The sequence below is a fragment of the Somniosus microcephalus genome, chromosome 2 (genome assembly GCF_052327205.1).
Source record: "Somniosus microcephalus isolate GS21.2 chromosome 2, FLI_Smic_1.0, whole genome shotgun sequence".
Taxonomy (NCBI): Eukaryota; Metazoa; Chordata; class Chondrichthyes; order Squaliformes; family Somniosidae; genus Somniosus; species Somniosus microcephalus.
Window position 1 is genome coordinate 94655877 of NC_140988.1, and position 72089 is coordinate 94727965.

General features: G+C 46.3%; 1 protein-coding gene across 1 annotated transcript; it reads left to right on the forward strand.

Annotated features, from left to right (window-relative positions):
* The first annotated feature begins 20831 nt into the window (after nt 1-20831).
* Nucleotides 20832-24505, forward strand: pou4f2 (POU class 4 homeobox 2). Its single transcript, XM_086003834.1, has 2 exons — nt 20832-21226; nt 21511-24505. Exons 1-2 carry the CDS (start codon nt 21035-21037, stop codon nt 22429-22431), a joined length of 1113 nt encoding a protein of 370 aa, XP_085859960.1. The 5' UTR covers nt 20832-21034; the 3' UTR covers nt 22432-24505.
* Nucleotides 24506-72089: the final 47584 nt, after the last annotated feature.

Consider the following 72089-nt stretch of genomic DNA (forward strand, 5'->3'; position numbering starts at 1 on the left):
CTGGACAGACTGCTGCCGCCCAGCCAGAGTTGGAGCAGTCAGCAGCCGGCCACTCCAAGGCCAGAGCTGGTGCAGGCCGACCCCCAAGGGCATCTGCCATCTCGCCATCTGCCCCTCAGCAGCCTTCCCCCAGCCTTGCTGCAGCCACTGGGCTCCCATTGAGGAGGAGCTGCAGGGTGGGCAGGGGCCAGGCAAGGATGCGAAAGGCATCGCCCTCGCAGGGCAAAAAGTAGAAGGTATGCACAAATGCCTGGTGCTTTTTGTATGGCCGAGATTGGTGTAGTTGTGTTTTTGTAAGGCCGAGACTGGTGTCTTTCTTTCTTTTTGTAAGGCCGAGACTGGTGCAGTTGTGTTTTTGTAAGGCCGAGACTGGTGTCTTTCTTTCTTTTTGTAAGGCCGAGACTGGTAGTTTTGTGTTTTTGGAGGGGGCTTCTCCACATGAGGATGTAATGTGGGAAGGGCAGAGGTTTGCAATAAATTATTGTTCTTAAATTGCACTGTGCATGGTTTTTTTGTAAAGTCCCGGTTGCCCTGCTCGGCTGAGGGCTTGTGGAGCGGCTACATTCATCTGCTGACATTGGCACAAGCCATTCCCTGAGAGGGGGCCTAGAACCGACGTTCAATAAGCCGGCGACGGGCGGCCCTTGCACTTTCTGCTTCCCTCCTGTGCTGGTCCTCCTCCTCCTCCTCCTCCTCCTCCTCCTCCTCCTCCTCCTCCTCAGGTGGTCCTCCAATGTCTGGTGGCAGTGGCTGAGTCCTGCAGATAGCCAGGTTGTGCAGCATGCAGCAAACGACCACGAAATGGGAGACTCGCTCCGGCGAATATTGTAGGGCGCCACCGGAACGATCCAGACAGTGGAACCATTGCTTCAGGATGCCGATTGTTTGTTCGATGATGTTCCTGGTCGCTTGATGGCTATCGTTGTATCCCTCTTCAGCAGGGGTGCTGGGCGCACGGAGCGGGGTCATCAGCCAGGTACACAAAGGATAGCCTTTGTCCCCGATAAGCCATCCTCGTGGGTGAGGCTGGGCCTGGAACATGTCTGCCACAGAAGTCTGTCGCAGGATGAAGGCATCGTGGCTGCTGCCTGGAAAGCGGGCATTGACAGCTAGGATGAGCTGCCTGTGGTCACACACCAGCTGGACGTTCAGCGAATGGTAGCCCTTCCGGTTGCGGTAATCCTCGGCATTCTCCAGAGGTGCCCGCAAAGCCACATGCGTGCAGTCAATGGCGCCCTGCACCATGGGGAAGCCCGCAAATGCTGCAAAGCCCATTGCACGCTGTTGCTGCTTGGCAAGGGCCATGGAGAAGGAGATGAACTGACGTCTCCTTTTGAAAAGGGCATTGGTCACCTGGCGGATGCAGCAATGCACGGCGAACTGGGAGATGTTGGAAATGTCCCCAGTAGCGGATTGGAAGGAGCCGGTGGCATAGAAGTTGAGAGCCACTGTCACCTTCACCGCCACTGACAGAGACGTCCTGCTCCTCAGCTGTGGCTGCAGATCACCGCCAAGCAGGTGGCAGATCTCTGTGACCACCTCCCTTCTGAATCGCAGCCTCCGAACACACTGCTCGTCAGGCATGTTGAGATAGGAGAACTGCTGGCGGTATACCCTGGGTGGGTAAGGCCTCCTTTCCCGACGCCTGTTGCCCCCTCTCCATCTAGCCAGGGCTGCCACTCTCTCACAGCGTCTGTGAGCCCTTTGGATGCAATTGAGAAAGCCAGCGTTTGCACCCATTGCAGCCCCCATAATATGCTGGCAAACAATGATATGTCAATGAAGGCAAAGACAAGTGGAAAGCTGTGGCCTGAAGCCACAAGTACCTGTCCGAGTGTTGGGCCAAAGCAGAAAGCTCTCTACCTTGGTCTCTCTGCAAAGATCCGTCTCTCAAGAAGGAGTGCTGCAAAATGGCAGCCTTTTATAGTGCAGGAGGAGTGCCCTTTAATTTGCGCCCCCCGCACCCCGCATTGACTGAGCACCGTTCCACTCTAACAGTCGCTGGGGGCGCCAGGCGCACAATGGGGCGTCGTGACTGAATTTCCGGTTGGGGGCGCACAAAGGGCGTTGCACGAGGAAATGACGTCATGATCTGCGCGCGCAGCTGAGCGCGCGCAAAGACTTTGCGCCGCCACTAAATCGTGAGTGAAGTTGGGGCGAGGCGCAGATCGCGCTGCGCCCGGCCGCTAGCCGCCTAGCGCCCGACATCTACTCCTCCTAAGGCGCTACCGGCTGGCGCAACCAACTGAATTTCTAGGCCTATATGTTAACTTAAAACTTACCCCACAGTCACTATCTTAAAACTTAGCCCACAGTCACTACCAATCACTTACCTGCCTTACCTGTAACGTCACACTGTCATTTTCTCTTGTTGATGGAGGTTTGTTGCTGCTTTTATCCCCGCTCTCGGGCCTCGGTCTGCTCCCGCTCAGGTCCGCCGCCGCACTGCAGGAGAAGTTAAGAAAAGCAAGCACCTCCTTCCCCACTTCACCAAAATCCCACACTTACCAAACTCGCAGTTGTTCACTCTGTGCTGCTGCAATCAATATGACTCCAGCCAGTGGAGAGCTTTCCCCCTGATTCCCATTGACACCAATTTTCCTCGGGCTCCTTGATGTGGAATATGGGTAGAGAGTGATATAAGGAAATGGTCGGAGATTGCCTTATCGGTAATGGTTACGGAGGGGATAGCGAGGCCACATGAGATGATAAGATCGAGGGGGTGACCGTGTATGTGGATGGGGGAGTTGACATGAAGGGAGAGATTAAGGGAGAAAAGGAGGGCCATGAACTTGTCCTTAATGATTTTTAACTTTATTTGCTAAGGCAAGTTTTAATGTGGAAATCCAACATGACATAAAAGACCCTCCCTCCTGATAGCTTCAATAAAAATTACAAAAATATTTAACTTAAAAATAATGGCCTAGAAATTCAGTTGGCTGCGCCAGGCGTTAGCGCCTTAGGAGGAGCAGATCTCGAGCGCTAGGCGCTTAGCGCCCGGGCGCAGCGCGATCTGCGCCTCGCCCCAACTTCAGTAGACATTTAGCGCCAGCGCAAAGTCTTTGCGCACGCTCAGCTGCGCGCGCAGATCATGACGTCATTTCGTCGTGCAACGCCCTTTGTACGCCCGGAACCGGAACTTCACTCGCGCCGCCCCATTGTGCGCCGGGCGGCCCTAACAACTGTGAAGTGGAACGGTACACAGCCGAGGCGGGCCGCGGGGAGCGCAAATTAAAGGGCACTTACCCTGCACTATAAAGGGCAGCCATTTTGCAGCATTCACTCTTGTGCAACGGATTTTTGGAGAGAGACCAAGGAAGAGAGCTTACTGCTTTGGCCCAACACTAGGACAGGTCTTTTTGGCTTCAGGCCAGAGCTGTGCAATTCTCTTTGCCTTCATTGAGATCTCAGTGTTTGCCAGCATATTATGGGGGCTGCATTGGGTGCCAACGCTGAGTTTCAGCCTTATGTCGGAAGGGCTTACAGACGCCGTGAGAGAGTGGCAGCCCTGGCTAGACGCAGAGGGGGCAACAGGCGTCACCAAGCGAGGCCTTACCCACCCAGGGTATACCGCCAGCAGTTCTCCTATCTCAACATGTCTGCCGCGCAGTGTGTTAGGAGGCTGCGATTCAGAAGGGAGGTGGTTGCAGACATCTGCCAGCTGCTTCACAGAGATCTGCATCCACAGCTGATGCGCAGGACGTCTCTGTCGGTGGCAGTGAAGGTGACGGTGGCTCTCAACTTCTATGCCACCAGCACCTTCCAACCCGCTGCTGGGGACATCGCTAACATCTCCCAGTTCGCCGTGCATTGCTGCATCCGCCAGGTGACCAATGCCCTTTTCAGAAGGAGACGTCAATTCATCTCCTTCCCCATGACCCTGGACAAGCAGCAGCAGCGTGCAGTGGGATTTGCAAGAATAGCGGGCTTCCCCATGGTGCAGGGCGCCATTGACTGCACGCATGTGGCTTTGCGGGCACCTCTGGAGCATGCCGAGGATTACCGCAACCGGAAGGGCTACCATTCCCTCAACGTACAGCTGGTGTGTGACCACAGGCAGCGCATCCTAGCTGTCAATGCCCGCTTTCCAGGCAGCAGCCACGATGCCTTTATCCTGCGACAGACAACTGTGGCTGACATGTTCCAGGCACAGCCTCACCCAAGAGGATGGCTTATCGGGGACAAAGGCTATCCTTTGTGTACCTGGCTCATGACCCCGCTCCGCGCGCCCACGACCCCTGCTGAAGAGGCATACAACGAGAGCCATCAAGCGACCAGGAACCTCATCGAACAAACAATCGGCGTCCTGAAGCAACGGTTCCGCTGTCTGGATCGCTCCGGGGGAGCCCTCCAGTATTCGCAGGAGCGAGTCTCCCAATTCGTCGTCGTTTGCTGCATGCTGCACAACCTGGCTATCCGCAGGACTCAGGCACTGCCACCTCACGTTGGACCACCACCTCAGGAGGAGGAGCAGGAGGAGCATGAGGAGGAGGAGGACGAGGAGTACCAGCCCAGGAGGGAGGCAGAAGGTCCAAGGGCCGCCCGTCGGCGGCTTATTGAACGTCACTTCTAGGCCCCCTGTCAGGGAATGGCTTGTGCCAATGAAAGAACATGATTGCAGCCGCTCCGCAAGCCCTCAGCCAGTTAAGGCAACAAACACTTCAAAGATCAAACATGGACAATGTGAATAAATAAAATGGTTTATTGTACAAACTCAGGGCCCTTCCCACATGAAAACCAAGAACACACAAAACCCCCCAAAAAACACTCACACACATGACTCACTCCCACAACCTGGGGAGGATTAACAAAAGATGTCAACAAAAATGGCCTCATCCTCGGCCTTCAAAAAACAAACATACCAAAAAACACAACATTTGGACACACCCTCTACTTTGTGTCCCGCGAGGGCGATGCCTTCTGCAAACTTTGCCAGCCCCTGGACGCCCTGCTGCTCCTCCTCAAAGTGAGGCCAGTGGCTGCTGCAAGGCTGGGGGACGGCTCCTGAGGGGCACATGTCGTGACGGCAGATGCCCTTGGGGGTCGGCCTAGATGAGGTCTGGCCCTCGAGGGGCCGGCTGGTGAATGCTGCAGCTGTGGCTGGCCAGCATCAGTCGCTGCAGCAGCTCGTGGCAGCTCCACTGGGGGAGTGGCAGTGGCGGCTGGAGCAATGGGGGCAAGCTGGCGGATGGCAGGCGCTCGCTGGTCGCCTGAGACACTGGCACTCGGCCGGGCCAGCACTGCAGCATGCGCAGCAATCTGCCGAGGGACAGACCGCTGTGCTGCTGCAGTGCGCCGGGTGCCCTGGCGATGCCGGCCTGACACAGCGAGTGTGGCAGCAGTGAGTGCCCGTGTTGCCCTGTCCTGTGACTGCATCAGAGCAGCCAGTGACTGCACGACACCACTGATCACCTGGCCAGTCGCTGCCACAGAGGCCCCGAATTCGGTGACACTCCGAGACAGGGACTGCATGGCCTCAGGCATCCGTCCCACTACCCCCATGAGCTCCGTGTGCCGGCGCTCCGAGTCCGCGGACATGTCCTCGAGGCGGCGCATCTCCTCGGCGTTGACCGTCCCCGGACTGGAGGCCGGACTCTCCCTCTGGGGAGAAGGCCGCCGAACTGGCCGACCCTTCCTGCGTTGCTGGATGCCGCTGGGCCCAGCAATTGGACTCCCCTCCAACCCTTCCCCCACGCTCCCCTCCAGGGAAGACGTCTCCCCTACAGTGGTATGGCTTGCCGCGGCTGAGGGTTCCCCTGATGGGCCACCTTCCTCTTGCTCCTCATCCTCCTCCTCTTCTGAGGGGCTGTCACTGGCAACTTCAGGGACCTCCTCCTCACCATCTGAAAGCAGGAAGGCACAAGAGTAGCTTTAGAGTGAGGAGAGGGCGTCAGCGAGGGATGCATGAGTGGTGGCATTCAGCGCATTGGTCGGACAGTGGCAAAGGATGTAGATCTGATGCGCAAGTGGGACGAGAGAGGTCCAAAAGGTGATGTCCTTACCATTGGTGCCCAGAACAGGGTCGGCATCTCCAGATGCAACGGGGCCAATCACCCGGGCACCCATGATGTGCTCCACGCGCTGTTGCAGCTCGGTGAGCGGCTGGATCTGGGGTCCGCCTCCCCCGGTCACAGTCCGGCTCCTCTTATTATTGGCCAGCTTGGCCTGCAAGAGAAAGGACGGCCTCTAAGTACAGTGTGTAGCCCTGATCTTGTGTGCACTGCCTCCCATGGTCGAATAGCCTGGCCAGTCTGTAGCCCTGATCTTGTGTGCACTGCCTCCCATGGTCGAATAGCCTGGCCAGTGTATAGCCCTGATCTTGTGTGCACTGCCTCCCATGGTCGAATAGCCTGGCCAGTGTGTAGCCCTGATCTTGTGTGCACTGCCTCCCATGGTCGAATAGCCTGGCCAGTGTGTTAAGTGTACAATGTGCAATTGATGTTCATGCCTGACCCATAGCTGCTGCATGAGGGCTGGCCATTAGGGCTTTCAGGTCCCTTTGCCCATAATGTGAGGTGCACAAGCAAGGATGAGGAGGACACTGGAAAGGGAACTCACCCTGACAATTCTGGCGAGGTCATTTAGTTTCTTGCGGCATTGTACCGCGCTCCTGGGGACCTCACTGTTCGATGTCACCCTGGTGGCGACATGCCTCCAGGCTCTCCGGTAGACGCGGGTCGGCGGCTTCCCATTGTCTGGGAAAAATATGGCGTCTCTTCTCCACAGCGCTAACCAGCACCCTCAGATCAAGCTCTGAGAAGCGCTGCGCTCGTTCACGGGCCTTCTCCATACTTTGAGGCGCTATATGGGTCCAGCAGCAGTGTTCAGGCCTAGCTGGAGGGCTCCAGTGTGCAGGGCGTGGCAGCAGACCAAGTCGACCCTTCCCCCTTAAGAGCTGGCCGGCGCCAGGGTGTCTGCTGTCAATCAAGAAATGGCCGCACCTGCGCTGCGCCCGGCCTCGGCGGTATCGCTCAGCACCTCCGGCTTAGCGCCTAAAGAGAGCCGTGCATCGCCAGTTTTAGCGCTCGAGCAAACTCTTAAGGCGAAGCTAATGAATATCGGCAAAGTGGCCTCGAATTTGCGCCGGGCGCAAACTTTAGCGGCCGCCCGACTTTACCGCCCCAAAAGTGGCTATAATGAATTTCTAGGCCAATAACTTTTTAATGCCAGCTAAAAATGTCATAGTGTGCACTGTGGGTTATTATAGCAATGTCCTGTGTCAGGACATTTTGATACAAGGTTTTCCTTCTTGTGATTCTCCCCAAGCCTGGTTCCATGCTCAGCTGTCATTGATCAGAGTCTAATGGGGTTTCCAACAAGGGAGCTGAGAAAATCGGAAGATGGGTCACTCACTCCATACTGGCAAGACTCAACGAGCAAGTTATCTCTCTCCACTATGAAATGGCACATGTCAGGGAGAGTTCCCGATGACAGAGAAAAAAGTAAAGTAATTATTTAAATGCATAAAAGAATCATAATTGAGTGTAAGTTGTGTTTTATACTTGCACTTTCCGATCAGAATTCATTAGCGCAATCTCGGGGATAAATACCTGGGAAATGAGAAACCGTTTAAGGAACAGCGCCGGCTCAGGGCTGTACTTTCTGTCCACAGCTTGTGTTGGAAAAAAGAAAGACTTGCATTTATATAGCACCTTTCACGACCACCGGACGTCTCAAAGCACTTTGCAACCAATGAAGTACTTCTGGAGTGTAGTCACTGTTGCAACGTGGGAATCGCGGCAGCCAATTTGCACACAGCAAGCTCCCACAAACAGCAATGTGATAATAACCAGATAATCTGTTTTTGTTATGTTGATTGAGGGAGAAATATTGGCCAGGACACCGGGGATAATTCCCCTGCTCTTCTTCAAAATAGAGGAATGGGATCTTTTATGTCCACCTGAGAGAGCAATCAGGGCCTCGGTTTAACCTCTCCTCTGAAAGACAGTACCTCCAACATCACAGCACTCCCCTGGAGTGTTAACCTAGATTTATGTGCTCAACTTCCTTGGAGTGGGACATGAACCTACAACCTTCTTGCTGCAGAGGCGAGTGTGCTACCTACTAATTTTTTTAATATACTTTATTGAACATTAGGAACATTTACAACATCGTGATCATTTCATTGTATCATACAAATCAATTCTGCCGCTCTGCACAGCCATTCCGCCACCACATTTTAACATCAAAACCTGAAGTTCAATTTGTCTCCTGTAACATATATTAATCGATTGTACTTTAAAAATTGATTGTAAAATACTATCTTTAAATTCCTTTCTGAATAAAACATCCACAGAGCCTTATAATGATCTTTTTGCTTATATTTAAAATACTCTTTTAGAGTGATTCTCCTCCCCTTAAAAAACAGGGCATTCCTTCTTTGCACAATCACGAATCTAGCCAAACTGAACATTCAATTAATTGCCACTCCGCTAGACTCGGGCAGACTCTCCTGCAATCCCCATCACAAAATTGAGTCCCACGGGATTCCCATTCTCGCTCTTCGGTCCCCACCCAGCAAAAAAACTTCACACAACTGTTGAACATAGTACTTAAAATAATTTAACTGTGGACATAACACCAGTAAATGGGACAGAGTCTCATCCCGTGTCCCACACACTGGGCAAGTTGCCCCCTCCACTCGTCCAATCTTCCACAAGACCATCATGGTAAAAATCCAGTTATGAGCCAATTTGAAATCCAGTTCAATCCATTCAGGACATTTAAAACTCGCCCACACTCCCTTCCAAATCCTGTTGAAGTCCAGCTGTGGGTAGATACTCTGCCAAAACTCCTGACTAGCAGGTGTCTTGAATCTCCATTCTCTAAATACCTCATAGAAATCTCGAGTATTACAGTTGTCAAATTGGACCAACTCTCACCTTTCTCCAGCAGAAAGCTTGGAAAAGCGGGATGCATTTTACTTCCTTTGGAGATTTCTGCATTTATTTCTTCCATCCAATCCTGTGGCATTGCCCTCAGAATCTTCTCATACATGATCCCTATTGCTTTTTCCTTGACCTCCTGATCCTCCTCCCACACCATGTCCCTCACTATCGCTTCCGGCAACCAACCTGGAATTACCTCGTACAATACATCTTTCACACATATAATACCAGCTTTTATAAAAGCTTGATTAAATAAAACTTCTCCTTCGATGTTGACCCACCTGTTCAAAAATAAGGGCTGTTCTAAAAATTCCTCAGCCACCTTGGGCATAAACTGCACACTTTTTAAAAATTGGGCCCAAGTCTCTACAACCTCCTTATAAAACCTAGGGAGAAGTTTAATCGATTTCAAAAACATATTATTGTATTTCATATACAATATCTCCTGCCCTCCTATCCCACTTCATTTTAAAAAATGCTCAAACCAACTCTTCCAAAAACTTGTATTTGACTTCTGAAGAAATCTCTTCACCCATTTGATTCTAAAGGATTTTTTCTTCAAATCAGTATCTGGGAAATTGAGTCCTCCCTGATTTCTCCGTCCAATGATGGTATTGTAAGCCACCAAGGCTGGTTTCCCTTCCCATAAAAACCTCACACAAGCCTCTCGGATGGACTTTTCCGCCACTCAGGAATATCCTCCACCGTCAATAAGTACCATAGCTTAGATAGCAGGAGAGCGGACACCACTGTCGCTCTTCCTTGCACTTTCAACCACCTTCTTTCCCATCTTCCCAAAATCTTTTTAATTTTCATAACCTTCGGTTCCCAATTTAATCGATCCACTACATCCCTGTCTTTTTTGCACCCCATGTGCACCCCCAGAACTTCCAAAATCTCCACCACCTTAAAGGGACCTTCCTCCAACCATTCCCCCTACCCCTTCCTGCAACCAGGCATTGGGACTTACTATAATTCACTCTGGCTCCTGAAGCTCTACAATATTCCTCCACTACATCCATAGCTTTCCTCACTGATGCCCCATTTCTCAATGTTAAGGTTGTGTCATCTGCATATTGGTGTATCACCGACACCAGCCCAGAACTGGGGACCACAATCCCAACTACACCTTGTTTCTTTCGCATCATGTAACCTAATGGTTCTGCTACCAATGCGTACAACAATGGGGACAGGGGACAATCCTGTCTCACTGATCTCTATATCAGAAAATACTTGGATAAAAAACCATTACATTTAACACAGCTAAATATGTTTGAATAAAAAATCCTTATCCACTCAATGAAATTTTCCCTGAAACCAAATGCTTCCAAAACCTTCAATAAAAACTCATGAGAGACCCTATCAAAGGCTTGCTCTTGATCTATCTTTAATACATAAGCCTCCCTCCCACTCTCTTCCATGAGCTCTATCGCATCTCGGATTGAGACCACAGAGTCTGCGAAGTCCCGGCCTATGACTCCATAGGACTGAGAGGGCAAAACTATCTGTGGCAACACCTCCTTCATACGATTTGCCATAACCCTCGCCAAGATCTTATAATCCACATTTAATAATGTGATGGGCCTCCAATTCTTCAGATCCCTTCTATCCCCTTTATTTTTATATAAGCTAAGCTTATGACACCTCTCCTCATAGATGGGGCCAGGCTTCCCTCAATTTTAATTTCCTTAAAAATTCCTAAGAGCAATGGACTTAAAATCTCAAAAAAATTCTTTATAAAATGTTGCGCTTAGTCCATCGGACCCTGGGCTTTCCCCCCCCCGCCCCACCGCCCCCCCCCTTCATTCCACTTATTGCTACTTTTATTTCCGTTAATCCTACTTCTTTGTCACACATGCTTCCCTCATCCTCCTTTAAACCCTCTTCAATAAAAGCACTAACCTTCTCCATCGCCAAATTGGAAATGTCTTCTTTTGTATATAACTCTTGATAAAAGCTGCTAGCTGCCTCTAAAATCTCCCCACTTTCATGAATGATCTTCTCCCCAACCTTCAACTCTCCAATTAATGATAATCTCTGCCGCAGCTTCTCTTGCTCTAGAAAATATCTAGTGCATCTTTCGCCCTCCAATGCATCTCTAGCCTTTGCACGGAGAATGGCCCCCATGCATTTTTCAGCTTGCAATAATTCCCACTCTTCCTTTAGCATCCGGAACTTAGTCTCAGCTTCCTTTTCCCCTCCGTCAACTGCTTTACAGACATCCGTAAACCTTTTGTTTATATTCTCTTCTTGACGCCGGTTAGCTGCCGCTCTCTTTTTCCCATAACGTACCGAAAAAACTTTTACCTCATATTTGAGATTGTCCCACCAAACTCTTCTTTCCTTCAAGAACAAAGGTTCCTTCCGAGCATTCTTTATTATATTTAAAATCCCTTCTTTATAAGCAATTTCTTTCAGGTATTGATTGTTTAAAATCCACAGCCTTGAACCGATCTTAACGCTACTGTTTCTAATTTTAAGAACCAAAGCTGAGTGGTCACTAAAAAATACTTTTTTATAATAAATCTCCATCACCTCAGAACTTAACCCTTCCCGCATTAACACAAAATCTATTCGGCTCTGTTTTAAAACATCACCCACCCAACCTGTTCTGGAGAACTCCTTTATTATGGGGTTCTGGTCCCTCCATAAGTCTCTCAAATTTAAATTTGTCATCATTTTTACAATCATCCCTCTAGAGTTATCATCCTTAAAGGTCATCTGGGCTGAAATGTCCATCCGAGATAAAAATACATTAAAATCCCCCACTATACAAGGATTTTCCACCACTGCCACTTCAGTGAATAACCCCCGAAAAAAACTCGCAATGCTTGCAATGGTCGTTCAGTGCATAGATATTAAAGAGATCGCAATTAAATTCCTCCATTTTTACCCTTAGCCATAAAAATCTCCCCTCAGTGTCCTTGTCTACCAAGGCAATGTTCTCTTTTATGGACGGACTCACCAAAACAGCCACCCCTCTACGGTTATTGTTTGCACAACTTGCAAACACCTCTCCCTTCCAAACCTTCTGAACTCTTTCTAGGATATCCTCATCCCAAAAGGTTTCTTGCAGACATAACAAAGCCATGCCTTTAAAACCCTGCAACAACTGCTGCAATTTCTTCTCACCCCTCAGTCCATTCACATTAATTGAGACCAATGTAATCATGGCTCTGAAGAAGGGAAGTATGTCTGATAATCTCCCCCATCATTTAATCTCTGGCCCTTCCCTCCTCTCATGCTCCTTCCCAGCTTTTCGGCCAGCTGTTGCTTTTTCCTGCAGCCTCCGACTCTTTTTCACCTCCTGTTTGAACCTTCCCTGCTGTTTCAGCCTCATCCTTGCATTAAGTTTGGACCAAGGAGCTGCCCTTTCTCCCTCCTTCTGCTCCTCACTAACCTTTCCCTTTCCACATGATGCCACGCCACCCCCCACTTCCATGTCTCTGTTGCCCTCTAATTCCTCACTCTCAAGCTCTTCTGTAACCCTCTGTGCCTGCTCCCCGTCAACTACATAATCCTGCTCCCCATCAGATACATCATCTCCCATAGAGAGTCTTCCTGCTATCGCGGTTTCTCCAACAGTGCCGCTCCCTTCAACCTCACCTCCACCTCTGACCCTTGCTCCCTGATCCTTCTCTCTCTGGGACAATGGCTCACCTATATTGCTCCCTTCTGCCATCTTTGTCTCGCCGCTCCCATCCTGCTGCCCCTTTAAGGCTCCTGCCTCTTGCACCCTCTCTTTGTCTTGCCCCCTCCTGCTCACCAAAATGTCTGACTCCCCGTCTTTCTTTGGTGTACTTACATTTACCACGGGGCCCGCTCCCACCTCCTCTCCCCCCGCGGACACCAGATTCTTTAGGGAGAGCTGAACTGTATTAAGGCTCGAGTCTGCACTCGACCCTTGCTGCCCTCTGCTGTCTTTGTTCTTTTCCACTGTACTTGGTGTGTTTTCCACCATCTCCATCCTGTTCTCTGCTCTGCAATTTTCTGCCTCTTCCTGTGCTCTTTTCTCCTTCAATTTAGCAGCTGTGTCCTCCGACTGCTCTGCTCCTCCGGCCGTTCCACTCACACCTCCTGCTCCTTCTCCCATCTCCTTGTCATTCATAGAGCTTCCTTCTGCCTCACACTCACAGTGGGTGGGGCCTTTGTGACACACCCCACAGCTCTCTGCCTTGCAGCTCCGAGCGATGTGTCCAGGCTCGCCGCAATTATAACAGTACAAGTCTGGACAGTTTCTTACAAGATGGTTGTGTCCAAGACAATAATAACAAACCTTCACTTGGTTATCATGCAGCACTCGGAAGTACTGCACTCCTTCCATTGTCTTGAATTTCATGCTGTACGGTAATGACTTCACCCCCTCTGGGAACCGTACCTTTATGTAACGGGTTCCATCTGCTACCCGTGTTCCTGGATAGTATCTCCTCTTTATTGCTGAGCAAGTTTTAATGTCCCACGACTCCAACTTTTTGATTAGCACATCGTCCTCAGTATAAACTGGCAAGTTTAAGAATGAGACCACCACCTCTTCCGAATATAGCAGAGATACCTCCAAGAACTTATCGCAAACCTTCACACTGAGTAAAAGTCTTTCCATCTCCTCTTGACCACTGACCATCACCTCAAACCCAACATTCGGCTTTGGTTGGCAGGCAAAGCAGCTTCCCTCACCACAGTCCTCATGTTTCGCTTGGATAATATCCCAAGCTCATATCTCCTTATCCTCGCACTGAACCACCACCGTGTTTTCTTTTCCAAACCTCCTGGGGTCCTGGCCCAAATCTGTGGGCCTTTTTCTTTCCCTTCCAACCACAGTTTCTCCCCTAATTAAATTCATCTTGGGAACACTGTCCTCTGAGGGGCCCGGCACGCCGGACCCCTGAGCAGCCATCTGGCTGTTGTTTATGGGCCAAAAAGACCCTAAAACCTGGGGGGGAAAACCACCACCAACTTTTTACAAACTCACTCCAACTCCCTGCAGCAATCAGGCAACCAGTAACACCTGTTCACTCTTAGCCCCTCCCACCTAGAGAGTGCTACTCACTGAGCCACAGCTGACACTCGCATATTGTGTGAACTGGTTGGCTAGAAAGTTCATATACAAAGGTGTTTTCCCAAAAGTGTCACATCCCATATCAGTAAACTTCTGCAACATCCACCTTGTGCTTATTTAGATGGGAGAAAGATTTGGTTCCACCACGATACAGTAACAGATAACTTGGAATACTTTTCATGGACACACACGCTGGACGGACCTCTCTAATCTGTACATTGCGACATATAATGCAACCTCGTGATTTCTTCTGCGTCTAAAACTCGTTGCATCACAGATACTTTTCAAAAGACGTCCACCTCTTAGCTGAAAATGAAAATACTCCTTCCCACGAACAACACTCTTTAAAACGCACGTGTGCTGGGAAGAGGCCGGTTGCGAGTAAATGATATAAATCCAATATTCGAGCTATAACTGAAAGGTGTACTGATACATCATTTACAGATTCGTCTTGGTGCACATGTCTTCGTATTACATAATGCATGATATTCGATCCAACTCTACTCATAGTACACAATGTATGAGGCCAACATGCTTCAGAAATAGCAGGCTTGCAAAATGTTACCTTAAAGCACGACCTATGGGGAAGAGGTTACGGCCTTGAGATCAATAAAAGGCCTATATTTTTACTGGGCGCTATAAATTCACGTTTTGGCCATAAATTTACTTTCAACTGTTAGTTTTAAGAATATTTTGTATTTTACGAACAATTTGTAGACTAATGTTAATGGTCAAATTAACTCTGAAAACAAGTAGATCAAAGGTGATCCTGAACCAATCACACCAGGGAAGGCAAAGCTTTGGACATTTAAACAAAAGTTTATTTTGACATATTTAAGAACCTAAAATATATCAATAAACAGGGTTTTAAAAGAATCGGAATTTGGATATAAATTAGTTTGTAAATTCTGTTTGTGGTTTTTATTTGTTGCTATAACTTTCTGATCAATAATCCTGTTTCACCACATTTCGACAGTAATGTATTATTTCTACATTTCAGTGGCTGCCCTCAGACAGAACAGTACTGAGAATGATGTAACCCAGACCTCGTTCTCAGAACTACTTCACAGACTGGAAACTTGACTTCACCATCATGTGGCGAGACTAAACTATGGAACAGGCAATAATTCCACACGTTAGTAACGCGAGGGCGAAGCTAACCACCCAGAAAGTACATACAGAGCTCTAACTAGGAGAGCCAAACTAATGAAGGGGACAATTACACTGCTCCTCTGTATTGACGCAAAGTGATTTGGGGTCCGCGTGGACCTAAAAACGCTCTAAAACCAGAAGGTGCGATACTCTCAGTCTAGATGGCCGTCTGACACCCGCTTGAGTTGGTACCCCAGTATGAAACCATTTTAGAAGTTCCTCTAGGGCCAGCTGGTCTTTCAGAGCAGTTAATAAACTTATTTTTCAAAGTGTTTAATATTAGGAGGAAGTGAATATTGGTCCCTAATATTAAAAATTAACCCTAAAAGTGGAACTCTGCACATGCATCTGAAGCAGAATGTTTTAACCGCTGGCCTCAGTGTGAGCCACAGCCTATTGATGGTTAGCAGTATGACTCAGGTCTGCTGATTGCCCATCACACTCCACAGATACCAATCTGAATCCGGCATCTGTGCAGTGACCTGTGCAACCGGCAGATCCAAGTTACGCTACTGACTAGCATTAATCTGAGGGAAATAAGAGTGCTGCACATACATGCTTGAGCTCATGTGCAGATCTGCACTCCCGGTCCGCTATTTTTTAATGTTGTGAGAGTGGACTAGAGGAATGTTCCTTTAAATAAGAGTTAAGCGTAAGTTCATAAAGTGCCCAGGAGGTCAAACAGATCAGCTAGGCAAGTTTAAACTCGGCTTTACACCAGGCTGGACTCAGACTACACCCGGAACCAAGCCCAAGCCATGCTGTATCCACCATTCAAGGCGGTCTCACAGGTCTTGGCTCGGTGCGCTGACAAGTCAGACTTGACTCGCAAGTCAAAGCGGCAAAATAACAGTGTAGGTTCTCGAATCTTTAAACTTCGCCTGAGTCACATGAAGTCTATCGCATCGGAACCCAACCATTCGGAGTACCTCTTGTTTTCACCATGTATGTTTTAAATACCGTTACACCTCCCCAAATAAAGAAAGAATTACTTCCCGTTTGCATGGTTTGGTGTGGCACGTGACTTGGGGGGGGGGGGGGGTTGGGGGCGGCGGTGAACATCTGTAAGTTGTTACTTCCAAAAACTTGTGACCGTAGCATGATAATATAGGCACCGGGAACGAGAAACCGGTGGGATTTTAATCAGTTGGATGTATTCCTGATGAACAGCAGCGTATTTTTTTTATCATCAACGTTGTTGTCAGCCCAAAGAAAAGTCAATTAAAAGGGCAGTGAAGAAGTTTTATAACTGATAATTGTAAATGAGCTGAGAGCGGGGTTTGGAATCTGTTTCCAAGCAGCGGGTTTATTTGCTCTTCCATAAAATGTGGAGTCTTATCACGGAATCAAAACTTAAAGCCAGGAACAATCAATGGAGACATTTTTTTCAAATGTATTGCAGCAAACGCTTCTCGGCACATGAATAAACGCTGCAAATCGAAACTTAATTACTGGAAAGGAATCAAGAAATCATTTCCCATAATTTGTCAGTAATTCGTGACTCCACTTGAACAGACCATATTTCAGATCACGAAACCAAAGAAGCTCCTACACATTGTAGTTAGTAGTTGCATTTTATTCAACCGATAGACACAGTGATTGTGTAAGGGAACAAAACAATATCAGGTCCTAATCACATAAAGTATTTTCAACAATTTTTTATTTCAGGCAATGCAGTAACCCGTTTCTGAGTTGCCAGCTAGATTGAAACGAGCGATATTCATAAGCACACTTAGAGAGTTCCACTTTGTTTTTGCATTTAGTAGTAAACTTTATGTATATGCAACATTTGGCATTGGGTGTTGAAACTCTCCTGGCCCACGATATTCAGCTTTTACCTTTATGTATTTTATGCCCTTTCTTTGATATTATAATATAATGTGTATGTATTATAAAGCAAATGTTCTTGGAGTGTTACCTTAGTAGAACTTTAATCATGTGGACTGCAAAACTCTCGGCGATGTTATTTATACAATCTGATAATGGAAAAGGTATATCTTCCTTTAACATATATGTCATCGTGGATAAAACATTTATGCAGCGATTTAGACTCTCTGAAATATAAATGATTTCGTTAAACTTTTATCATAAATCAGAACATGCGTCTATGCAAGGAGACAGTGATTTCCCTCCTGGTGTCTGTGGACCTGGATTCTGAAGGCTGTTCAAATGTTAAGCAGTCCATTTGTGTGCTAAAGCTGGGTGAAGACTGATGGTATTTTGCATGATAGTGAATGCACTGCACTTTTACTAGCAGTTTGCCATTGCTTTGGGACATCTAAAAACGTCTCGGTGCATCCAGATATGGGGACGGTGACAGAAGCTATTATCAAACAAAGAGATTGACTTGCCCATCTTGACCTACACTCCGGACCCCTCCCTGCCTTATCTCCCTCCCCTCGCTGTCTCTTTCAGTCTGTCTCCTCTGTAAATATTTAGCTTTGCTTATTCAATTTCCCCATATATTGTTCTCTTCCTTTAATGATAATTGTAGATGAATGTTTATTTTCTCATCCTGTAGTCACACTGCTTGTATCTTTGCTCACCACCATTCTTGTTCTTTAATGCTCATTCACCTGTGGATGTTTTCTATTTCATTCTCACATGTATTCTCGCCTTTCAACTTTATACGTCTTTCTTTACCTGGTATTTTGTCTCGTGTACTTTCTCGTTCCCCCTTTTGCACTTATTTCATCTGCTACAAGACCGTCTTCTTCCCAATTCTCAGTTTGATCTGTTTTCTTATCATTCTCCTTATTTTTCTGTTCGCTGTTACTCCTTTTTTTTTGTGTGTCTGCCTTCAGTACTCTTCATATTTTTACCCATGTGCCGCTGCTGCTGCCTCAGTCACCTAGTCCACAAGTTCATCCATAATGTTTTTGTTTTCTTCATTCCTCTCTTTTCCAGTAGTCCTCTCTTCAGTATCTAAACTGCTGTTGTGGGGGTGGCGCTCCCTCGTGTTTATATCAACCTACAATGAAGCCAGTGAAATTGCTAAATGTATACAGAATTAATTTGTATTGACCCTGTTGAATCAAACCAGTTCCTTGAAGCAGCGGTTAAAGGCATCTGGATAAATTATTACACATTGTATATACTATTGAATCAGAACTTTCTTCACAAGATCCTGTTAAAAATATTGAACTAATGTTCATAGTCACATTATATCTTCATTTATGTCGACACCCATTTCCATTTGAAGAAAGGTTTACATTTCTTTAATCAGTGTAAATACAGGTACAAGAACTTGGTTACTCCGAGATATACCAGTTGCATCTGCCAGTGCTGTGTATGCAGCGGTGAGCGAAATCAGCTTTTAGGCTTATTCCTATCTAAAGATTTTGTTTTAATTGTATTTCCATATTATTAATGTTTCTTCAGATTTAAAATGCAGTAAGCCTACCCTAGTCTCCAAACGGTCGAAGTCGCCTGGATACTTCAGCCTGGTGTCTATACTTCTACCAACCGAAATTATTTTGTTGCTACTTTCTACCATTCTTATCAAGCAAGCGTAACTTTAAAGTGCATTACCCTATCGGAGCGCATTTTCACAAACATAAACTTCCTGAAATACTGCTCCTATATTGACTGGGCTCATCTACATCAGGAATTTTCAAAGTTTGACGCCATACAACAGTTTTCCACAGTTCCACGCTTTATGTTAATCTAAATGTTGAAACAAATATGTAACTTGATCTTATACCATACACGAAGAAGTGTTTGCACGGGTGGGTGGGAGGTTGTTTACTATAAATCACTTGGATTCTGAACACTAACATAAAAGGGGAGCTGAAACGACGATTTTGAAAGAACCTTGTCGTTATCAACATTTTTGTCTTTATCATCTATTAAAAATGAAAAGCAAGGTAGATAACTAAAATGAAATGACAACTGGCGGAAACTAATAAAGAACCAACTTTGATAAGAGACTATGTTAAAGTGGTGTGGCTTATATATGAAGAAAATACATAAGAGAATCAATGATCAACTGCCGTACAGAAAGTCGTTCCTTTCCATATGCTGTACTGTTAGTCCATCATAATTTAAATAAAATCCTGAAGAAAAGTTGTCAGCACAGCGTTTCAGAAACATTGCAACCAATTTATAATTGTACAAGTCAAGACACTGTAATATACTGTCATACTGTTCTATAAATATATCAGTATTTAGTTCTGAACTTTGACTCCAACAGCAATCCGAGTTAACCTGTATAATTACTGTATTTAACTTAAAAAAAACACTAATGCAACATCTGTTCATAGGAGCTGATGCATTGCATACTGAAAAGCGCTGTGAACAGTTCCAGAGAAGAATAAATCAGCTCTGTTGAAATTTTATAATAGATTAAGTAAATTGGACAATCCTCGTTAATTAGAACATAATTTCAGGGTTTAATTACATCTCTGATGAGGCATCAAAATTAGTATTACGTTCGTGTTAATAACCTTCTGCTGGAGCTGCGTGTTACATTGTATGGTTCTTTATCAGATATTAAGATGGGGAGGGAATATCTACTACAAATTGCCATAAATATTAGACTTCATGTAGACTAGCCTTCACGAATGACACATGTACAATTTATAGATACAAGATATTAGCTCGCTGCTTCTCGATTTTTTCACTATTATGAAAACTAATAAATTTGTCAACGGGAATTACGCATACAAATCAGATGAGGCACAGCAGATTACATATTGAAGTCCCGTGTCTCGCGAGCCTAAATGAAATTTCAATCTAATAATTCCTCTCTGCCCTGGTCATAATTTGCTTAGAGATGTTGCTCGACTTCTTTTCGGGCGCAATGAAAGCGCTATTTGCGCGATAATTAAATGATAGTCAGGCTTTTAAGTTTGATTTATTTTGTTTCATCGTGCTATGAGAAGAGTGGTGGAGCAAGTGGTGCAATATAATTTCTTGATTTCCACTGAAATTGCAAGGAGGAATGTTATAAAAAGTCAAAACGGTCACCAGGTTAATAAGCAATACGGCAAATAGATGCAATATTTGGTACATAGTTTGCAAGGCTAGTAGTGCTGAACTAAATTTTACTCACATTTTAATAAATGTGCAAAATATTTCCCTTATTTGAAAATCATTGAGAATCTGTTCTGATATCATAAATTGAAAATTCAACAATATTGAAACGTATTATTGAAGTCTCTGGACCATAGGTATATAAAAGCAAAGCAACATTATGTAGTGTGCTTGCTAAAAAAAACTATGAATACTGCGACTGATGTTCCGTGTAATAAAAATCTATGAGGTGATAATCTAGTGACGGTATCTATAGATCCATAATTCTGCAGGGAAAAAAGAATAGGTATGGGGTAATCATAAAGCTTCATTTAGGGGCTGCTAACTATGTGCGCTGCGAATAATTTGAAAGGAGGGAGGGAGAACATCCCGCGTGCGTATTATTCCACAGGCACTCCACATGCTAATGGGTAAAAAAAATTCTCCGAAGTGGAAGCTGTTTTTTTTCTCTTCCCCCCCCCCCCCCCCCCCCACCACTTCTTCTCCCACCAGGTGTAACGCGCGACAGACTGGAGCGCGAGCGCCTGTCCGCCTGTGAGCCACGAGCTGCCGGGCCGGGCCGGCCTGCGACCAATAGGCGCTCAGCATCAGCGCACACACAAACAGACACAGACCCGCGCGCTGACAGGCACACACACACAGACCCGCGCGCACACAGACAACACACAGACACCAAAAAAAAGTCCCTTCATGTCTTTCCACGAGCTACCTGCTCGGGCAAGGTGTGCAGCAGCGGCAGCAGCAGCGCGAGACTCGGCGGCATCCGCGCAGAGTTCCAAGCAGCAGGCGAGCGCCAGCGCGAGCCCCGAGCGCCCAGCCCGGCCACCGGCCCCCGTCCCACACCAGCCCAGCCCAGCCGCCGGCTCTCCGCGGCGGCCAGCCCAGCCGCCGCCGCAAGAAGAAGATGATGATGATGATGTCGATGAACGGGAAGCAGGCGTTCGGCATGCCGCCGCACTCCTCCAGCCTGCCCGAGCCCAAGTACTCAAGCCTGCACTCATCCTCTGCTTCCAACTCGTCCTCCACTCCATCCAGCAACAATAACAGCAACAGCACCTCAGAGGCGATGTGTCGAGCCTGTCTCCCAACCCCACCGGTACGTATATGCATAATCACCGCTTAAAGGCACATTTTGACAGCCTCTTTTTTTTCTTTGCTTGATGTTTTTTTCATGTCTGTACAGCAAATCACCCAACACCTCGGATACTTTCAACTTATGTATTCAGACTGGCTTGCCTTTCATATTAATTTTTATGACCTGGGTGGTGTGTGTGTGTGTGTTTTTTTAAGGTTTTTTTTAACATTCTGGAAATGTTTTAATCCTGGAGCCGACAGAATTCCCTGCTGACAGGAATGTGTGCATTCTATTTGCAATTGCAGAGCAATATATTCGGCGCTCTGGATGAAAGTTTGGTGGCCCGCGCCGAAGCTCTGGCGGCTGTGGATATTGTATCGCAGAGCAGCAAGAGCCACCCGTTCAAGCCGGACGCCACCTACCACAACATGAACAGCATCCCCTGCACCTCCACCTCGTCCTCGGGGCCCATCTCTCACCCTTCGTCCCTCGGCTCGCACCACCACCACCATCACCACCACCACCACCACCATCAGCCTCACCAGAGCCTGGATGGCGAGCTGCTGGAGCACATCTCCCCCGGCCTGGGGCTGGGCGCCATGACGGCGCCGGATGGCAGCGTGGTGTCCACGCCGGCTCCCCCGCCTCACATGGCCGGCATCAACCACATGCACCAGGCCATGAGCATGGCGGCCCACGCCCACGGGCTGGCCGGCTCTCACGGGGGCATGGGCTGCATGAGCGAGGTAGACGCCGACCCCCGCGACCTGGAGGCTTTCGCCGAGCGCTTCAAGCAGAGGAGGATCAAGCTGGGGGTGACCCAGGCCGACGTGGGCTCGGCGCTGGCCAACCTGAAGATCCCGGGGGTGGGCTCGCTCAGCCAGAGCACCATCTGCAGGTTCGAGTCGCTGACCCTGTCCCACAACAACATGATTGCCCTCAAGCCCATCCTGCAAGCCTGGCTGGAGGAAGCCGAGAAGTCGCACAGGGAGAAGTTGAACAAGCCCGAGCTCTTCAACGGCGCCGAGAAGAAGAGGAAACGCACGTCCATCGCTGCCCCCGAGAAGAGGTCCCTGGAAGCCTACTTCGCCATCCAGCCCCGGCCATCCTCCGAGAAAATCGCGGCTATCGCCGAGAAACTGGACCTCAAAAAGAACGTGGTCAGAGTCTGGTTTTGCAACCAGAGGCAGAAACAGAAACGAATGAAATACTCTGCAGGCCACTAGTCTGACTTCTTGGGGCAAGAGAGAGCGAGAGACGCAGACTCCAACTTTTCTTTTCCTGACGTGTAGTTAGAATGGACTTCTTGAATCTTCAAGGACCTTGCTATGGGCCGTGAACAAGTAAGACAATTTCTTTTCTTTCTTAATGCCACCCACTGCCACCGAAACAGGACACATATCCCCCGATGGTGAATAGATGTGAGCTGAGGATTGCCGTTTACAGATGAACTAATGAAAGAATTTGTTTTTTTAATCGTAACTCACAACGTTTACAAAAAGAAGAGTGAGGGCCCGCTGAGCTGAAATGAGTGGTTGGTGAATTGCTGTAAGGTTGATTTGAGGATCATGTTATGGATTGTGTTCGTTCTTTATTTCCTCCAAATATCACCTCCTCCACACCTATGTCCCCCTGCGCATTGTAGTAAAATAGCACAGACATATCCCAGAGGTTAAGCTCCAGTAAAGTGTAGCACTTTTAGCCTATGATTTGATGGAAGATCCGTGCAATCTCTTGCTATTGATTGCTTAAGGAATGCACCACTGCTTTTCCCACCGAGCTCTTCAATCATCACAAGAAGCCCACAGTTTTGTCTCCATTTTGTTGGGGAATCCTAACTCTGTGCTCAGCATTCACCATCTTCCTGCTACGGCTGCTATTTCATTAGCAATGCGGGTGATCGCCCCGATTTTTCTTTTAAATTTCACATTGAAACCCCGTTTTTCCCCTAAAAAAATCTATACCATGCACGGAAATAGCTGCTGTGAGCAGCTTGGAGGTCTCTCCCTGTGTCTGAAGGCTATTATTAGATTACTGCCAAACAACCTGAGTCTGAATTATTCATTCAAACCGTCTACAAAGTTAATTTCGTGTTCACTCGAATTAATTCCGCCTGTTTAATTCAAATTGTGATAACAGCAGGGCAAATAAAGGGATTATTGAATTATTTAATGTTTAATACAGTACGTTGGTTGATAGAGTGTAAGAAGAAAAGTGGCCTGGAAATAAGAATTGTCCGCGTTTAAAACAAAACCTGTATAAACAGGGAACAAACTTCAAGCAGAAATACCATTTATGATTTCTGGTTGCAACCGTGCACACATTTCTCCCAAAAGGCAAATAAAAAGGATTCTTCCTGTATATATTTGTATAAAATTTAAAGTATAATTTACTTCAATAAGTTTTTTTTCTGGGGATTCCCTCTTACATTCTGTCACAACGCACAAAAAGGTTAAAATCGCAGCTGTAAAGATTTGATCAAAGATCGATCATTAAAAATGTAACTGTCTTGGGGTCTGTTTGTTTTGATTTTGGATGGAGTTTATTTTGACTTCATGCTTTTTGTTTTGTTTAGTGGAGGGAAGAGGCTGTAGAGGTGCGTTTGTAAAAGTTAAAATAAAACTGCACATTTTAATGAAAATGGACGATTGATGCACTGCTGTAATACCTTGTCGTTTGGTACTGGCCTATCTTTTTAAAAATAATAAAATAAAGGTACATGGGTCTGTACCTGTATATTGTAAATATCATTCAATGGACTTGATGCACATATAGATATATTCTTACAGATTTTGACGTGTTGCTGTTATAACAGAAACATTTTTACGTGACAAGCGCACAATTTCTGTATGGTATATGGTGTCTTAAACATTTTGTTTCTTTGTTTGCTCTAGAGAAGAGGTTTTTCCATTTTATTTATTGTTGTAATTTAATGTTAAGTTATTGGCATTCTGGTTATTAAAATGACTTATTTCATTAAGTAAATCCTTTGAACATTCTTTCGAAGTTGAGTCCTTTTAGTAAAATATGACTTCTATGTTGTATGTTTTCATTGCAGACGTGCTCTTGGGTATTTGTTTAACTATCTCTTTGGATGTAGGTAGTTTTTATCAGTATGATAAACAGACTGTTTTTTTTAATTTCTTGGCATGTAATAAACATCGTGTTTTTGAATTAAAACCCATAGGCTCCTAACTGTATTTTTAAAAACATGCAGCTTTCATAAATTAAAAAAATCATTGTACTTTTTACTTTACATGATCATGTAAGATTATGCAGTCTTTAAAATAAAAGGTGATCTATTGACTTCATTGTTGATTTTTATTGCTGAATAAGTGGCACAGTAGAAAAGGTTAAAGCCTTTACAGCAAATCCTGAATGTGATTTCAGTCGCTGTTCTCCGTTCCCCTGAACATTATCTTTTATGATGTGTAAAGTAACGGTTAAAGGCACGAACTAAAAGTTTTGCTTTGGCTAACAGGCGGGTATTTTATTGCAAAATAACGAATAAAACGTGCTCAACTAACAAACGTGCATTATGTGATTAAAGTTATTTTAGCCCACAGACTAGCGCTGCTTTGCTTAGTAGTTATAGAGACATGATTCTGTTGCTAATGCTTTGGCAGTTAATGCTTGGATTGCCAGTGAGGGGTAAAAGGTACCTCGGAGAGATTGCAAATATTCTATTAGACTCCAATCAGGGAGTCTGTGGAGAGTAGGATCTGTCCCAGGAGCTCCAGGCTGCCAGATGTCAAAGCTCGGCGCTCTCAGCCTGCCAGCAAGCGAGCCTCTTTCACAACGTACATATAACCTATTTTGCAGCGGATCTATTGTACAAGAGAGGAAGCTGTCTTATAATAAAACAAGCAACACCAACAAACCTAAGCGCGTGGGTGTGTATACGATTTGAATCTTTTAAAAATGGCAAGTTGTTACAGCAGAATGCTGGAGACTGGGGAATCAATGCCACCTAGAGTCAGCTATGAAAGGCTTTAGCGTGTGTGGGTTTTAACTCAAAAGGCAACGTAATAATTCTAATAAAGCAAACGATGTGTCAGATTCCAGGTGGACGCTCCGTTGTCTTCCAGTTTTGAGTATTATACTCCATTTAGAATTATCCAAGGGGTAACTGAAATCTTGCTGAAATTAGACATTTACTATTGTTGGTAATCATTGGGATATCCACAATGGTCATTTATAGGAATATACAGCATTTACTAATAATACCGGTATTCATGTCGGAAGGTTTCAAATGAAACCAAATAATAATAGGATTAGTGCCTTCAGTTTAGAATTACTTTATTTACCCTTTATTCCCCTGTAGACTAATTAAACATTGAACCACATCAGAGTATATAATTCCCTGTAGCTGCAGTTTTATGCATCACCGGACTCTATTAGCACCTGTAAATGTATCATTATTTACAAGGAATTAATAGAAAACATTGAATCCGCTAATTAATAAAGTCTAAATAAATTATTTTAAGTTATAGTTGCATTAGAAAATCTTGCTTTGAAGGCAACGGAAAAGTTGTGAAGTGAGCGACAGCGGCATTGGCCTGAAGGATTACAGACAGTGAGCGAGTTCAAGGAGGCGGGTCCCCAAAGTCAATATTATTTCAAATGGAATTTGCCTCAGAAACCTCTCAAAATGGATCTTCCTTATTCCAACAGTTGATTTTGCAGCAGATTCCTTTTTATTAAGAAAACCTATTTTATAAGAAACGCGCGGTTGTTACTCTTAAAACCAACAGCAGTACATCACTTTGTGTGCTCACAATATTTACTGGCTCTGGCTGCTTAACCGACCACTTACACTACAATGCTCAAATATGCTAATATTTGCACTGGTCCACGTCCCGTACGAATCTAATCTGAACTTCCAGTCATTAACAGATAAGGTGACATATAAACGCAAACAGGTATAAATCATTTCACAAACACTAGAAAGCTATTGTTGTTCAAAGGAATGTCATTTCTGTTGCGTTAACACTTACCATTCCTACTGGTTTTGGACTTGTGTATTCGGCTCACGTTTCCCTTGTTATGCTTTCTACACATTGCTGCATTTGTTGATTGATGCGAGACTAGTCATAAATATAAACAAATACTGATCACGTTTTATAAGGTCAATGTTTTGTCTTGTTTGGGGAACGTATGGCAGCGATAGTAAACAACCGGTCATCTTTGACAGATCTGTATCAATTTGAGTTTTACGAAATTAACCATCTTTTTCTGTTTATTCCACACTCTTTAATATGTTTCGGACATGTATTTAATATGTATTTAAGCATAGATGGCGAAAGAACACCTTTATTTATCCATTGCCGTATAATGCTTACCGTACATTTCACCAGTCGGATATGATTTTGTTATCCTCCCTCACGTCTCATAAATGTTGATAAGGAAGAGACATAATACAAATATGCACATTAGCCAATCTTTAAAGGGCTTTTCGGTGTTTGCACCTAGAGCTGGAAGAGTGGTGAAAAATATATTGAATGTAAAACTACATCATCTGCTGCTTTCACTAAGAGGCCTAGAAGTAAATGCAATGATTCAAGGCCACAATCCATGCAGACCTAACAGGTGACAGCTGTTAGTACGAACCAGGCCTCGCACCTGGACAATTGCACCCAGGGAAAAAAACGTTTCCTAAAAGCTATAAAGTTGCCTATTTAAGGAATATGAACCGTAACTGAATATTTGCAGTTATCCTTCACTATTAATTACAGGAGAGTTAAATTTCACCAGTTACCATGGGGGATAGTAAACCTTGCACATTGCACATATCAGGGAAACACTTACACAACAGTGACCAAGTAACACTAAAACAATTTCTGAGTACAACTCTTTTATTAAAGGTGCCTTGATATTCTGAATTGTTAATAGTAAATACAAATATACCCTTTGAATATTTTGCAATGGTGTAAAACTTACTTATCCATTTTGAACCTTAGGGCATTAGGAAGAAATCTTTCAAAACACCTACTATAGGTGCAGCAGAAAATGCTGGAAAAACTCAGCAGGCCAGGCAACATCCGTGGAGAGAAATTAGAGTCGACGTTTCGGGTGGAAACCCTTTTCAAAACTGGAAAGGAAATGAAATAGACGCTGAGTTTCTCCAGCATTTTCTGTTGTTATTTCGGATTTCCAGCATCTGCAGTATTTTGCTAACCTACTATAGGTGATCCACTTTAAGTATTATTTGACTTCCTAATACTGTATATAACAATCATATTTTGTACGCGACCTGATGAGGTTATATAGGTTAAATCCTAAGTCTAGATGGACGGGCTACTTCTGAAGTTCTGATAATTAAGATTTGAAGTTAAACATTGTAACTCTTTTATGTCAACAACTATTTTGAGACGTGACGTCGTCTTATTTATTTTCTCTGATTACTACTTTCTTATTTTACAGTTGACTGTAGTTATAATATCGTGCCCCCTATTTTTGTTTGGCGAGGGGAGGAGTGAAAAGAACATGTACTTTAATGACAAGGTAGTTGACACTGATGCTTGTACAATGCTTAAAACGGGAAATAATGCTTAATAATGACTGATCTAAATGCGCCTGAAACGATGAGTCTGGATGTAGCAATGACGATCACAAAGTGCTAGTAAAATATTACAAATTAATCAGATAATTATAAGCATCACCAAGAGAGAGAGGAGTTTATGTCAAATTAACCGCTGTAACAGGCAGCTGGAGAAGAATCTAAACTTTACCTCGCCCTCTAAATGAGTCATTCACTAAAAGGCTATTACGGGAATTAATAAATTACACAGCGAATAGCGAAATCCAGATAATTACAACGAATAAGTAAGTAATCATTAGTTATCTCAGCTAATTACTCTGGGTCACAGAGAGTTGGAATGTGAAATCCTCACCGGGAATTAAAATTAACTTTGCATAGTGCTCGTCTCTGCTTGACATCCCCAATCTAGTCACATGTCAGCTCCCGAGTGAGGACATTCTCCGTTAATTTAAGAGGGGAGGAAGGAATCTGAATGAGAGAACAGCGAATTGGGATTGAATACGGTTTCTTTTATGTTTCAATTTTTAACATTTAGTCGTGTCTTTAATGCAAAACATTTCTGTGCTTATTTATTACTTAAATAAAATACCCAGTTTTCAGTACAATTATTTGTAGACTGTTCATTTCAAATGTAAACTCGTTTAAATCAAACATCAATATGCTTAAGACGTTATTTAAGTAATGTTATTGTCCTACAGTCGGAATATCTTATAATTCCAATCCCTTTCATATCATACAATGTTCTTGATGAATAATTTCACACAAGCAAATATAACACAGAATCCATACATCTATTTCTGTGATCTCTTCTATCCGTAATTAGGGAAGGTACTTTTTTTAAGAACGAAGGATTTTTAAAAAATAAATAAATTTCAAGATATTCTTTGGTGCTGATAAAATTTTAATGAAGTCTGGGACCGGCGGAGCACTGCCTTGGGACTGGCAGAGAATATTTTAACTGTACATTTACAACAACTGTCTGCCTTCAAAGACGTGACTGCGTTTAATCTCGAATTAATAGAACTATAGAATAAAAGTTGAATTTTACAGACCCCCCCAAAATATATTTTGCAAATGAAATCCAGACCCTATTTTCGGAGTGTTTGTCCCTTTGCAGCTCTAAACCACTACACATTAAGTCTCCAATTACCTTTTCGTTAATAATAAATGGCTTTGGTATAGAGGTGGCATTATATTGTGCTTTTGGAAGTTTTTTTAAAATACGGTTAATGCAATATTAATCGGTTGTAGTGGTATAAGAATGCGTGGTGTTTTTTCAACCAGAAATCAACGGAGACGGGACGTGAGTGAAGGCAAAAAACGCCGCTTGTGTAATTGTATTTCTAAACAATGCTTTAGGTGAGTAAATGAAAATATTCTTAAAATCTGAGTTTTTATGTGATCAGCGCAGCCGTATTTAATGTTAATATATGTTACGCCTTCCATATTTGCTCATTAAGATAGAGGGTTTAACGTTCCGGGAATAAATATGGATTGTCCTTCAAGAGGACCTAATTTATAAAGAGTGAATACGAATGAATGGGAAGACGACCAACATTGCAACCAACCAACGGATATTTAAACTGACAGGCTGCACGCATTGAATGACTATTTCATGCAAAACGTATAAGATAACACGGTGGAACATCATCTTAGCCATGCAATCTAAACACAACATAGTCTAACAGGAACACATATTAAGGTTAAATTATGATAGCGGACCTTTAAGATGCTAAATATAAAATGATATATTTCTAAATCGTGATTTGTAGGAATATTACACCCATACTAACTTAAAAGAGCCACATTCCTGTGTTTCTCTGCAGTAATTATTTTGTTTAAACTGATAATTAATTGAGTAGGTGATTGTAAATAAATGATACCGATATTTGTAGTACAGTTGTAAGGAAATAATTAGATTTGTAAATCCGTTCTTTGTGCAACGCTACACCGTTTAACGTTTCAAAAGAAAGCAACAGTACGTTTTTGTTGTTGTGGTTGATATGGAAAGAATATACAGCCCGCGTTAATGTTAAACGTTCACAATACTTTGAAGGATGGTCAGTTTCACTACTGTAAACCTATATTTTAGCTATCCAGAAATTTCACAAAGGATATATTTTTTTCAAACTGTAGCCCAGTATAGCCATCTTAATGAAATAACCAAAGAATTTCAGGCTCTTGTTCTCTTTAGCTTGTCGGCAGTTTTAGTTCTTGGTTTATCCAGAGATTATCTATCTATCTATCTATCTATCTATCTATCTATCTATCTATCTATCTATCTATCTATCTATCTATCTATCTATCTATCTATCTATCTATCTATCTATCTATCTGTCTGTATATCTATCTATCTATCTATCTATCTATCTATCTATCTATCTATCTATCTATCTATCTATCTATCTATCTATCTATCTATCTCGCTGTCTGTCTATCCATTCATTTTTGCCACTTCCTCTTCTGTCTGAGATGGACGTGCATCTGCAGTGCACCTTTATGTCTTTCCTACCTTTTCCCCTGTGTATTTTCGATACTGTTCATGTGCCCTTTATCTAATACCCTCCATGTTGTCTTCTGGTGCTCTGCTTAAGAGAGAATAACATATTTCCTCTTTTACAACACTGTTCACACCAGCTACTTTAACTTTACCCCTGTTTCTGGAAATTATATGAAGATAAACACATAAAGCGCATGTAATGGCTCTCACCACAGAAGCGATTCCATTTTTAACTTTAAAGTAATCTGGAAGTATAATCCGTGGAACGTGTCTGATGTTATGCGTCTTTAAAAGCTTATATGTATTGATTGTTTATATAAAATGATTTGAATTTTATAGTTACAGCAATGTAAAATGTAACCGTTGGCAACCAGGAAAGAGAAGTGAAAGAACGTTTTCAATAAGAGCAGCTGAATAAAATGGAAAAAAATAAACATTTTCTCCAAGAAATATACTTACAAAATTTAAACAGCTGGAACCTTTACCTGAGCTGATATATGGTTTATAACTCAGTGATGTTGCTAGCTACAGCCACACCTCTAGTTTTACAACAATATAATGAACAAATATCAGAGTTTTAACAATTAAACAATAACTGATATGTATATATCACGCAAGCTATATCTTAAGGCCCATAATAAAAAATCATGTCTTAACAAAGCGAGATTAAAGACGATTGTACAATTATGTTTAAAGGCAACAACCCATTATTGCAGTCTGATCAATTTTAAGAACGGAAATGAATTGGAAACAGGCACTGATGAACTGTAAAAGAAGCAACATGATTGTTATAAGCATCTTTGATGATCTCATCAAATGTCACATTCACTATTTGGCTTTATAGCAGTTTATCTAATCAACAAGTCCATCATAATTTTGGTAGCGTAGATCTTCATTTCTGATGTTGGGTCAAGTGCAGCGAGAATGTGGATTTCAGTAGACAGATGCAATGTTATGTAGATTCTTCATTTGAAAAAGGCACCGTCAGACTTGAGCTCAGGACGAATCCGAATTGGAATGTTAGAAGAGACATTGTGTTAGGTTTACCCTTTAAAATGTTGTTTTATGAAATGTGCCGAAATGCAGATCAAAAGCAGCACGAACATCGCCAAATAACAATGCGCTGCCACTTCTATACGTCAGAATTACTGAACAGGGCGCATTTCCTGAAATGTTCCAATACATCTTTGCAAATCTGTTACAATAGTTTGACCAAAAAAATCAACCAACCGGCGGAAGTAATGCCCGATATCCCACACATTCATTTTTGAAGTGATGAAGTATCCATGCTTATTTCATATAGTATAACCTTTTCACTAATATGAAATTTATCACCAATAGACTGAAACCTGAAGGATGAAAGGAATTGTTTTATAGACTGTGGGTCCCCAATTTTGCAAACCTCATTCACCAATGGGTGAGCCTGCTAACCTTTGCCCTTCTATTTAGACTGTTCTACAGAATTAATAACCACTAACCGCGAAACATATTATTACATATTAATATTGTTTCACATCAAAGATCTGAACCGATAGATAAGACTCTAATAGCATACATGGGATATTCAGTGTAATGTAACTGCACCCATAAAGAGCGCATGGAGCGATATACAGACTTCACTTTTACAAAAATAAGCGAACACCTCCGGCATTACCACAATGTTCCACAACATCCATTTTCAAAGCGTAAGGCTGGGCTATTTAGGATTGTATTTGAAAAGAACATGGATGGGATCATCATGATTTGAATTCGGGTTTGACTTGAGCAGAGATGCGTGTTCTATATTGTATATTGTGCAGCCCCTTGTCAGCTACATTCTGCCGCAGATCTATTAATCATTTCCACAAGGAGTGCCAGTATGTCAGGGCTTTACTCGCTCCTCAGTTTATACAGAACGGAATCATTTACATAAAGTCCTTTAGGCAAATAACTGTTGGGGCTCTAATTTATATCTGATCGAAAATTAGCCGTCATTATGCGCTCCATTAGCACTGTCTTTAATGTGGTTCTAAGCACCATTTGTCAAGGCGCTTGTTAATATCCTTCAAGTCTTTAAACTTGAGAGCTCATTAAAGCGTGGACCCCATTATTGATGTCATTTAGATGAGAGTTTGGAAGAATTACTCGAAACACTGTCTCTTCTTGAACCTCCACCGCATATACAATTCATACCCAGGAAAACAGTGAGGAGAGAAAATCGCTGCAAGATTCAAAAAGTAATTTTAAAACACATTAATGCGCATTTGGCTTTTTAATTTCCTTTGGACGACAAGAATAATTTTAAAAGACGGCTCAGCCTGCAGCAACAGGTATTAAAACCCAAGCAGAATGAATTTGAGATTTGCAAATAATTTGTTGTCCTTATTACATGATCGCTATAATTCTTGATAAATTATACCAGAACTTTGAGGTTTACTGAAGAGACTTCAGGGAAGGTTGAAAACGAATGCAACTTTTTTGGTACTCTATACAGTGCCCATAGGGTACGCTTTTTGTATAAATTAATGGATTATTTAACTGAGACACTCTTTCATAATATCTTTACAGATGGTGCCAAATACAATTAGCCGTTTATCTGTTCATAACAAAGCTATTGTCATTAATTTCTCCAAAAAAATCCTCAGATTCATTTGATATGAATTTAATCTTCCCAAGTTTATCTGAATTCACAGCCTAATTTCCAGTTGACTCCCTATATTCTTGCTAAGTATTAATCTTTGTGAAGACACAGCTCCCGCCTTCCCAGTCTCCCTTTGTTATTTCCAGTTGTCCCACCCATTTTTTGTAATGTGCCGCAGCGGGGCTCTTGCTGGCTGTAAGTGGGAAATTGTCCCTGGATGGTTGCTAGTTGCACAGCGATCACTCAACACGGATCAGCACAAGAGCTGCGGGACGGACAGCAAAACTGCTCTCATTTCATGATTAAGTTGCGCTCGCTTAATTACGTGGACATTATTGCATTATCTATCAGTTTGCTCATATGGCAACACAAAGGCCAATAAATTATCACTAAAATCTGGAAAGAATCCATATATTAATTTGCGCCCTGGTGCCAATATGCAGCATACTGAATATACTGACAGATACACATTATCCCAACAGGACAATCGTACTTCCTTTCATCTGCAGCCAGAGGGATACATGATCACAGACTTCCACACGACCACTCAGAACAGTCAAACATGGATACGATAAAAACCGACAGCTGACGACGATAACAAAATTAAAATACAGTAGTAGAAAGATATCTTACAATTTAAAAACTAAACCTACTGATCAACCATGATAATTCCTAAAACACCCTGTGGAAAACATCTCAAATACTTGTTCTGAGCAGCGATACCTTGGACTCCTGGGGATTGCTTAACTTTACAGATTTTTACACAGGCACACGTTTTCTAATATATATTTCACGCAAAAATGGTTGGGTGGCGGGCTCAGGGTTACAAGACAGAATTAGAGAAATGCACGAAACTCTGCTGAATTCCCGGGTTAATGCAACGTGTAAATTAGCAGTTTCTTATTTCGTTGCATTATTGTTAAGACATTCAAGAACATAAAAAAGCACGAGAGCGAATTTGTTTAGCTATGCAACGGTCACATGGGGAACTTTCCTCTGTGAGTTAAGTGTAGCGAAGTCGTAACCGTGTTCTTTTTAAATGCGTTTAAGATTTTGTCACATCTAGGGCACAGAGGTAACACCCTACTGGAGCAGAGTTTTGCCTCATTAAACGAAAAATTCCGGATCTTATATCTGACGGTGCCATCATATTAACTGAGCCACAATTAGTACAGGATTAACTTAATATACGGCCACGCAGATCAAAAAAAACCTTGACATTTTAGTCGAATTCTAATAAATTCAATGTATTTTACCTAGCGCGAACGTGAAAGCCACAAAAGATAAACTATTCTAAATAAAGATGAAATTGCAGTTAAACCAACAAATCGGATATTTGATTTTGTTATTATTAGCGAGTTCTTTTCAAATAACCAGTTATAAGGCGATTCCTTCTTAAATCAGATTACGTGTTCCCTCTTTATATAATCCCGTGCGTAGTCAATACATTGACGGCGCAATGTGACTTTTGATGGTTAATTTCTTGAAAGGACGCCTATAGGTCATTACAGCAGCAAACATTGGAAAGCAGCAAATATGAGACTCTCTATTATGATGGAAATCTCCACCCCTCTTGTTTTACGGGTTCCTTTAGGCTATAGCAATAAACAGAGTAATTAGAATGCTAAAGACAGATGTAAATAAAAGAAACGAGGCTGTGCTGATAGATGAGTCGCTGGGTCAGGCCCTCATCAAACAGCCCAGTTGGTAGCAAATGATCCTCTCCATGCCAGTGGCCTTGGGCAAAAACAGGGGACAGAGGGAGGGATACTGGGCAGAGCTTTTAGGCAATAATTACATCAAAATGTCACCGCATCTGAGCAGCAGGCAGAAGCGCAACCAGACGCGGTCACAAACGGGTTCTGTTGTGTTATTTATTATTTTGACAGCATATCCACCTCTTGTAACTCATATTCTCTTTTTTTACACGTCCCCGTTCACTAATTGGTCCAGAAAATATATCTGTAAACGCCATAATACTTTAGGAAGGATTCCACACTGTTCTGAAATTTATCGCCACTATTTATTGCTATCTTTACAATTCTTTTCATTAGAACCCCACTTATTTTTGCACCTATCTGAGAAACCCACTTTGTACTATCCGTTACTTTTACTCAATACTTTATACTTAGGCCAAATCATGCTTTATTATCATGTTCTTGTCACACCCATCATGATGCAATTATTGGCAGTCTGTCTCTCAGTTGATGAGGTGATCAAAATACCCACAACACTGAAGTCATTATTACTAGAGAACTAATCGAACTCGTTTTATAATGATTTTATTCTTAAAGTATCTTCAGTGATTCTCTACCGAGAAATATCCCATTGGAACGTAAATGTTAGGAATGCAGAGTATGATATAATTAGATTGATTTACAAGGTTAAAGCAATTTCCTAACTATCACTTGGGCTGGTTTAATAATTTTCAGCACTTCAGTCGACAAGAGTATCAACACTCTTGATCTGGCAGTTTAGTAAGACTTGTTCATACTGCAGAACAGAAGTGCAACCACTTAAACTTTCCTTTAAAAAGTTGAAGAGTATTCTAGGAGCTAACTCTTAACTAACGATTCCAAGTAGTTTTGTAGACAAAAGTAGAACCAATCGGTAACTTATTATTCTAGCATCCATCCCTTCAGCAGGGGGAATGATAGAGGAGACGGATTCTATCAGGGCAGTGAGTCTGCCAATTAAAACTGCCAGGTCTTTTGCATGTTATTTGGTTAACAGCTGAAAATACCAATTTTTCTTCAAAAAAATAAACATTCCTTGCCTCTGTGCGAACAAACAACTTGACAATTCGACATATTTGAAAATATTGAATATTTTTAAAGGATTAATCCGAAAACATACTTTGAAGAATTCTACATGAATTGCAGAGGATTTCCACGTTAGTTGTAAAAACTGCTTCCATGAAATATGAACGTTATGTAACAAGAATTGATTTATTAATAACACGTTATTAAAATGATCACTTTTGCAACGTGGGTCTTTAGGATTACACTTTTAACTGCAGATTTCAACGCTCTTTCTTGGCGTTCACATCCAAAGTACAATGCGCATAACAGTCATTTTAAACTTGCACGTGCGTGGCATTAACTGGTTCTGATCTCGTACATGTGCTTCCAGAAAAGTATTAGAGCTATAAACTATGGATAGAGTGGATAGGACTGACCTATTTCCCTTAGCAGAGAGGTTGAACACCAGGGGGCATAGATTTAAAATAATTGGTAGAAGGATTAGAGGGGAGTTGAGGAGAGATTTTTTTGACCCAGAGGGTGGTGGGGGTCTGGAACTCACTGCCTGAAAGGGTGGTAGAGGCACAGACCCTCATCGCATTTAAAATGTACTTGAATATGCACTTGAAGCGCTGTAACCTTGTCGACAAAGAGCTGGAAAGTGCGATTAGGGTGGGTAGCTCTTTTTCCGCCAGCATAAACAGGATGGGCCGAATGGTCTCCTCCTGTGCCGTAAATTTCTATGATTCTATAAGCAATATAGCAGTTTCATGTCCAAGTTCTCGTTTTACACCACGTTATAAAGGAATATAAAACGTGTAGCTAAAGTTTGCTACAAAGTTTTAGCTCAGTCGCTTTTGTAACCTTTAGAATGATAAAAACAAAGTTGCATTTTACTGGAATTGTTACCAGACAGCAAGTTGCGAAAGAACTTAGAAACTGATAATGTGACGGCACCGGATGAACTGGATACCAAGTTATAATAAAATCAGAAGATAGATAGACACCGTGTCCATACTTTTCCAAATCACGAGTTCTTCAACACAAATTGGAAGCCCGCGCCTTTGTATCCGTGGTTACCTAGATTGCGAATTCATTCCTCGAAGCACATCGGTAGATAACACGAGATCTGATTACTGGCGCTCTCCAGATTTCATTGTACTTGCTGCAATCTTTGTTTAAACAGAAATGTGCTATACATTCGCTTTCCTGTCCCGAATAGAAACTTTTGCCGGTCCAAACGGCAGAGCCAACAGAAATAGTCAAGAAAACAAAATCCACAATTTTCGAAGTAATAAATAAAAATTAGAGGTAAAGTTTTATGTTTGGATATTCCAGCAGATAGATCTATTGAAAGAATTGCCAGCCCGACGGTTGTAAAGATCTTCTAATGTTAGAATTAGTTGTCTGCTTACAGGCGCCCATTAAAGTTATTTATAATGTTCCCATCACTACATTCAGTATCTCTAAACCTCATTATTTTTGTAAAGCTAAACATGACACGTTTGCAGTATTGTCTATCATGGTTGAAAGTTTTGTTTTCAATTAACTTAATTTCGCAATATGTTAAATTCCTTTGTCGAAAAAGCGATATTCATGTTTAGTTCTACACTTTAATCACACTGCAGTGTTTAGTGTTCAGTTTAAGTTGAAATAATTTTATTACAGCTATTCTAAAATCACACGTTGTAAAATCATATTTATTAGAAGTAATTGGAGACCAGGTCTCCTAAAATTATATACATTAAAAAAAAATCATGATTTCCTTTGGTGCGCAGTGCATTTGACAGGGTCAAAGATCATGGCCAAAAGCTCCCGACCGGTCAATACTTTTAAGCGAGCCCACTGCACTGATGGGGCTACGTGACCTTGTAGGAATCAAGCACCTTGAAATTCATGAAGAAATTCATCAGTAAATGCTTAGAATACTTAGGTGGTTTTATCTTGTACTGAATCTACATAATAATTTTTCCTATAATTATACAGCAGATTTTAAAATATAACACTCCTCAGGAACAGGATAAGGCGATTAGGTGCGACAAGCTTTACCTAGATTTGATGTAAACGGAGAAAGAACCACTCCTGTGTAATGATGCAAGGCGAAAAGACAACTTCACGGTCAAAGGATGAAATAATTACGGAATTTCATGAATACAACTTAAAATTCTCTTTGGAGAACTTTACATTCTAACTCGCACACCATTACACTTAATCGCCCGGCAGCGCTGCGCATCTATTCTAGACCCTGACATCCACTGAATGAAAGAAAATAGGAATGAAATAATTGAATGAGAATTAAAAATAACTGAAAGAAAAAGAAAGATAAAATCCTAAAGTAATGAGAGGGAAGAACATGCTAGGAAAATAAGAAATGAAGAGAGGAGGGATAATAATGATAATGTAATTACTTAGAATGAAGGAAAATAAAAAGCAGGGAAATTGAGGTTGAAAGTTGAATAAAAGGAAAAAAAGAAAACCAGGAGCAGTGTGACAGATTCTGTGAAATTCACATGAATCACTGCTTTTGTTTTCCAAATGAAAGGTGCTGGGTGTCCTCTTCCCACTTTGTGTCATCATACCTGACTCTGCAAAACAAAGAACGTGCCAGCATTACACAGACACAACTTCACATTCAAAGATCTGAAGCTTTAGGTATTTGCCTAAGAATTTAAATCTTTGACTTCCCGTCGCTTTAAATCTTGACTACTGTCTGATGATTTCTGCTGTAGACTGGGGTTTTAGTGACTCTGATAACACGGCATCTGGCAATGAAACCAGCGTTGGACTGGTTCGTGTGCTGATAGTGGGAATGCCTGAAGTTGCCACATCAAGAGGTTAGCATGAACCCGGACCGAGTGGCTTCATGATGTCAGCCCCCAGCTTATTCCCACCAAAAACATCATGGACGTTGGCAAAGCATGGACCCGTGTTTTAAAAACATCGGGCTAGAACTGGATACTCAGTTCCATTGCAGATATTCACTGCAATGGAATTGAATATCAGGCGCAGCATATAACGGGCGGCCGATCCGATACCGCCATTTTGCGCCACCGCCCGAGATGAATTTCTAGATGTCATCATTGTCTCCAATGGACCTTGTTGGTTCAGGGATAAAGGTTATCATGGGTGAGCAAAGCACAGAGGTCCCATGTCTCAGAGCCTCACATTTAAAAGGCAGAAGTGCTACACATTTCTTGGTGTGTTCTCGCAATGTTTATCTCTATCCTTAAATAGATTGCAAATAGTGTCAGCCTTGGCTCAGTGGTAGCGCTCTTGCCTCTGCATCAGATGGTTGTGGGTTTAAGTCCCACTCCAGGAAGCTTCGCCCATAATCTAGGCTGACACTTCAGTGCAATACTGAGGGAGCGTTGCCCTGGCACAGGTGCTGTCTTTTGGATGAGCCATTATACTAAAGCCCTTGCAGGTGGATGCAAAAGATCCCATGGCACTATTTCGACGAAGAGCAGGAAAGATGTTCTGGTGTCCTGGTCAAAATTTATCCCTCAATCAACATTACTAAAACAGTCTTTATCATATTGCTGTTTGTGGGAGCTTTCTGTGTGCAAATAGGCTGCCATGTTTCCTACATTACAACAGTGACTGCACTTCAAAAGTACTTAATTGGCTGTGAAGCACTTTGGGATGTCCTGAGGTCATGAAAGGTGCTGTATAACTGCAGGTCTTTCTTCTTTTACATCTGCATGCGCCACTTGACATCCTGTTCAGTTTCTGCCACACTTTTTGTATTAACTTTTTTCATTATAAGCTCCGATGTCTACATTTTTAATGAAAAATGCCTCTGTAATCTCAGCACTCTTGGGCAGGCTTGATGGGCCAGCTGCCTGCCCGTCAATTTTGTATGTTCGTATGCTCACTCTGATTGCCTAATCTGGTCACTGGGGGGTAGATTTTGGTCTGAGCCCATTTACAGCTCCAGACATGGTGCTGCGCGACCAGTGCATGTCTGAACCAAAAGGCCCGAGGATTGATGGAAATTCATCCCTGGGCCTCATCATTCAGGCAGCTCGAAGACATCAATGTTGGGCCATTTGCCTCGCTGGCAACAGCCCTCAGGTAAGTCCCGGGATGGGGGATTGGAGCGGGCTATGAGAGGCAGGGGCGTGATAGGGATTCCCATGGAGCCTGAGGAGCCCTCCTGTATGTCCTGGAACTTACCTGTTGTTGGCGGTCGCAGGGGCTGCTGAAGAATCCTGAACGGGGAAGGTCTGACATCTGCCCCTCTCATCGTCCATGAATTTTGATAAGGGGTATCCTGTAACAGGCAATAGGCCCATAATTTGCACATTTAAAGGGTCTAACACCTGTTTTAGGTGTCCATCTGGGACGCCTAGAACAAGGGCCTCACAAATTTAACAGTTAGACTAACGCACGCGCAGATTGGGTGTAGGCTGCCCGGTTTATGCCTGAAAAATGGGCATAACATATACTGTAAGCATTTTTTGATCCTAGCCCAATTGCTAGATGGACGGTTCGAATCGCCCCCGCCTTACGAAAGTTCTGTACCTGGGAATTATTATTCAGAGTGTAAATGGAATAAGTCACGGACAGGAATACTTCGGTGAAAAAACAGACTTATATTTATTTGGTCTAACATACACTGTCTAAAACATGCACTACTAAACAAAATCACTGTCTCTGTGGAGAATAAAATCCAGGTTACAAACAACATACATGCAGTACACAACTGGGGACTATAACAAGCAATAATTCCCTTGTTGCTATGGTGGACTCTAATTCCACCCCTACCAACGAATTACCCAGTCGCATAAGCCCCTTCACCTGGCTGAACCAAACGAAGCTTCCACCCCAGAATAGCCCAAAAGCTTCACTTTTGAGGAAAACCCTAAGCCCCTTACACCTCACCCAGCTTGCCTGGGATATCTGGTTACCGGCTTGGGACACTCAAGACCATGCTTACCACCACACACGGTCAGCCTCAATTGCTTCGGTCAGCGGCTTCTTCCTCTGGTACTTCTTGTTAGGACGATCTTGTTGGAGCGAGAGAGAGAAAGAATGGTGGAAAAGAATCTATCTTTATAGGAGTCTGGCTACTCCTATCTTTCCCTCCAACCTTTAAAATCCTTTTGCTTCTAAGCATTCTGGTGCTTAATCAGTGATGGGTCATCATCGGATCCATGAGTGTTCCGTGATTGGATTAATGGCCCTAAGTCTGGGACATATCTTTCGGTCTTTGTGTTGGGAAAAACTGGCTCCTCTTCGGCTGGCTGAGGCTAGTGGGTTCATTGTTCTGCTTCTCTTCTGAGATGGAGGTGAGAAGTGCTTTTGCCTATTAGAGTGGCTTTCTAATAGGTTCAAGTTCAATGGCCCCCTTCCCTTTTCCAGGACTGTCGGGCGAACCCATACATTCTGGATGACTGACAGTTCTTTTGTCACAGCCAACTGCCATGCATTCTCTGGAGTTTTAACAAACCAGTCTTTCACGTATCTGCACAGGGTGATCCCACCACAGGGAAAACACCCTCAGCCCATAAAGTCCACAAAAATATTCTCGACTGAGTCAATTCTTCAAACAGAGACTTTGCGATCTCTTCAGTTGCTTTTCTTTCCACAAAGCATCACTCGACGAGAGAGCAAAGGCCAAAGTCTCCCACAAGTGAAGCTGTTTCCCTGTTTTTACGTTTTAAACCCCAGAACTGTACCCCTTACTGTGTGTCATAGTTGCCTTCTACCGAGTCAAAACATCAGCGAAACGGCTTCTTAACACATTCAAATGGCTGGGTTCCAATTCCCGCCGACAAACTTCAAGTCAAAATACAGACCATTAATAAGATCCACAGGACGTTACCAAAAAGTCACTGCGCACATCACACATTGACAGGTGGTAACACATCACAAAAATGCAACAGCGCACATCGCGCAATACAGAGTGTAAAACTATAACCAGAATACAATACACTTGCTTACAGAACTTTGGTACATTACAAGTTGTAGCAGGGAGAAACCATCATCAACACAAATCGAATTATACATTTCCGGATCGATCTAACACCCCCTGCCACCACACTCGGAGCATCTGGCTCCGTCGCCTGCAGCTGGTGTAAAACAAGTAGCTTACAAGCGACAATTGTATGATAACTAATGCATGGGAACAGATGCGGATCCAGGGAGGAATCTCTATACTCAGACCGATGTCCCACCATGGTAGCGAGACAATCCCCTTGATCTCCTCCCCCACTTCTACTGTCTTTTGCTCTAAAGTGTAAAATTGTTTCTGGGAGAGCTCAATGCTCTTTATTAACTCAGTGAGGTGTTCCGGCAGAAAAGGAATCGGGTACCCGAAATGCTCCACATAGTCCTGGAGACGCGTGAAGGTGTTATTCACAGTGAGGTGAATGGCTGAGGGTTCAGGGATGGGAGTAATTCGCTCTTGTGCCACTTGAACCTCAGCCTTGGGTTTGAAGCAAAAATTGCTCTCGCTCACTGGACACCACCTGTCCTGGCTCTACCGGTAGCGGAGCGCACTTGTGGTGACACAGTGTGCCCCACTCCCTACGTATGCTACCTGTGGAGGTACGTGATCTGATGCCATCACTTCCATGGTGCAATTGATAGGTTCCGCGCCTGCAGAAGCAAACCCACATTCTGGTCACGCAAAAGCATTCAAGTGCTGGGGACACAGTATTACGTGTGCACCCCAGCTCTGGCATCTGGAGAGGTCAGTGCCTGTCATAGCATGCTCCCACTTTATGACATACGGCAGGACCGCTTTAAAATGAACATGTACTCCTCCACGAATGACCCCGATATTCTCAACCCTGTATACCAGTGCCAGCCGAGATGACCCGCCCATTACCGGCATCCTCACTACAATTCCCATCACTATATGGTTGGACTGCCCGCAATCTATAGGGACAGGGTAGGCTTCAGAGGCTAAACGAAGCTGGCATGGGCTCAACGAATTGCTATACGGGTGCAGCGCAGCGAGATGCTTGTTGCTTAACCATGAAGGGATGCAACCTTGCCTCAGGTCCTCCAGGTTACTGCGGCCCTCGCCCAGCAACCATGCTCCATACAACACACACACCTCATTCCGTGCAGCCTGCTCTGAGGCATTCCTGTCCTCCCGTATCAAATCATTAACAGTTTTTGCGTGCCTCTCCAGCTCCGCAATGACCTCCTTTAAATGCCTGGTCCTCATGAAGCTCTGAACCCACCATTGTATTCTCTTCCCCTAGAATCTTACGCAGTTGGTTCTTTAACCCAGTGATCTGCATCTGGAGTTGTGCATCATCCATACTATTAACAATACCCGTTCCTGTACTGAACGCTGTGGCTACATTGTTCCAGGTCCCTCTTCTCTGCCTCCCGGACCCCACACTATCCCCAACATTCAGATTATAAAGCTGTTCTTTCTCTATATTTCCATAGTCCAGTTTATAAAATTCCTGAAACATCGCTTTTAACAGAGCTTCATAAAGCTTCTCTGTCTTACTTGGACACCACACAGGCAGATGGACTTCAGTCAGGTTCAGGATCACAGATGCCACGGCGTAGTGCACATTCTGAAACAACACTTTGTCAGTAGTGATTAACACCAACCCATTCCCTGGACTCCTGGTGGTGGTGGGACACCCATCTACAGTCGTCTGTACTGTCGGGGCTCTGGATGGGGGCTTCCTGGTGTATGAGATGAGCTCTGTGGCGTTGATGGTGTTCAGGGGTTTTGGAATCACACAGGAGTCCACACACCGATCCCAACTGATCCCACCCCCGGCGTCCTGCCATTGCCTGCTAAACGCGATCGACACACCCGCTGGGCAGATCTTTTCCAACCCCCACATGCACACATAAATCCCTTCCTTGGATTCCCACCACTTATCCCAACACACATTCACTCCTCCCTGAGAACCCGTGATCATCCGGTACATGTCATTAATTAGTCTTTCGCAGTCAGATGTCTGGTCCCCTGTATCCGCGCTCAGTTTCCTGAGCCACCACCACCTTCACAGTGGAATGTGTCCCCTACAGCTAAGGCACACCCGTTTACCCCCTGTTACCCTAACCTGGGAGGTGGTAACCCCTATTCTCGGGCATTGGATGGACGCTTCACCATAGGTGAACTTGTCATGGCTGGAATACCGGGTGGAATTCGACCCCAGCCATCCAGGCCATCTTCCCTCATGGAGATAAATGCTCGCCCCATCCTTCGAGCCACCTCCAGTGGTCACGGTTGGTCCGTCTCCGCCAGTGCAGCCGAAGACAACCGATTCCTCGGTGTTGATGGTGGATAGGCAATGGCAAACATTCAAAGACCGAATGGATAAGCTACAGAATTTGTTCATCCCAGTTTGGCATAAAAATAAAACAAAAAAGGTGACTCAACCGTGGCTAACAAGGGAAATTAGGGATAGCATAAGATCCAAGGAGACGACATATAAATTGGCCAGAAAAAGCAATAATCCTGAGGATTGGGAGCAGTTTAGGATTCAACAAAGGAGGACAAAGGGATTAATTAAGAAAGGGAAAATAGAATATGAGAGTAAGCTAGCAGGGAACATAAAAACTGACTGTAAAAGCTTTTATTGATATGTGAAGAGAAAAAAATTGGTGAAGTCAAGCGTAGGTCCCTTGCAGTCAGAATCAGGGGAATTTATAATGGGAAACAAAGAAATGGCAGACCAACTAAATTCATACTTTGGTTCTGTCTTCACAAAGGAGGACACAAATAACCTCCCAGAGATGCCGAGGAGCATACGGTCTGATGAAAGGGTGGAACTGAAAGAAATCAGTATTTGTAGGGAAATGGTGTTAGGAAAATTGATGGGACTGAAGGTCGATAAATCCCCAGGGCCTGATAATCTACATCCCAGGGTACTTAAGGAAGTGGCCCTAGAAATAGTAGATGCATTGCTGGTCATCTTCCAGAACTCGATAGACTCTGGAACAGTACCCATGGATTGGAGGGTAGCTAATGTTACCCCACTATTCAAAAAAGGTGGTAGAGAAAAAGCAGGGAATTATAGACCGGTAAGCCTGACATCGGTAGTGGGGAAAATGCTAGAGTCCATTATAAAAGATGTAATAGCAGAGCACTTGGAAAGCAGTGACAGGATCGGACAAAGTCAACATGGATTTACAAAAGGTAAATCATGCTTGACTAATCTACTGGAATTTTTTGAGGATGTAACCGGTAAAATAGATAAGGGAGAACCAGTGGATGTGGTGTATTTGGACTTTCAGAAGGCTTTTGATAAGGTCCCACATAAGAGATTAGCGTGCAAAATTAAGGCACATGGGATTGGGGGCTAGGTATTGACTTGGATAGAGAACTGGTTGGCGGACAGAAAGCAAAGAGTTGGAATAAATGGGTCGTTTTCCGAGTGGCAGGCAGTGACTAGTGGGGTACCGCAAGGATCGGTCCTAGGACCCCAGCTGTTCACAATATATATTAATGATCTGGACGAGGGAATTGGATGTATTATCTCCAAATTTGCAGACGACACAAAGCTGGGTGGGAGGGTATGCTGTGAGGAGGATGTCGTGAAACTCCAGTACGATTTGGACAGGTTGGGTGGTTGGGCAGAAAAATGGCAAATGCACTATAATGTGGATAAATGTGAGATTATCCACTTTGGCGGCAAAAACAGGAAGGCAGATTGTTATTTGAATGGCAATAGATTGGGAGAAGGGGAAGTGCAAAGAGACCTGGGTGTTCTTGTGCACCAGTCGCTGAAGGTAAGCATGCAGGTGCAGCAGGCGGTTAAGAAGGCAAATGGTATGTTGACCTTCGTAGCAAGAGGGTTCGAGTACAGGAGCGAGGATGTCTTGCTACAGTTGCACAGGGCCTTGGTGAGACCGCACCTTGAGTACTGTGTGCAGTTTTGGTCGCCTTACCTGAGGAAGGACGTTCTTGCCATGGAAGGAGTGCAGCGAAGATTCACCAGGCTGATACCTGGGATGGCAGGAATGACGTATGAGGAGAGATTGTGTCGATTGGGCTTATACTCACTGGAGTTTAGAAGATTGAGAGGGGATCTCATCGAAACCTATAAAATTCTGTCAGGCCTGGACAGACTAGATGCAGGAAGGATGTTTCTGATGGCCGGGGAGTCCAGAACCAGGGGTCATAGTTTAAGGATAAGGGGTAAGCCATTTAGGACTGAAATGAGGAGGAATTTCTTCATTAATAAATAGACATTCTTATTATGAACACAGCTAGCTTTTGCTAGACACTTTTATTGGGCACATGTGGACTAGGTACAGTATCTGTAGAGGCATCCATCTTGACTGCTGCCTTGTGGGTAGCCTAGTGCCTCATGGGTAATGTAGTCTTAATATACATACAGCTGGGTAGTGTAGTCTTATATACAGTGCTACACAGCTCTACGGCTCCACCTAGTGTCCACTATAGAATGACATGTTATTGATCATTACACCAGAGAGTGGTGAACCTGTGGAATTCTCTGCCACAGAGGGCAGTGGAGGCCAGTTCATTAAATATATTCGAGAAAGAGTTGGATATATTTCTTAAGGCTAAAGGGATCAAGGGATATGGGGAGAAGGCAGGGACAGGGTACTGAATTTGGATGATCAGCCATGATCTCATTGAATGGCAGAGCAGGCTTGAAGGGCCAAATGGCCTACTCCTGCTCCTATCTTCTATGTTTCTATGTTTCTATGTGACTCGTGCTGGCTTCAATCATGATGATCAGGACTGCCATGGCTGACTTCATCTTGTTCTTAGGCGTTCCCTAAAAACACACAGAATGCAACGTTGTCCTTGGGTGATGCCTCACCTTTCCAGACGCAGCTACACACAATTACATTTGGTATCCACAGCATACATGTAAATCCAAACTATACAGACAAGCTAAGGCAACAGACAGAAGAGAAAGAAGTTATGTACAGCCCCACCCGTCTCCGGGTGGACACACTAGGTCTCCTCGATCCTGGGCCTCTTACGACTCCGGCTTCCTTCGTTCACCGGTGTGTAAGGAGGCATCCACGGCACCCTCGGCTGTGGGATCCTGGCACTCCTTCTCACTCCTGCTCCCACAGGCGGAATGACTGGTCCCTCTGTGGGCTTCTCACAGTCCTAGATTATGGGCTGGCGACCCACACCTGTAGCGCAGCTTACCACTCCCTGCTGTTTCCTCCTCTTATCAGCTCTTTCCCCAGGGTTGAAAAGCTTGCACTGATTGATATGGAACCACTTAGTGCGTCGGGGCATTTTGACCGCATATACCATCGGACTCGCCCTATCCACAATACTGTACGGTCCCATGTATAGCGGTTCAAAAGTCCCTACCCTGGCGAAGTTTCTAACCATTACTTGATCTCCGACCTTCCACTTGTGGTGCCTCTGAGGCTCAAGCAGTAAACGATTTCTACGATGTTGCTTCCCCATGTTACTGGCAGCCTGCCAATGGATCTGTCTGAGATGCTCAAGCAAATTCTTAACAAACCTGTCCCAGTTCACCTCTCTCAACTGACCTTCCATGAGAACCGGGGCCAGTACATGGCTGGGCGTTCTCATGACCCTGCCAGTCACGAGCTCATGTGGGGAATACCTTGTGCTTCTAGACGGGCTGGCTCAGATCCCCATCAGAACTAATGGCAAGACCTCCGCCCATTTTCTAGGCGAGTCTCCCGTCTCCTTCCGTAACTTTCCTTGATGGTCCTATTCATCTGCTCCACAATCCCCGATGACTGCGGGTTGTTTGCGACGTGCCATTTACCCTCTACACCTAGCATCTTCAGAGTCACCTGCATGACTGCGTGAAGTGACTCCCCTGATTGGACTCCACATACTGTGGTAGCCCCCACCTAGAGAACACTTCTCTCACTAGAATCCTTGCGGTCCCCAAAGCTGTGGCTGTTCAGCATGGGAAGGCTTCTACCCATTTAGAGAACACATCCACTGTAGTGTATGTGCCTTTAAGAGCCCCCTGTGTACTGTAATGCCGGTAATGGCCACTCGGGCTATATAAGCCTGTATATTGTGTTGTATCAGTTAGTTCCCCTCCAGACTTTGTTCAGTAAACACCTGTGAAACCAACTCCTGCCTTCAGTGTCTCTATTAACACATGGATACAACAGTGGTGACGAATTGGAAACGGACTTACCTGCAATTCGGCAGCACCTCAAGGACATCGATTCCTCAGACGTCCAAAGTCAAAGAAAAGGAAGAAAAAAAACAAAACTGTGGTTTCACCAGCTAGCCGAGCTGGTGGCAGGTACTGCAATAATCCTTCCTGGGTGGCGGGCTGGGGCTCCATCGGCTGGCTCTGCAGCGAGGCCAAGCAGCGAAGGCGGAGGCAAACAGAAACAGAGGGGGGGAGCACTCGGGAGACGGCTGGCGCTGCAAAGCAGGTCAGCGTTCGGACCTAGCAGAGGGGGGGAAAAGTCCCAGAGAGTCTGGCGGGAACGAGTCTCCACCTGTAAATAAAAAAACCGCGGAAAACAGTGTTGTCAGCAGCAGCAGCGGCGGGAAAGTGCGGGAAGCGCCATTTTTTTTCTGCAGGGAAGAAAGGAAAGCGCGGGAAGCGCCATTTTTTTTCCAGGATGCCTAAGGCTGGCAATATTGATGCTTTCAATAACGATATAGAGGATTGGACCACATATGTGGAAAGAGTGGAGGTATATTGCACAGCAAATGGAATAGAAAATGATAAAAAGGCGTCAGTACTTCTAAATCTAATGGGCGCAAAGACATACAGGCTGTTACGAAACTTAATCACTCCAGCCAAACCAAAGGACAAGAATTTTAAGGAAATTGTTGATACCCTACAGGAGCACTTAAACCCAACACCGCTGCTGATAGCGGAACGATTCAAATTCTTCAAGAGGAATCAGCACAAGAATGAAAGTAACGCTGATTACCTCACCGAATTAAGAAAGCTATCAAAGCACTGCCAATTCGGGGCAGGACTGGCAGATTCTCTTCGAGACAAATTCGTCTGCGGTCTCCTAAGTGAAGGAACACAGAAAAGGCTGCTTTCTGAGAAAGGCTTGACACTGGACAAGGCTTTCAGTATGGCTGTATCATACGAAGCAGCCGCAAGAGGAGCTGCAGAGATACAGCAAAAGACATAGGACTTCGGCACCCATGAAATGACACAGGGTTTCGAGAGATGTTATCGCTGCGGCAGATCCACCCATGACCAGAGGGACTGCTGGTTCAAGGAAAAAGCATGCAGACAATGCGGAAAGATTGGACACATTGCACGTGTATGCCGATCTGGACAAAAAAAATCCACGGACAGGAAAAAAATCAATAAGGAAAAGTACAGAAAGGTACAAATGATGATGGACAGTAGCTCCGAAGACCAGAAGAGCGATAGCGACTCCAGGAACAAGAGACTAAGCTGTCTCAAATTACATAATGTAATTGCCAAAGAAGATTACCAGACCACTTGGGTTACCCTCACGATAGCAGGGTCCCCAGTTAAAATGGAGCTAGATACAGGATCAGCTCTGACCATCATAAATCGACGGGATTACGAGCGGCTATTTCCGCATATACCTTTAAAAGACACATCCATTATCTTGAAAACATATATGGGGCAGAAAGTATACCCCAAAGGAAAAATAAGGGTGCCTGTTGTATACAACGGCAAGGAAATACAGAAGTTGTATTTATACGTTCTACAAGATGGTGGTCCACTGCTGTTGGGACGTCAATGGATCAGGAAGATACGTTTAGACTGGCACTCCATTCAGGCACTGACGGTGACCAGTAAGAAAAAAAATGATGATGACGTCATACCTGAACGATTAAAAGACATCTTGGCCAACGCCAAGGAAGTGTTTCAAGAGAAACTAGGAACCTTGAAAGGCATCACCGCCTCAATAAAAGTGGAAGATGCGGCAATTCCCAAGTTTTTTAAGGCAAGGCCGGTGCCATACGCAATTCGTCCAGCAGTCGAGGCAGAGCTGGAGAATTTGGAAAAGGCAGGCGTATTATACAAGATAGATTGGAGCGAGTGGGCAACACCCATCGTCCCGGTCATGAAGAAAACGTTGAATAATGATAAATCTGAAGAACAGAGAAAAATTTGCATCTGTGGAGACTTCAAGGTGACTGTAAACCCGGTCCTTCACACGGTACAGTATCCTCTTCCGAGGATAGAAGATATTTTCGCCTCACTATCCGGAGGGAAACGTTTCACCAAAATTGACTTGGCACAGGCATATCTACAGATGGAGGTTGAAGAGGCCTCTAAAAAGTATCTCACGATAAATACACACAAAGGCCTGTACCAGTACAATCGACTGGTTTTCGGAGTAGCATCAGCTCCAGCTATCTGGCAAAGAGCTATGGAGCAAGTCCTCCAAGGGATTCCGGGGACTCAATGCTACCTAGACGACATCCTTGTAACAGGAGAAAACGACAACGAGCACCGTGCCAATTTGGAGCAGGTGCTCACTAGGCTGAGAGAACGGGGCCTACGAGCAAATCGCCCCAAGTGCGAATTTTTCCAGAAACAAATATCATATTGTGGCCACATAATTAACAAGGAAGGGTTGCATAAGTCACCTGAAAAAATTGAAGCGGTCATAAAAGCCCCAGCACCTGAAAATGTCTCACAATTAAGGTCGTTCCTGGGATTGATAAATTACTATCATAAATTTTTACTGAACTTATCAACTCTTCTGCACCCTCTTAATGAACTGCTACAAACAGGAGTAATTTGGAAATGGAGCGAAGACTGTAAACGTGCCTTCCATAAATGCAAAGACTTAATCACGTCCAAGGAAGTTTTGGCTCATTACAACCCATCACTGCCAATCAGACTGGCGTGCGATGCATCCCCTTACGGCATAGGGGCAGTATTATCGCATAGATTCCCTGATGGCTCGGAGCGGCCGATAGCTTTTGCGTCATGCTCATTGAACTCAGCTGAGCATAACTATGCCCAGATCGACAGGGAAGCACTCAGCCTGGTATGGGGAGTGAAGAAATTCAACCATTACCTACACGGACAAAAATTTACCTTGTTGACTGACCATCAACCCCTCATCTCCATATTCAACCCTAAAAAGGGCGTTCCCATTATGACAGCGCAAAGGCTACAGAGGTGGTCCCTTTTTCTAGGGGCACACCAATATGACATAGAATACAAAGGATCAAAACAGCATGGGAATGCTGACGGTTTATCGCGCCTACCATTGCCAACGGTAGAAGAGGCACCTACAGTAGACCCAGTGGAGATGTTCCAATCTACCATAGTGGAATGTCTACCAGTAACAAATTCTGCCATTGAAAAGGAAACGAGAAATGACCCGACTCTCTCACGAGTCTACGATTTAACGGTGAAGGGATGGCCAGCACATGGCGAACCACTGTTGCCAGCATTCTCGCAAAGAAGAGAACAGCTGTCAGTGTGCCGAGGAACCTTGATGTGTGGATCCAGAGTGGTGATTCCACCCAAACTCCAGGATAAAGTGCTAAAGGAGCTTCATGAGGGGCATCTGGGTGGAGTGAAAATGAAGAACCTAGCCAGGGCGTTTGTATGGTGGCCAGGTATCGATGGAGACATCGAAGAAATGATCAAGAGCTGCCTAGGATGCCAGAAGGTCCAAAACGCTCCACCACAAGCCCCTCTACATCCATGGGAGTGGCCCTCATCTCCATGGCAAAGGGTACACATCGACTTTGCTGGTCCATTTATGGACTCAATGTTCTTAATCGCGGTTGATGCACACTCCAAGTGGCCGGAGGTAATAAAGATGTCCTCCACCACCACGGAAAAAACCATCACAGTATTAAGGACCATATTTGCCAGGAATGGGCTGCCTGAACAGATCTGTTCTGATAATGGACCGCAATTTGTGTCCGAAGAATTCAGGAAGTTCTTAAAAAACAATGGGGTTAAGCACTACACGTCCGCCCCATACCATCCCGCCACCAATGGATTGGCTGAAAGGTTTGTCCAGACCTTCAAGAAGGCCATAAAGGCCATGGGTAATGAAGACATAAAACTTCAGCATAAGGTAGATAACTTCTTGTTTGCATACAGGAATGCAACACATATGGTTACTGATGCACTATCAACAACACCAAAGACTACGAGTTGAACTTATACGAAGTAGGCTTTTATTGACTAAGAACTGGAGCATGCCTCTGCTAGTGGATCCATCCTAAGAGCTCCCGGGGGAAGGGTGGTGAGTCACCTTTATACCCGGGCTTAGGGGTGGAGCCAGGGGCGGAGACATGCCCGGACCTGTACAGAGTTAACAGTGGTTTACCACATTCACCCCTCGTTTAAAAAAGAGTCCGGCGGGGTGAAGTGTTTCAAAAGTTCGTATACGAAAGTCTCTCCGGGGGTCTTGTCTGCCGTAATGATCTTCGTGGTGCCGGTTGCGGCAGTTCTTTGCCCGCGGCCGCTTCTCGCGTGGGACGGAGCACTGGCGTGTCGTCCTCTCGGGGTAGGGATGGCACCGGCATGTCGTCAGTTCGTGGTAGACACCCCGGTGGTGCGTCGTGGGTAGTGGTGGTGGGTGGAGGTAGTGGATGGTGATCGATGGTGTTGCGGGTGGTACCTGAGGGTGCGAGGTCTCGAATTGAGACTGTGTCCTCCCGCCCGTCAGGATACGCCACGTAGGCGTACTGTGGGTTGGCGTGGAGGAGGTGAACCTTTTCGACCAGGGGGTCCGTCTTATGGCTCCTCACGTGTTTCCTGAGCAGGACGGGTCCCGGAGACGTCAGCCATGGCGGTAGTGATGTCCCCGAGGTGGATTTCCTGGGGAAGACGAACATCTTCTCATAAGGGGTGGCGTTTGTGGCAGTACAGAGCAGTGATCGTATGGAGTGGAGCGCATCGGGGAGGACATCTTGCCAGCGGGAGATTGGGAGGCCCTTGGATTTTAGGGCGAGCATGGCGGTCTTCCACACCGTTGCGTTCTCCCTCTCTACCTGTCCGTTACCCCGGGGGTTGTAGCTGGTAGTCCTGCTCGTGGCTATGCCCTTCTCGAGCAGGTACTGGCGCAGCTCGTCGCTCATGAACGACGAGCCCCTGTTGCTGTGGATGTAACTGGGGAAGCCAAATATGGCAAACAGGTCGTTGAGGCACCTGATGACTGTGGCGCTGGTCATGTCCGGGCAGGGGATGGCGAAGGGGAAATGGGAGTACTCGTCAATAATATTGAGGAAGTACGTGTTGCGGTCAGAGGAGGGAAGGGGCCCCTTGAAATCGATGCTGAGACGTTCGAAGGGGCGGGTGGCTTTAATCAGGTGTGCCCTGTCTGGCCTATAAAAATGCGGTTTGCATTCAGCGCAGACCTGGCAGTTCCTGGTCATGGTCCTGACCTCCTCGATGGAGTAAGGCAGGTTGCGAGCTTTAATAAAATGGAAGAACCTGGTGACCCCCGGGTGGCAGAGATCATTGTGGAGGGTCCGTAGCCTATCGACTTGTGCGTTGGCACATGTCCCATGGGATAGGGCGTCTGGGGGCTCATTAAGTTTCCCGGGCTGGTATAAGATATCGTAGTTGTAGGTGGATAACTCGATCCTCCACCGCAATATCTTATCATTTTTGATTTCCCCCTTTGTCTGTTGTTAAACATAAATGCTACTGACCGTTGGTCAGTGAGCAGGGTGAAACGTTTACCGGCCAGGTAATGCCTCCAGTGCCGTACAGCCTCCACTATCGCCTGGGCCTCCTTCTCGACTGAGGAGTGTCGAATTTCGGGGCCCTGGAGGGTCCGTGAAAAGAAGGCCACGGGTCTCCCCGCCTGGTTAAGGGTTGCGGCTAGGGCGAAGTCGGATGCATCGCTCTCCACTTGGAAAGGGATGGACTCATCCACTGCATGCATTGTGGCCTTCGCAATGAGGGTGAAGGCCGCACGGGCCTCTGCCGTCAGGGGGAAGGAGGTTGACTTGATGAGGGGCCGGGCTTTGTCCGCATAGTTGGGCACCCACTGGGCGTAGTAAGAGAAGAACCCTAGGCATCTCTTCAGGGCTTTTAGGCAGTGGGGGAGGGGTAGTTCCAGGAGGGGGTGCATTCGGTCGGGGTCGGGGCCGATGACTCCGTTTTCCACCATGCAGCCAAGAATAGCGAGGCGCGTGGTGCGGAACATACATTTTTCTCTGTTGTATGTCAGATTCAGCCGTTGGGCCGTACGGAGGAATTTTTCTAGGTTGGCGTCGTGGTCATGCCGGTCATGGCCGCAGATGGTGACGTTGTCTAGATAGGGGAAGGTGGCCTGCAGCGCGTTCTGGTCAACCATCTCCCTTTGGAAGACCGAGACCCCGTTGGTGACGCCGAAGGGGACTCGGAGGAAGTGGTAGAGGCGACCGTCAGCCTCGAAGGCCGTGTACTGGCGGTCCTCAGGCCTGATGGGGAGCTGGTGGTATGCCGACTTCAGATCAATCGTCGAGAATACCCAGTATTGTGCTATCTGGTTGACCATGTCAGATATGCGGGGAAGTGGGTATGCGTCTAATTGCGTGTATCGATTGATCGTCTGGCTGTAATCAATAACCAGGCGTTGTTTTTCGCCGGTCTTCACTACCACCACTTGGGCTCGCCATGGGCTGGTGCTGCCCTCGATAATCCCTTCCCTCAGGTGTCTTTCTACTTCTGATTTAATAAAGCTCCTATCCCCGGCACTGTACCGCCTGCTTTTAGTAGCAATTGGCTTGCAGTCTTTGGCGAGGTTCGCGAACAACGGGGGGGTTTTGACCTTCAGGGTGGACAGGCTGCATACTTTGTGCGGCGCCGTGTTTAAATTCTGCCGGCTGCAAACTGTAAGTGGGGGCAGGGGCCCGCCATATGCCATCGTGACGCTCTCCAGATGGCACTGGAAGTCTAATCCTAGCAGTACGGGAGCGCAGAGCTGTGGCAGGACGAGGAATTTAAAATCTCTGTACTCCACGCCGTTCACTGTCAGAGTCGCTACACAGTAGCCGCCGACGTCCGCCGTATGGGACTTTGAGGCCATAAAGACCTGGTGGCGTGTGGGCATAACCGATAGGGAGTAGCGTCGCACCATGTCGGGGTGGATGAAGCTCTCCGTGCTTCCGCAGTCGAAAAGGCAATTTGTGGCATGGCTATTTACCTTTACGTTCATCATGGACCTGGCTAGTTGATGGGGCCTAGATTGGTCCAGGGTGATGGAGGCCATCATCGAGGTCGGTGGGTCGCTGTAGTATTCGCCCGCGCCGGGGGCCTGGTCTCGAAATGGTGTCCAAGATGGTGGCTCCCCCGCGGCTGGTGGTGCCCAAAATGGCGGCCCGCACGGCTCACACGTGGTTGGTGGGGTCCAAAATGGCGGCCTGCATGGTTTACATGCGGCGCTGCTGGAATTGGGGGTCGATTTCGCCCTGCACACTCTCGCGTAGTGGCCTTTCTTGCCGCATTTGGAGCAGGTCGCGTCCTTTGCTGGGCATTGCTGTCTGGGGTGCTTGGCCTGGCCGCAGAAGTAGCATTTCTGGCCTCTGGTCATTGCAGCTGTAGTTGGGCTGCTGGCGGCTTGTGGCCTTACCGGGTCCCAAGATGGCTGCTCCCGTGACATCCACGTGGCCATCCGGTCAGGGGGGTAGGCGTCCATGTTCTGGAGGGCCACGTCTAACGAGTTAGCGAGGGCCACCGTCTTCTGCAGGTCGAGCCCCCTCTGTTCCATCAGCCTCTGCCGAGTATAGTTGGGCCTGATGCCAGCTATGTAGGCGTCTCGGATCGGGTCTTCCGTGCATTCCTTGGCCGTCACCGCTTTGCAATTACAGGCCCGGCCGAGGATTCTCAGTGCCAGTAAATATTCGGCGCCCGATTCCCCGGGGCACTGTTTTCGGGTAGCCAGGAGGTGTCTGGCGTAGACCTCGTTAACAGGCCTCATGTATTGTTCCTTTAGCGTCGCAATGGCGGCCGCGTAAGTTGTGGCGTCTCGGATGATCGAGTAGACTCGGTGGCTCACCCGTGAGTTCAAGACAAGCCGTTTCGCGTCATCTGTAGTGACGGTAGTGCTGGAGGCCTCCAGGGAGGCTTCGAAACAGCTCAGCCAGTGTTCAAAGTTATTGGCTGCATCTGCTGCTTGAGGATCCAGGTCTAAACGTTCCGGCTTCAAGATTTGCTCCATGTCGAAAATTTAGTCAATAAAATTGATGCACTATCAACAACACCAAAGACTACGAGTTGAACTTATACGAAGTAGGCTTTTATTGACTAAGAACTGGAGCATGCCTCTGCTAGTGGATCCATCCTAAGAGCTCCCGGGGGAAGGGTGGTGAGTCACCTTTATACCCGGGCTTAGGGGTGGAGCCAGGGGCGGAGACATGCCTGGACCTGTACAGAGTTAACAGTGGTTTACCACAGTTACAAACCAAACTCCTGCCATGATGTTCTTCAATAGAAGCCTAAGATGCCGGCTGGATTTGATCAAGCCAAACATCAGAAGGGACGTGGAGAACCAGCAATTTCAAGGCATGAATGAAAGGCCAACTAGAACCTTCCAGATGGGTCAACAAGTTTTGGCCCGGGACTACCGTACTGAGAAATGGCAGCCTGGAACTATTTGCACACGACTAGGACCGCTGATGTATACCGTGGACATTGGAGAAAGCATAATAAGGCGCCATGCTGACCAGATCATAGAGTCATCCGAAAAGGGACAACCTACACCACAACTCTATACGCCTAATGATGAAGTAGAGATACCCATAGTATCTACCTCCGATCCGGTGATACTGGAACCAGATGAACCCGACACTGGCATTCAAGCCGAATCAGCCTTGCCAAAAGAACCTACTACACCACCAGAAACTACTACACCACCGAGGCGTTATCCGGACCGAGTCAGGAAGCCTCCAGAGAGACTGACTTATAATTGATTAACTGCAGCAATGTGTAGATTATTGTTCTTGTAACATGTAATTAATGATTACTTAAAATATTATGTACTGGTTGGCTAAAAGGGGAGGAATTGTAGTGTATGTGCCTTTAAGAGCCCCCTGTGTACTGTAATGCCGGTAATGGCCACTCGAGCTATATAAGCCTGTATATTGTGTTGTATCAGTTAGTTCACCTCCAGACTTTGTTCAGTAAACACCTGTGAAACCAACTCCTGCCTTCAGTGTCTCTATTAACACACGGATACAACATCCACCAGGACCAGGCAGTATTTGTAACCCCCCTGTGCAGTGGGCAGCGGTCCGATATAATCGACCTGTATGGACTGCCATGGTCCCTCCACTCTCCTAATGTGTCCCATGGATACTTTCCTTTTCTGGGGGTCAGGGTTGTTTGCAGCACACACCAAGCAATCCGCGCAGAAGTCGCAGACGTCCTCCCTCAGTTGCGGCCACCACCCTGCCTGTTCCACCCATTGCCAGGTGGTCTCCGGCCTGGGGTGCCCCGCTCCTGGACCCTCATGGGCCAACTGAAGGAATTCTTTCTGGTGCTGCTGCGGAACTACCCACTGTTCCCCTCTGAAAACCATCCCTTACTTTACCGTAATACCTGCCACTTCATATGGACCCTCTACCTTATCTCCCTTAGCCAGCGTCTCCAGAACAGTCTTTAGGGCGGGATCCTGTGCCTGGACCATCTTTAGGTCCGGGGCCAATGCTACCCCTGCACTCCCTTGGGTCCCACCTCTGTCTCTGATTGCTGCTACCAGACTCGACCCATTGATCAGCCATGATCTCATTGAATGGCGGAGCAGGCTCGAGGGGCCGAATAGCCTACTCCTGTTCCTATCTTCTATGTTTCTATATGGATCCCAAAATGTGCCCGTTCGAGCACCCTCTTTGGCCAGCACGTCGGCCTGCTGATTGCCCTCCGCATGGGTTTCTGTCTTAGAATGGGCCTTGACTTTGTGGATATAGAAATCCCCCTGGGTTCCTATCGATGTTATGATCTGTTGCAACAATGGCTTGGTTGCTAGGGGTTTCCCATCTGCAGATGTGAACCTGCGACGAGACCAAATGGCTAAATATTCTGTACACAAATTGCAAGTGAACATGCTGTCCGAGCAAATCATGTAGGGTGTAGGGAACTCTTCAGGGTGGGTAACCACATACACCACCGCCGACAGTTCAGCATGCTGGGCACTCATGGTGCTCGGGAGTTTAATGGCCTTGGCAATGTCTGCCTTTGGGTCAAAAATCCCGCATCCAGTGAGTCGCTCCCCAGCCACCACTGTACTGGACCCGTCTACATAGATCTTGCGGCCCATGGGATGGATCCCAGCCCGAAACCCTATGTCTATGTCCCATATCCCTTCAACAGAACATTTGTGGGCCACCCCTGGGTAGATCAAATTTGCGGCGAGCTTGGACTCACAGAGGACTTTCACACTCAAATTCATCTGAGAGAGCAATAAAGTCCAGCGAGCAATGTGTGCACTGCTCACCATGCCATCCTTTATCCTCCCATCCAGAAGCATCTGAGTGGGCATATGATGGGTTAAGAGAGTTATCGGGGAAGCCCCCGTGAAGATTTGTGATCTCCTCACGGCCCAATGTGTGGCAAGCAGGTGCCTCTCACAATTGAAGTACCCCCTCTCTACATCTGTGAGGATTCTTGATGAGTATACCACAGGCCTCAGCTTGCCATGCCGCTCCTGGAGCAGCACTGTGCTCAAACTGTCCCCTGTGGCAGCTACCTCCAAAAAGAACTCCTTTCCCCCATCAATTGCTCCTAAAGCCAGTGCGGTCTGCAGATCTTTCTTCAGACAACTAAAAGCTGCCATGCAGTCCTCATCCCACTCCCAGCCCACTCCCTTGTGGAGGAGCCGGAGTAGAGGAGCTGCCACAGCGGCATAGTCCTCTATGAAATCCCTGCAGTACCCTGTGAGTCCCAGGAAGGATCTTATCCCCATTACCGTGGTCGGGGCAGGTAGCTCCTGTATCGCCTTCCCCCTCGCCTCATCGATGGCCCTCTCCCCAGCATGTACGGTCAGCCCGAGGAATTTTACTTCCTGCTGGCCGATCTGTGCTTTCTTGGGATTAACCTTGAACCCAGCTTCCTTTAACAGACTCAGCAGTTCAGCCAGCAGTGGGCCATGCTTCTCCCCCTCGTTGGAGAACAAAAGCAGGTTGTCCACGTGCTGCACAAGCTGCTGTGGTCTGCTGAACCCTTTTAAACAGTTGGCCATACATTGGTGGAAAATAGAAGGACTGTTGTGAAACCCTTGGGGAAGGCAGGTCCATGTGTACTGCTGACCCTTGAAAGTGAATGCGAACTTATACTGGTCCTCCCTTTTGAGAGGGATAGACCAGAATCCGTTCGAAATGTCCAGCACCGTGAATGTTTTCGTGGATGCTGGGATACTCCCGATCAGGTCAGCTACGGCGGTGGGGGCACAGGCTGGGATGTTCTTGTTAAGAACCCGATAGTCCACAGTGGCTCTCCACGAATTGTCCGGTTTCCTAACCGGCCAAATCGAAGAGTTCACATGGGTCGCTATGGGTCTCAACACACCCTGCTCAACCAGTGATCCCAATGCCGTCTCTAAATCCGCCTCTGCCTCTCTGGGGAAGTTGTACTGTTTCTGTGGTCGGGCCATGGGGTCTCCTTCTACTCTGACCTCCACCCTTATTACCCTCCCACAGTCATGCTTGTGTGTAGCGAATGCCGCGAGGTTGGCTCGCACATCCGCAATGCACTCCACCGGGGTAGAAATGACCAAAAAGTTCAAGGTTGTAATGTATGTACCTTTAAGGGGGGAACTACTTTCTACAGCTCATGTATACTGTAGTACTGGCAGTGACCACACCTGTATATAACGCTGAGTAGTAATCTGTTGTTTCAGTTGCAGTTTGAACCACGTTGAGTAAACACCTGTTGTACCATTCTCTGCAGTCCTTTTCTTATTATTACACGGACGTGACAGTGGCGACGAGCAAGTTCGAACCTACCTGCAACTCTGCATCACCTCCCAGGGATTCGCTCCTGGAGAACAGTGGAAGAAGGTCGAGTCCAGAAGCACGGGCGTCGACCACGGGCAACCGCCCAGTCATCCAGCGGAGATTTGAGCATCGCAGGGGAGGCTGTCGAGAGCCAGGCTTGGCTTTCCAGTCACGGTGGTTCAGCAAAACGGGCTGGCAACAGGTACTGCGCAGACCCTTCCCGGACAGCGATGGGCTAGAGCCCGACCGAGCGGCACAGAAAAAGGCCGAGCAGCGTCGACGGGGGAGAGAGCGAGGGCAGAGCGCACAGGGTGCAGCCGGTGTTCAGGACCGAGCGGCGTCAACGGGGGAGAGAGGCGAGAGAGAGCAGAGCGCAGCCAGTGGTCAAAGGCCGAGCAGTGTCAACGGGGGAGAGAGGCGAGAGAGAGCAGAGCACAGCCGGTGGTCAAGGGCCGAGCAGCGTCAACGGGGGAGAGAGGCGCACAGGAAAACGTGAGGCGCTGCCATTGCCATGAGGATCGCAGAGAGCGGTGTTGGCAGCAGCGCAGGAGCAGCGCACGAAACCCACAGGGCATCGCCATTTGCCACGCGGACTGCCGAGAGTGGCGTTGGCAGCAGCGCGGGAGACGCCATTTTAAGCCGCAGTGGGGAAGAAAGGAAAGCGCGGGAGACGCCATTTTAAGCCAGTCTAACCACACCCAAAAATGCCGAAGAGTGGCAGTATCACAGCGTTCGACAATGAAGTCGAAGATTGGACGACATATGTCGAACGCATAGAAGTATACTGCAAGGCGAATGAAGTGCCAGATGACAAGAAAGCGCTGGTATTGTTGAATTCAATGGGTGCAAAAATGTATGGCTTACTACGAAACCTAGTAACCCCAGAGAAGCCAGTAGAAAAGGATTTTGAAAACATAGTGTCAATCCTACAGGACCACTTAAACCCCACACCGCTGCTGATAACAGAAAGATTTAAGTTTCACAAAAGGAACCAGCATAAAGATGAAAGTAATGCTGAGTATTTAACGGAACTGCGCAAGCTATCGAAACACTACCAGTTTGGAACGGGACTAGCAGATACTTTAAGGGGCAAGTTTGTGTGTGGGCTTCAAAGTGAAGGAACCCAGAAACCGCTTCTATCAGAAAAGGATCTTACGCTGGACAAGGCTTTCAGCATTGCAGTATCACACGAAGCAGCAGCACGGGGCGCTGCAGAGATACAACGGAGACCGCAAGAATATGGCACAAATGAAATGTCATACGGAACAGTGAAGTGCTATCGCTGCGGCAGAACAACACATGACCATAATGATTGCTGGTTCAAGGACAAAGTGTGCAGACAGTGTGGAAAAGTAGGACACATAGCAAGAGTCTGCAGGTCAGGAAAGAAAACCAGCAGCAAGAAATCTCCACAGGAGAAGTGCAAGAAGGTACATAAGGTGACGGAGAGTAGTTCAGATGAACAGAAGAGTGATACAGACTCCGGAAGCAAGGAGCTGGGTTGTCTGAAACTACATAATGTGATCAAAATGGAGGATCACCAAACTATCTGGGTCACGCTCAAGATAGCAGGAGTCCAAGTGAAAATGGAATTGGACACAGGATCAGCCCTAACAGTCATAAACCGAAGGGACTACAAGCGGCTATTCTCACATATACCCTTGAGAGATACAAAGATTGTCTTGAAGATGTACACGGGGCAAAAAATCTACCCCAAAGGAAAAATAAGGGTGAACATTATATATAACGGCAAGGAAACACCAAAAATGGACCTATATGTATTGCCAGATGGAGGACCACCACTACTAGGACGTGAATGGATCCGGAAGATACAGCTAGATTGGCATTCCATACAAGCACTGACTGTAGATGCCAAAAAGGATGACGACGTCACACCTGGACGACTGTCAAAAATGCGAACTGATGCACAAGAAGTGTTCCAGCAGGGACTTGGAACACTAAAAGGCATAACAGCGATGATCAAAATAGAGGAAAATGCAAGCCCAAAGTTTTTTAAGGCCAGACCGGTACCTTATGCGATCCGCCCAGCCGTCGAAGCAGAGCTGGAAGGTTTGGAACGTTCAGGAGTACTGTCCAAAGTGGACTGGAGTGAGTGGGCTACACCCATCGTTCCTGTAATGAAGAGGTCGTTGAGTAATACGCCTGGGGAACCAAAGAAGGTTCGCATCTGTGGGGACTTTAAGGTGGCAGTGAACCCAGTCCTTCACACTGTACAATATCCGCTTCCGCGGATTGAAGATATTTTCGCCTCGCTATCTGGAAGGAAACGCTTCACTAAGATTGATCTGGCCCAGGCGTACCTGCAAATGGAGGTAGAAGAAGCCTCGAAACAGTACCTCACGATCAACACTCATAAAGGTCTCTACCAATACAACCGGCTGGTGTTCGGGGTAGCATCAGCTCCGGCTATTTGGCAAAGGGCAATGGAACAAGTCCTGCAAGGGATTCCAGGGACCCAGTGTTATTTGGACGACATCCTGGTCACGGGCGAAAATGACAGTGATCACCTCGCCAACCTGGAGCAGGTGCTCACTAGATTGAAGGAATATGGGCTCCGAGCTAATCACCACAAATGCGAGTTTTTCCAGAAGCAGATCTCATATTGTGGCCACGTTATTGATAAAGAGCGGTTACATAAGTCCCCTGAAAAGATTGAGGCAGTAGTCAAGGCTCCAGCACCGGAAAATGTGTCACAACTGAGGTCGTTCCTCGGGCTGGTGAACTACTACCATAAGTTCTTGCCGAATTTGTCTACCGTACTACACCCACTGAACACCCTACTGCAAACGGGGGTACCATGGAAGTGGAGTGACGAATGTAAATGAGCTTTCCAGAAGAGCAAAGCATTGATCACATCAAAAGAGGTGTTGGCTCATTTCAACCCAGCACTACCAATTCGGTTGGCATGTGATGCATCACCCTATGGCATTGGAGCGGTGCTGTCGCACAAATTCCCGGACGGCTCGGAGAGGCCAGTAGCCTTTGCGTCTTGGTCACTAACCTCAGCCGAGCGTAACTACGCCCAGATTGACAGGGAGGCCCTCAGCCTAGTGTGGGGAGTGAAAAAGTTCAATCACTATCTGCACGGGCAGAAGTTCACCTTGCTGACTGACCACCAACCACTTGTCTCCATCTTTAATCCAAAGAAGGGCGTTCCGGTGATGACTGCGCAACGGCTACAAAGATGGTCCCTTTTTCTAGGGGCACACCAATATGAAATTGAGTATAAGGGCACGAAACAGCATGGAAACGCTGATAGGCTATCACGCCTGCCACTGCCTACTGCGGAGGAAGCACCAGCAGTGGATCCTGTCGAAATATTTCATTCGACTATAATTGAATGCTTGCCAGTAACTAACGCTGGTATAGAGAAGGAGACCCGAAATGACCCGACGCTGTCTCGGGTATATGATTTGACGGTGAAGGGATGGCCAGCACATGGCGACTCACTGTTGCCAGCATTCTCATCCAGAAGAGAACAGCTGTCAGTATGCCAGGAAACCTTGATGTGTGGATCCCGAGTGGTAACTCCACCCAAGTTAAGGGAGAGAGTGCTCAATGAGCTTCATGAAGGTCATCTGGGAGGGGTGAAAATGAAATGCCTTGCTAGGGCTTATGTGTGGTGGCCAGGGATCGATCAGCAAATCGAGGACCTGACAAAGAGCTGCTCAGGATGCCAGTAGGTCCAAAATGCACCACCACATGCCCCTCTACACCCATGGGAGTGGCCCTCATCTCCATGGCAACGGGTGGATATTGATTTTGCTGGTCCATTCATGGACTCAATGTTTTTAATAGCCGTGGATGCGCACTCGAAATGGTCTGAGGTGATCAAAATGTCCTCCATCACCACGGAAAAAACTATTGCAGTCCTACGGACCATTTTTGCCAGGAACGGCTTGCCAGAGCAGATTTACTCTGATAACGGACCACAGTTTGTGTCCGAAGAGTTTCGAAGATTTACGAAAAGGAATGGGGTAAGGCATTACACATCCGCCCCGTATCATCCAGCCACAAATGGATTGGCTGAGAGGTTCGTAGAAACCTTTAAAAAAGCAGTAAAGGCCATGTGCGATGACAACATTCCACTGCAGCATAAGGTGGACAATTTCCTGTTAGCCTACAGAAATGCGACACATGCAGTCACCAACCAGGCCCCGGCCATGATGTTCTTTAACCGAAGGTTGAGATCTCATCTGGATTTGCTCAGGCCAAATGTACGAAGAGATGTTGAGATTAAGCAATTCCAGCACATCAATGAGAAGCCGACAAGGAGCTTCAATGTAGGGCAACCAGTCTTGGCCCGCGACTACCGAACAGAGAAATGGCAACCAGGAACGATATGCACACGGCAGGGGCCACTAATGTACACAGTGGACGTTGGGGAGAGCATCGTGAGACGCCATGCTGACCAGGTCCTAGAGTCACAGGAACGAGTCAACCCCATGCCTCGCCCATACGTACCTGGTGATGAACCCGACGTACAGGTAGCATCTACCCCAGAAACAGTAGCATTGGAAGCTGATGAATGAACCGACGACAGGGGGCCAGAATCGCCTCTGCACCAAGAGCAAGACACTCGGGAAAGGCGCTATCCAGAAAGGATCAGTAAGCCTCCCGAAAGACTGAATTTATAAATAGACTATTTTCAGCTAATGTTGCATGTTAAATGAGTGCTATGGTACTGTTAATCTAAAAGGGGAGGAATTGTAATGTATGTACCTTTAAGGGGGGAACTACTTTCTACAGCTCATGTATACTGTAGTACCAGCAGTGACCACACCTGCATATAACGCTGAGTAGTAATCTGTTGTTTCAGTTGCAGTTTAAACCACGTTGAGTAAACACCTGTTGTACCGTTCTCTGCAGTCCTTTTCTTATTATTACACGGACGTAACAAAGGTCATAACTACTCTTGGGCCTCATCATACACACAATTCCCTTGCCTTGCTTCCCTGGTATAACTACCACCTCCTTCTCCTTTCCCGTGCATACTGCCCCCCAAAGACAGTGATTCCGGAAATCCACCAATATCTTGTGGGCCAGTATGAAGTCTGCCCCCAAAATGCCTATTCCCTCCCGCTCCCACTGCATCAGGACACATTTCCACTCCGTATGGAGTGTGCCCAGATCGATGGCTAGCGGGATGGAGAAAGTCCCAGCCTGTTCGTTCCCGGTGAACCCTACTAAGGTATATGGGACCCCGCTCGATAGAGGTGATGTGGTCGGGTTATCCGCATAGACAATGGTGCTTGAAGCTCCAGTGTCCAGCAGATAGGTCCCTTGCACCTTCTCCACCCCGATCTTCACGCACGGTCTCTTCCAAGCATCATAACTTAGTGGGCACAGGTAAACGGGCTGAGAAGCTCCTAGTCATGGGTCGGGATTGTTTGGGGCGGATGGGAGTACGCTGCCCGCTGCCACGTCCATCCTACCCTGCCCTGCCGGAAAGACTGCGCGGAGAGCAGCCACTAATACCGCGAACGGATCAGTGCTGCTTCCTGCCACAGTTGCGGCTTTCTGCACTGGCGCTGGAGGATCCCCTTTCCCGCTCCTTTTGTCAGAGACTGGGCAATCTTTCCTCCAGTGCCCTTTACTTCCGCACCCATAACAACCCTGCTTCTTCTCTGAGCTACCCCCTTCCTGGCGCCACTCTCTTCTAACGTTGCCTGCACTAGGCTTTAACTCCTGTACTCTGCCCTTTGGTTTGTCATCCTCACCCCTACCATTGTTAAAAGAGTTAACTGCCGGATCACACTCTCTTCTGTAGTCTGGGGATCCCTGGAATCGAATCACCCCTCTGCTTTGGCCTTGATCCTGGGCAGGCTGTTCGCCACCAGTGTCCTCAGCCAATGAGCCCTAGGCACCCCCTGCAGCTGCGCACGGTCAGGCCCCCCCGCACAGGCACTCCGGTAGACGGGCCAAAGCCTGTCCTCGAAAGCCTGCGGTGCCTCCCTAAGTGACTGCGGTGTCCTTTCCACTCGGGAGAAGGGACTTCCATCATTGAGGCCCATAGCCTCTAGGATGTCATCCTTTATCCCCTCTAACGTACCCTGCCCCCTCTTGCTACCCGCTGAGAGCGACTGGTACAACCTACTATCCAGGGAAAATAAAAGTAATTTGGCTGTCTCAGCTTCGTTACAATTATTGATCCCTCCCACCTGGGTCCTCTGTGCTGGTCAGTTTGGTCAGGTTAGAGACCATTGCCTGCAGCTGGGGGGTCGTATATGGGACCACAAAGTCACTCTGCAGTGCTCCTTGCTCTTGACCATCTACGGGCGCACCGTATTTCCACTGCTGGACAGGGCACATGGGTCCTGGTCCCGGCACTTCGGGCAGTGGTCGAGCGTTCTCCTCTGCCTCACAGTCCTCCTTAGTTCCCTCCTGCTCTTCCTCATCTACCCAGGCCACTCCCGGAGCTATCAAGCAGACCATCCCTTTGGCCTTAGATAGAGCATTGGTCAAATTCCGGATCTGCTCCTGGCAAGGACCATGATTAACCTTATCAAACCCTCCAGTGCTGGCGACTCTGTATGCCACCTGAATATCCTTCAACTGCTCTCCCAGCACCTTTACCTCACTCGACAAGCGAGCATTCTCCTCCCAAACCACCCTCTCATTCCCCTTTGCCTCAGTTACCTGGCATTGCAGGAACTCCTTATGGTTACGGAAGGTTTCCTCCTGGCTTACTCTTCCCTGCTTCTCATCCCTTAGCTCCGTGCATAACCTGTTCCCTACTACAGCCCTTGCGTCTGACTGTGCCTCGGACTCCCTGAGCTCTGCCTCTAACTTAGCCACCTGCTTATCTAACAGTTGGACTTGTATTTGTTGACAGATGAGCCATATCGCCTTTTCAATGCTGCGCCTATGCTCCTTGCCCTCCGTCCATTCTACCGCTGCGTCCACCAGACGCTCAGCACGCAACAAGCCTAGCACCCATTTCTTAAACACATACGAAGAAATCCTTTCTTCCATTTGGGATCTTTCACCAGAAGCGCTGTCCATGACTGATTTACACTCCTTTAATCCAGGTCCTGCCCGCGGTCGCCAAGAGACGTAAGCGGTTTTTGATCCTAGCCCAATTACTAGACGGACGGTTCGAATCGCCCCCACCTTACGAAAGTTCTATACCCGGGAATTATTATTCAGAGTGTAAATGGAATAAGTCACGGATAGGAATGCTTCGGTGAAAAATCAGACTTATATTTATTTGGTCTAACATACACTGGCTAAAACATGCACTACTAAACAAAATCACTGTCTCTGTGGAGAATAAAATCCAGGTTACAAACAACATACATACAGTACACAACTGGGGACTATAACATGCAGTAATTCCCTTGTTGCTATGGTGGACTCTAACTCCACCCCTACCAACGAATTACCCAGTCGCATAAGCCCCTTTGCCTGGCTGAACCAAATGAAGCTCCCACCCCAGAATAGCCCAAAAGCTTCACTTCTGAGGAAAACCCTGAGCTCCTTTCACCTCACCCAGCTTGCCTGGGATATCTGGTTACCGGCTTGGGATACTCGAGACTATGCTTACCACCACACACGGTCGGTCTCGATCACTTCGCTCAGCGGCTTCTTCCTCTGGTACTTCTTGTTAGGTCAATTTTGGTGGAGCGAGAGAGCGAGAGACAGAAAGAATGGTGGAAAAGGATCTATCTTTATAGGAGTCTGGCTATCCCTATCTTTCCCGTCAATCTTTAAAATCCTTTTGTTTCTAAGCACCCCGGTGCTTAATCAGTGATGGGTCATCATCGGACCCATGAGTATTCTGTGATTGGACTAATGGCCCTAAGTCTGGGACATATCTTTCGTTCTTTGTGTTGGGAAAAACTGGCTCCTCTTTGGCTGGCTGAGGCTAGTGGGTTCATTGTTCTGCTTCTCTTCTGAGATGGAGGTGAGAAGTGCTTTTGCATATTAGAGTGGCTTTCTAATAGGTTCAAGTTCAACGGGTGCCTCAGGGCCCTCAGCCCCTTCGCCAATGGCCCCCTTCCTTTTTCCAGGACTGTCAGGTGAACCCATACATTCCGGATGACTGACAGTTCTTTTGTCACAGCCAACTGCCATGCGTTCTCTGGAATTTTAACAAACCAGACCCCATGCATCTGCACAGGGTGATCCCACCACAGGGAAAACACTCTCAGCCCATAAAGTCCACAAAAATATTCTCGACTGAGTCCATTCTTCAAACAGAGACTTTGTGATCTCTTCACAGCCAATTTCTATCCCTGGGTTCCCACAATTCTCTCAACGTGCTTTCTAAATTTTTTCATCTGTCATTTTCCTCTCAGGAACTCAATGTCTGAAATAAGGGTTTAACCAAAATATAATTTTTTTAAAAATTACATAATTCACATTCCGTCTGTTGTGTTCAGCCCTAGTGCAGATCCTAACTCAAGTCTTACACATGATATTCTTGAGCTACTTCCGAGGGTAGAGTAGCTGAGGTGGCTTTGCTTTGCCTTCCTCACAGTTTTTAATCTTCAGGTTACCATAGCTTGGTAGTCTGCTACCAAGGCTAAAGATCCCACCTACCCTTTACGGTAGTGGAGTGGGGGCACCTGCATCTGTTGGTGTAAGTACCCATGCTGGACACCAACCCAGCGTTTAGAGCCTTGCTTAAGATGCTCGCAGGAGCTGTCTGGAGAGAGACCTGAACCCAAACCTTCTGACTCAGAGGTGGGAATACTACCACTGTTTGGAGTGGGATTCAAACAATTCAGCTTCTGACTCAGAGGTGGGAAACCTATAATTCACATTAACATGATTACATTGATCCATTAAATTGTCTTTTAATGCCTTCATTAAAGTTTTACTGAAGGCCTCTCCCAAAAGCCTGAGCTTACAGTTGATATTTTTGCCCGGAGCTGATTTTGGATTGTGAAATCTGAACATGTGCAGTTACCTAACTTCTCAGGATGCAGTTAGACTTAGCTAGACGGAGGAATATTTATTTTTAGCAGTTTCTAATCCAAAGTTTTTCAAAATTGTTTTAAGAAAAGTTAGAGGGCAAATTTCAGAAGATTTACAGCGTTAAAATTCATATTGATTATTCTTTTTAAAACAGAGTGCCTGTATGTGTAAGAGAGAGCAACAATGTTTTGGTTACACACCTGTTGTCATTTTTGCTTTGTGCTGTATAAATTTCAGAAAGTGAGAAAGACAGTGAGAGAGAAACTGGGATCAGAGAAAGAGAGGGGGGTAAGTGGGAAAAAGACTGGGGGGGGGGAGCTTTAATGCCCAAGGATGGGTGGGTTGGGGCGAGTGGAAAGGATTTTTTAAAAATTCTCAAACCTGTCCCCAACCTGCCTCCAACCCATCCACTTACGGTTTTAATGGGGTGGGTCACGGGGCGAACGACCAATCCACACTCAGGTCATGCGGTCACTAAAATCTTTTAAAGAGGCTATGTGCCTCCATTTTAACTTAAATGTTATTTTTAATGCATGGAGGCTGGGATTCCTGGGCCTCGGGAATCCTGGAAGGTAAAAGGAGGCATGAAGGGCTGGATTCTTGAGGTAAGTGCATTTATTGCACTGGTTGTGGGCCAGGAAGAGCAGGAATGTTTCCCCGACCCCGCCAGGCTACCCTCCACACGATCGGACCCCTGTGATCACCGCCCCCCCTCCTGCAATGTCCAATTCACTCCCCCACAATGTCCTATGTGCCCCCCCGATATTGTCCAATTCACCCCAACCACCCCATTCCCCGTCCGCGATGTCAGACTTACCTGACATCTGTTCCCTAGCTGCTTTCCTGCCTGACAGGCAGGCAGCCTGTTAATGTGGCTGGCTGGCAGGTGGGAAACCTATTGAAAAGATGTCCTGCCGTTAAAGTCGGCAGGACGTGTGGGTTTTCTGTCCAAAAATCCTCCCACCCCCGGCTCGCTTCCCGGCTTCGAGTAAATATTGGGGCCTGTGTTTTTCTTCATGTGAAATCAATTCATTTTTCTAAAAAGCACCAGTTGAATTTTGAAGCCAATTAATTACCTTACCTGTTTTGTTGAGTTAGAAAGAGTCAATGCTGATGGCTTATACCTGTAAGACAGATATTCAAATTTCTAACACCTATAATACTGGGGGGTGGGGGAATGGGAGATAGAAAAAGAAACAAAGGAGCTGATTTTAAGTGCCCCTGCTGATGTAAACAGGGTAGCCTGAACATGGCATTAGGTTACTTACTGCTTTGTTTACCTTGGCAGTCTGGTTGCCGCCATTTTGTATAGGGTCCTGAGATGGGACGGAGAATCTACCTGTTTCAGGCAGGTGGCCATTTGTATGTCAGAACCACAAAATCAATTTTGAGGTACAAATGGGTGGAGCGTGTACTGCACACACTCTTCACATTTGTACCGGTAGTGAACAGCTAACCAGTGGTCCTTAAAAGGACCACTGGCAGCCAGTCAGAAAATGGCCAAAGTTCCTTTTTAACTTTGATTTTTTGGGACCAGAAGGGGCAGAATTGGTCCTCCTGAGCCCACAAAACAAGTCCGGTTGATTGTTGTTTCATGTAAGGTCTTAGAACCGCCCTGGCTTCCCTCCACAGCTCCAACTGTTGACTGTCTCGGCATAGGAGCTGGCTGATTTACAGCCCTCCCCAGCTGGTGAGGTGTCTCGGAGTATCAGTTTGCCGTCTGTAGCTTGCTGGCTGCATGCAAATGAGGCCCAGGTCTCAGAATGGCTTGGGCCTTGTGATGAAATATATTCCATTCATCACTGCCTGTTTTCTGTGTCTTGTAACTGCCTGCTTTCTGTGTCTTTTCCCTTCCCCCAGTCCTCATGTATTATGTATTGGAATGTGCTGGAACTGGTTGTGTGCAGGGCTCCGCCCATACCTGGCTCCTTTGTAATCTAAGTTCAGTCGGGCATCCGCCTCCTGAAGGAAGACATCTCTCTATTTTACGTGTTATGTTCTGAGTTAATAAAAGCCTTACTTTTGTTCTGCTAACTTCGAGTCTCGGAATAATTGAGGCACATCAATTTTATTAACTCAATTTTCAACACTATGGATCAACTCCTGAAACCCGAACGTTTGGATTTGGATCAACATGCTCCGGACGCATCAGCACGCTTCGGACACTGGTTTGACTGTATAGAATTCTTCCTGGACAATTCCGCAGCCGTCAAAGACGCTACGGACACTGCGAAGATGAGACTCGGAATGCTACGGAATTGGGTAAGCCACCGGGTTTACCCCCTCATCCAAGACGCCGATACGTACCTGGCCGCCTGCAACACCTTAAAGGCGCATTACCAGCAGCCTACGAATGAGGTGTATGCTAGGCATCTACTCGCTACTCGCGCACAGCGACCTGGGGAATCGGTGGAGGAGTTCCTAAGCATCCTGAAAAAGCTTGGCAAGGACTGTAAGTGCCGAGATGTAAAAGCCGCAGTGTACACCGACGAGCTTGTTCGCGATGCCTTTATCACAGGCCTCGGCTCCACTCACATCCGGCAAAGACTGCTGGAAAAAACGGAGTTGGGCCTGAAACAGGCTGCGGACACCGCGCGGTCCCTGGAGATGGCCCAGAGAAACTCGGACGCCTACTCTTCAGCCCGCACCGCCCACGCCGCCACGTGTGCGCCGAGGGTGCCGCCATCTTGGAAGGCATCTTCCCCGCCCGGCAGCCCGACACCGGCGGGGCCCAGCTCTCCCCCCAGAAGCCCTACGACAGCCGCGACGTGTCAAGGACCCAACTGCTACTTCTGCGGGCAGCCAAAGCACACCAGAAACCTGTGCCCGGCGAAAGGCACCACCTGCTTTAAGTGCGGTAAGAAGGGGCACTTCGGGAAGGTGTGCAGAGGGAACCCCGCCGGAAAACCAACCGCCGGAAAACCCGCCACCGCCGCGTGTGCGCCGTGGGAGCGGCCATCTTGGACGCCATCTTGCCCGACCTCGTGGGGTCCGCCATCTTATGAGCAGACAGCGTGGACGCCATCTTGTCTCAATCAGGGCCCTACAGTGGCATCGGTCACAGTGGACCAGACCAGGCCGCATCCGCTATCCAAATCAATGGTGGACATCGAGGTAAACGGGTGCCGGGTTAAATGCTTAATTGACAGTGGAAGCACGGAGAGTTTTATCCACCCTGAACTGGCACAACAACTCTCCCTAAAGGTGGTCCCTGCTCAGGGTACCATCTCTATGGCCGATAAAACCCAGACATCGACCATTCTGGGTTACTGCACGGTACAATTGTGCATTAACGGAACTGTGTATGATAATTTTAAAGTATTAATCATGAAGAATCTATGTGCGAGCGTGATCTTGGGTTTGGATTTCCAGTGCAACCACCAAAGCATCACGCTCAAGTACGGTGGGTCCCAGCCGCCCCTCAGTGTGCGGTCTGGCTACCCTGAAGGTAAAGCCGCCTTCGCTATTCGCGAACCTTACCCCTAACTGCCGGCCAATAGCGACCAAAAGCAGGAGGTACAGCTGGGAGGACAGGCGGTTTATCGCGACCGAGGTAGACAGGCTCCTGAAAGAGCGCATTATTGAACACAGCAACAGCCCGTGGCGCGCCCAAGTGGTAGTGGTAAGGGGTAGCGAGAAGAAACGGATGGTGATCGACTATAGTCAAACGATCAACAGGTACACCCTACTAGACGCCTACCCGCTACCC

Coding starts and splice junctions, on each gene's coding strand:
- pou4f2 (XM_086003834.1), top strand. CDS start 21,035: ATGATGATGATGATGTCGATGAACGGGAAGCAGGCGTTCGGCATGCCG. Junction 21,227..21,510: donor CCTGTCTCCCAACCCCACCG/GTACGTATATGC, acceptor TTGCAATTGCAG/AGCAATATATTCGGCGCTCT.